At 36.4% G+C, this 72,089-nt stretch overlaps 1 long non-coding RNA gene across 1 annotated transcript; it reads left to right on the forward strand.

Moving 5' to 3' along the window:
• Nucleotides 18,924–33,314, forward strand: LOC110261442. Its single transcript, XR_002345522.1, has 3 exons — nucleotides 18,924–19,062; nucleotides 25,569–25,616; nucleotides 32,661–33,314. It is a non-coding gene; the product is annotated as an uncharacterized LOC110261442 (long non-coding RNA).

Genomic DNA, 72,089 nt, shown 5'->3' on the forward strand with positions numbered 1-72,089 from the left:
ACAGAACCCAGGCTCTTAGATGATATGAGAAATATATCAGACAACACACATTTATCCTTACCTTCATCAGAATAGTGTATCTCAAAAAATGTCTTTTAAAGAAAGAACTTGTCATTTATTATTGTGGCATTTCATGCTTGCTTTCAAGTTCTATTTCTCAGCATCAGATTTAGTGTGGCACTCTGGTAACTTGTGCTACTCTGGTAAGTACTAACTGCCTGTTGATGGGGCAGTTTAAATGTGTCTGAGGAATAATTGTACCTAGCCTTTCACCTTAATGCCTTTTAAATGATCTCTGCTTTGTTTTTAAAGGTGACTAAGACAGTTTGATATCATAAAGGGATGAGTAAGTATGCAAGGCAAATGTATTTCAAGTCAGAGATGGGCTGGCCCCCTACTGTTCACATTATAAATTCATCTTGTGGGTCTCTGGAATAGAAAAACAATTGTTTCTTGGTACAGTTTTATTCCCCCTCCTCAGGCTATTTACTTCATTACTACTCAGTAATGTAAATAAATATGTCATTATATTTCTTATTTTCAGAATAACAACAGTAAGGTAAGAATTGCCGCAAACAAAAGGATTGTGGTGGGTTTTTGATACCTGGAAAGGCAGAAAATCCCTCTTTTACTGTGATCTATCAGAGCTTGGCTGAGCAATCAAAGTTACAGACTTGATGCATTAGTTAAAATTCTCAGAAAGAGAAACAACAGGATATATATACAGAAAGAGATTTATTATAAAGAATTGGCTTATGCAATTAGGAGGCAGAAAAGTCCCAAGATCTGTAGTCAGCAAGCTGAAGACCCAGGAGAGCCCACAGTGTATTTGCATTTGGAAAGCCAACAAGCTTGAAACCCAAGAAGAGTTCAAGTCTGAGGGCAGAAAACAACTTATGTCTCAGCTTAGGTAGTCATGAAAGAAGAGTTGCCTATATTTCATCCTTTTTGTTCTATTTAGTTCTTCAACTTATTGGATGAGGCCCACCCACATTAGAGAGGGTAAAGCAATCTGCTTTACTCAGTCTGTTGATTCAAATGTCAACCTCATTGAGAAATACCCTCACGGACACACCCAGGATAATGTTTGACCCTGTGACTCAGCCTAGTTGACACATGAAATTAACCAAGACACTTGATATTGCTTGAATTGGCTCTTGAACATATGTATATATATTCATATATTCATATGTGTGTATATTCATATACAGTCATATATATGTATAAATATGTGTGAATATATGTGTGTTGCTATATATGATTTATCTCACTGCATTTACTTGTAATAATACATTTATTTAGTGTTTAGCAAGTACTTGGCTCTCTACTAGGTGTTTTACATATGTGACCTCCTTTATTTCTCAAAAAAATCTATAAGACAGGTATTAAGATGACTCCAATTTTATAGATGTATAAATCAAGTTTGAGACCAGCAAAAAGATTTCTCCCAGCCACAAAACTTATAATTCACATGTCAATATTAGAATCCAGATCTATTTAACACCAAAGCTCTGCACTCTTTATTTTGTACAATATACTTGAAAACCATGACATGCTCAAAATTTGCATTATTTGCCAAATCCAAGATTTGCCTAAAATAGTCTTATTTTGACTATTTTAAGACAGCTTGGAGCTGTTGTCGTAGCAGCTAATTTGCAAGAAAATATCATTAGAAATAACATTGCTTAACCCTTTGTACATGTAGAGGAATAACAGTGAGAAGGGGATATTTCTGAGGCATAAAGCTTAGAAGGAGCATGCTGAGTTAAACACATGGATACTGAACCATTGATTTTCTGTAGAAGAAATAAATTTTCCTAATACCAAAGTGTTCAACTTTCATTTCTCTAAATGACATCTGAGTCAGGTATAATGCTGGTTTTCTTATGGAAAACAAAATTAAACAGACATGCTATGGTAAAGTTATCATGACGCTAATTTTTTTGGCCATGCCCACAGCATGCAGAAGTTCCTAGACCTGTGACTGAACCTGAGCCACAGCAATGACAACGCCAAATCTTTAACTGACAGGTCACCAGGGAACTCCCGATGTTAATTTTTTTTTTTTTTTTGTCTTTTTGCCATTTCTTGGGCCGCTCCCCGCGGCATATGGAGGTTCCCAGGCTAGGGGTTGAATCGGAGCTGTAGCTGCCGGCCTACGCCAGAGCCACAGCAACTCAGAATCCGAGCCGCGTCTGCAACTTACACCACAGCTCACGGCAACACCGGATTGTTAACCCACTGAGCAAGGGCAGGGACCGAACCAGCAACCTCATGGTTCGTAGTCGGATTCGTTAACCACTGCGCCACGACGGGAACTCCCTGATGTTAAATTTTGATATGACTAACTCTACTATAGATTAAGCTGCTTTCAAATTTTAGAGGGAAGAGCCATCAAAAAGCACACACATGAGACACATGAGTATTTGTTTTCTTCCAGACCTTCCTATGGTTTTTCCGTGGTAGAATTAAAAAAGAAAATCCAATAGCACATGGTCCTCATAATCCCTATGTGTTAATGATTCCAGTGATCATATTTACCATCAAACTAACCTTTACAAATTCATTTTTGTCTGTTTGATTTATTTTGTTTTTGTATTTTTAGGTATGCACCCACGGCATATGGAAGTTCCTAGGTTAGGGGTATATCTGAGCTGTAGCTGCCAGCCTACCCCACAGCCACAGCAATGTGGGATCCAAGCAGCATCAGCGACCTACACAACCCACTGAATTAGGCCAGGGATGGAACCCATGTCGTCATGGATTCTAGTGGGGCTTGTTACTGCTGAGCCACAATGGGAACTCCCTACAAGTTTACTTTTGAGCCTACCAGGTTATATATGTTTGTTACTTTATTTACCATAGTTCTCTAACCCTAGACCACATCACCAGTCTTCACAAGGCATTTTATAAAATACAATGGAGATTTTTTTTCCTATGTCTATAATGGAATAATTGGTACCAGACTAGCCTTCTCAATAATAAAATGGGAGAAAACATATGAAACTTACTGTTTCCAGAAAAAAAAAAGAAGTAGTTTGTGATTATAATTATAAGAGAAGATAAACTACAACAACAACAAAAAATCCAGAATTACCCAGTATTTCTGCATGGACCACTTTCCAGGCCACAGCATGAGAGAAGCTCAAATAGAGCATAATGATCTTAAATCATGAGATGAGACAAAGACCAAAATTTGGGGCTGTAAAGGTAGCTGACTGAAACTTGCAGGGCATGTTTTCAGAGAGAGCACCAGAAACCTATATAAAGCCCTTTTGAGTCTTTAAATAAATGCTAATCAAAGCAGGTGCAGGATGAAATTCTAAAAAGTACTACCACTTAAAGAGTAATTATGGGGGCTCTGTGACCAAAAACAGTTCATGGTTCTAAACAGGTTTGGGAGTTTCAGCTCTGAGAGACAAAGTGAAGAGAAATCGTTGACAAGCTAAAGAATTCAATAGAGAGACCAGAAAGAACAATGCTTTGGAACAGATCTTATCTGATCCTAGAGTAAAGGCTAATCTAAACTCAAACTATTCTAATTGAAAACCAGCCTGTAAATTACACATATAAGTGGTATCTTTGAGGATTTGTATTTCTCTATTGGACTTATTTCACAAAAATAATATTCTCAGACTCACAGATATAGAAAACACACTTGTGGCTATCAAAGAGGAGAAGGAAGAGAGGAGGGGCAAATTAGACTTGGGGTTAGCAGATACGAACTACTATATGTAAAATAGAAAGCAACAAGAATATACCACATAGCACAGGGAATTATACCTATTATCTTGTAATAACATAGAATATAATATGCAAAAATAGTGAATCACTCTGCTACATATCTGAAATGAACACAATATTGTAAATCAACTAGACTTCAATTAAAAATAATAAATCTTTAAAGAAGACGACATAAATATACATAAACTAAATTCCTAGTCTGAATAAAAATTGATACTGTTCAAAGAAAAATGACAAAATTCAGATACTCAACAACAGAGGAATCACAATACCTGACACAAAATTAAAACTTACTAAGTATGTGAAGAAGTAAGAGAATATGGTCTATAACCAGACAAAGAAGAAAAAAAGTGAAATCTGGGAGAACTAGACCATGGACCATGGACCATGGAATAATAGAACTGGTAAGCTAATGCCTTAAAAAGGGTTATTATAATTTTATTTAAGAATGTGAAGGGAAAAATGAGTATGATGAAGGAAAATGGAATGTCTCAATAGAAAAATAGAAATCACATATAAAAATCCAGATGGAAATTCTAGAGTTGAAAACATAACATCTCAAATTATATATATGTATACATATATACGTGTACGTATATACTTAATAGAAATATAAAAGAAAAAAGATTAGTGAATTTAAAGCCAAGGTGATAGAAATTATTCAAACTTCAGAAACTAGAGAAAAAAAGGGATGCTTCCCAAATGCATTTTATGTCATCAACAACCTTGATACCAAATCTGGACAAGATCATTACTAGAAAACAAAATTACAGACCAATATACCTCAAACCTGTATAAAAATTATCAACAATATTACCAAATTAAATCTAGCAATGTTAATAAAGAATAATATATGACAACAAAGTGAAGTTGATTCTAGAAATGCATGGCTTGGTTGGCATTCAAAAATATACCAGTGTTATACACTACATTAAGACAAATAAGGTAAAAATTATGTACTATCTTAATAGATAAAGAAAAACATTGGAAAAACTCAATACCCCTTTATTGTTAAAAAGCTAAATAAACTATCAACAAACTTATAAGGAAATTTCTTCAACTTGACAGGGGCATCATTGTAAAACCTGCAGCTAACCTCATATTTAGATCAAGAATAAAGAATTTAAGATCAGGAAGTATTTCTCACCACTTCTATTTAATATTTTACTAGAAATTTAAACATATCCAATAAAAGCAAAAATAAAAGACATAAATTTGAAGGAACATGAAAGTATTTATTCACAGAAAATTGATAATTTATGTAGAAAAGTTAAGCAATTTACAAAAAGTAGTGCCAGAATTAATACATGGATTTAGCAGAGGTGTAGGACTAAAAATTAACATACAAAATTCAATTGAAATTTTATGGATATTTCTTAAGAATATGCATGGCAACTTCAGTCATAATAGCTAAAAACTAAAGACAATATAAATGTTCATTAGTACAAAAACAGATTAAAAATATCATGTTTTATTCACATAAGGGAATAATATAGCAATAGAAAAGAAGTACTATCATATGAAGCAATGTAGATGAATTTTAAAAAAGTATATTGAGTAACAGAATAAGATACAAAAGAGTACAGCATGATTCCATTTCCAATAAATATCAGAATAGGCAAAATGAATCTATGGTAAAAGAAATCAGATGAGTAGCTATATCCGAAGAAAGATGGGAATTTACAGGGAAGGAAAACTTCCCTGGAGTGATATAATGTTCTACATTGGACAGATGCATGGGATGCACATGCATTTGTCCAAATCTATGAAAGAAAACTCTTTAAATATGTGCATTTCACTGAACATAAATCATACCTCAATCAAATATTATTGACCAAAAACATCCAATGGAGTGCATGTCTGGTATATAGTAGACACTCAATAAACATATGTTGGATCATATTATTCCTTGGAAGAACCCCAGATAGTGATTTTATTCCTGCAAAGAACTACAGCCAATGTTGAGGAAGCAATTCAAAGAGAACGTCAGTTTCATCAACATTGTTCATAATGGATATCAAAATTATTTTTGCAATATTGATTTCTGTTCAGAGTGAAAGGAAACAAACTGATTTGTCCAGTCTGCAAAGAGACTGGAGATTTAGGTCATGTTAATGTGACTCATTGGGAAAGTAGAAGCTTAAGCAAACCCAGCTCTCTCCATCTGACCTCTACCTTTATCAAGCCTTTGACAATGTGGTTGCACTCCTCAAAGTCCTTCTGACAGACAGGAACTGTCAGTAATAGTCATACTTAGCAGAAATTCATTAACCTGCAGACCTTTTCCATTTGAGGAAATATTTTCTCAGTCTATTGAAAGCATACTCATTTCTCTAAGAACAACTTTCCATGCACTTCCTCCTTGAAATCTTTTCCAAAGCTTTGCAGCTGAAAATGATTTCTATATCTTCTAGATCTTATGGCAATTTCCTAGCACCTCTGTTATAAAATCTATCACCTTCCTCTTTATATTACAGCAATTTGGGTTCCTGCTTTATCCTCCTTGGATTGCAAACTGCTTTAGAGGAGAGAGATTGCTATTCATTTTATATTTTCACAGAACATATCACATATTTGCTAAATAAGTGCATGGATAAATGTTTGGATTGATTATGAATGAGAAAAAAAATTACAAATAGCAGAATGTGGTTTTTTAATACTTTCAGTAATTTTGCTTGTTATTTTTTTAAATGTATTTATTGAGCACTGTTATTTAATGGACATTGTTCTAGATGGGCATTCTGGGTAAAAATGAAATAGACATGGACCTTGCCCATCAGGAATATCACAAATGGGAAAGAAAGATGGATACATAAATAAATGTAATTGTAAAGCAATGTATTAAGATGTCTAATGGAGGAGAGAGTTCAGGAAAAAATGGCAGCCTGCCCAAAAAAGAAATTATATCAAATGGCGAATTTATAGGATAAATTCCAAATGACTTTACAGGTTCTAAATAATAATTGACTCTGTAATGAGCAAACTATGTACAAATCTTTCCACCCTCTCAATGACCTTCGTAGATATTACTATTATTCCTATTTTACAGATGAAAAAACCGAGGTGCTGAAATTACATATTTTGTGCAATGCCATAAATGTAGATGGTTGGAGAGGGATCTATAGGAAGTTTGCACCCCGAGCCTACATCCTCAATCACAGTGAGCTAAATCTTGAAAAGTGTATAGGAATTTTGTCTGTTCTACATGTCTGGTTTGTGTGAGGACTTTATGTGAGGTCAGAATGATTTTATCAATCAAGGCTCTGCTGTTTTATTCAAGTAGAGGAAAGTTGAATCTTGCTATCTCATGAAGCAACAGGGAAACTACTAGAAAAATATTGGAATTTATCAGAGTATCCAAGCAGGTATTGAATATCCAAATCTTAGGAAGGGAAGAACTGAGTCAGATTATTGGGTTTGAGTAGTTGGGGATAATGGGCCTTTTCTTTTGGTATCTTAATTTTTGAATCATGTGTAAATTCCTGGATCAACCAATTGTGGTCAAAGTAGGCTCATATCATACCAGGGCCACTGCTTGCATGATTATGTGGAGTACCGTGTACATTATAAACTGTATTCAGGCAAAGTGGCAGATGTCATCTGGAGTTGTACAATATTTACACTCATGTGACAGTTCCAATATTGGTCATGTGGTTGAGGGAGTGAGGTCACAAAGGGAAGATTTGAAAAGGAACAAAGCAAAACAACCTATACTATAGGGTTTGAGGGGGGAGACAAAACTCAGAGTTCTCGTATTTAAATAGGTCTCAGGTACTTGATAGCAACTAAAATCAGGACATCTTTTTCATTTCAGTCCCTGATTAAAACCTACTTTTGCGGTTCCAACAAACAAGGCCCCATTTTTTTGTAATTTTTGTGTTTTTAAAAATAAAAATTATTTTAGACTGATTTCACTTGGAAAATACAGTACATTTTCCCCTGACTCAACACATTACTTAGGTTCATTACTTCACATTCTCAACTATTTTTTATCATGGGGCAATGGGGTGCATAATCAATAAACTGAGTGGCTCATGATTTGAGTCAATTGGTGGAAGATTCACAATCAAGGTGTGTATCCAAAGGCAAGTCTAGAAAAAGCCTATTCACTCATGATAATGGTGTCAATATTTCTTATCTGTGCCACCTTCTTTGTCTTAGTGGAAAAGGGGAGAATGCACAGAGAACATAAAACAGTACTATAACACTATCAAGTGCTTCGTTTTGTTTTGTTTTTAGGCCCTTTTGCAGGTGGGAGGGGAGGGATAGCTTTTTTCTTTTTTTTTTTTTTTTTCTTTTTATGACTCCACCTGTGGCTTATGGAAGTTCCCAGGCTAGGAGCTGCAGCTGCAGGTCTATGCCACAGCCATAGCAACACTAGATCCTAGCCCCATCTGTGACCTATGCCACAGCTTACATCAATGATGGATCCTTAACCCACTTAGTGAGGCCAGGGATTGAACAGGCATCCTCACAGACACTGTATCAGGTTCTTAACCTATTGAGCCACAGTGGAAACTCCTCAATAATTTATTACACAATGATTCCAGTATGTAAATTATTTTACCTAATTCTTCTACTACATACATATTTTCATTTCCTTATTTTACAAGTGTGAAAAAAGCTGACGGTGATTAAATAATATGATTACAGTAACACTGTTACTAAACTACACAACTGTGCTTGTACCTACCATGTCAGGTCTACCTGAAAAGCCATAAGGTCACTGACTAGACTCTGTGGCTACAGTCAAAGGCAGTATGGCACTCCAGATTTATTCATATATGTAGCACATTTGCCAAAACCCAAATCAACAGACATGATCATCTTTTAAACCTAATATGTTCTTCCATTCAAGGACATATTGTAATGTCAATTCCAAATTTGTACGGAAATTGAAGTTATTTGGTAATATCAGTTATTAAATCCTGCATTATTTTTTAAGTGGTAGAATTATTATTTACTAAATTACAAAACGTCTGCCACTGGCAGCTTTTGTGGAACACACCTGTTGTAAACTTCTTGAATTCCTTTCTCCTTCAGTGGGGCCCATATTCCTCATCTTAGTGTTGAGTATAACTAGAGTTAATAACAGCTTACTTGAAGAGTGACTTCTCCAATCAATCATACTTAACAGACTTGGAAATAGAGAGGCATCATCAACACATTGTAGAATAAATCCCACCCAAGGAGTTAGGAAGCTTTACCCACATTGTTGGTTTATCAGTGACTTATAGGGTGAAGCTATATAAATAATGTGACCCACTCAGCACTTCTTAAAAAAAAAGAATTATATATCAATTATTACATGTGTTCTTTAATAGAGCAGAATCTTGAATGAGTTAATGTGTGGGAAATTTCAAAACACATATTAATTACTGTGCTTTACCTTAGACATTTAAAAAGAATCCACTAATTCTTCATATTTTTAAAGTGGAAAGATCCAGAAACAGGAGAGTAAAAATAGAAACTATATCTTTCAAGAGGCTGATAGAGGAGAGTCTAGAGAGGGTGCTAGGGGGCTAAATAGCCAAGTGGGATTTGTGCTGAGGCAGGCTGGCTGGCAGAGGACGTTTCAAGACAACAAAAATAAAACTTCAAGAACCCACTAACTTCCACTAATAATGTCTAGGATTATATACCCAAAAATGAGAAGATCTACATTCACCTGTCTATTGGCCTTTGTCAGGTTTTTTAACACTACATGGTATTTGATAAAATCCTCCCTGACTTATTCCTTCAGTGTGCCTCTTGAGAATGTGAAGCTATATTGGAAAATGTACAGTTTAAAGAATCTGAGGTCAGAGGCAAGAATCTCTTCTGGGTTGCTAATAGAGCTCAGAATTGAAGGACTCACTAGTCTTTTTGAGATTTTGTTTTATGTAAATGTTCGCACCTACTGGAGAGTCTTCCCTCCTGACTTTGGTTGAAAGGCCACATATTTCCAGATTTCATTTAGGGAAAGCATTTGTTCATTCAGGGAAAAAGAAAAACTAATTCCCTGGGGCGCGCTGACATTGATGAGAAATAAAGCCGGAGACCAACAATGGTGCGAGACCAGGAAAGCTCCAGCAAAGTAGAATGAAAGTCACAAGATGTTTCAACTGCTCACAAAGGGAAGGGCGGGACCTTGTGAGGAAGTAAAACCACCCACTGGAAAGTTCTCTTTAAGGGTATATTTTGGGGACAGAGAAAGTAAGTGCAGGTTGTCTCTGGAAAGGTAGCCCTTAAGGTCTTCAGAGCCAAACTTTTGGTCCAGTCATTTTGTTGATGAGGGTTAAGTCGGTCTGAAACAGCATCAGCTGTCTGGAAAGCTATTTGACCTTCACTGGATCGTCAGTCATTCTTTTGCTTGAGTGACTGAATGAAGAGTATGTCATTCTGTCATAGCAAAAATCTGGAGAAAGTGAAAAAAATTAAATCGATCCTCTCCTTCTCGGAAAGGCTTAATTTCATTGGCATCTAACTGACACAAATACTCTTCACTAGGTTTCTGTTTGCTGATAGTAATTAAATATTCCTCTCTTCAGCTTCACAGCCAAATGCCCTGCTGATGAGGAGGACAATACTCTCCTCTCTTAAAGGATGGGACCGGAATTATGCCCATTTTAAATGCCTCTGATCACAGACATGTGTCTGCCTGGGTTTTCTTTCTTTCCCTTTATAAAATCTGTTCCATTCACCAGATGCAAGAGGCCATTAAAATAAGAAATAGTAAAATCCATAATGTGCAATAAACTGATATTTTTAGTCCTGTTGTAGTTGTTAATTAGGGCCTATTCACATAAATATCTGGATTGTGGATGAAAAAGTAAAGCAATTGATGAATTTTAGGTATTTAGTTGTTTATTAAAACATTGAAAAAGTGAATAAAATAGGGGAAAAGCTGAAGTGACAGTAAAGAAAGCAAGATATCTGGGTGACATGACCGATCATCATTTTGCCAGTAGGTGTTCCAATTGTGAGACTTTGATTGTCTTACATTTTTTTTGTTTGTTTGCCAGCTTGCTTTTCTTTGTACCACACTGCCTCCCTGAAGTTTGGTAGAAGTGAAATTGAAGTGAGTGACCACAGTTTTTTTCCCAAGATGATGGTAAGCTTTGGAGTCCTTTCTCTCTTAAGAAAAGAGTGAATAGCCATTGTCCTGGGTAGCTTTCAATAACTAGTAAGATTAACCTCAGAAGAACCTCTTGTAGTGGGGACATTGATTGTTCTTTCTCATCTGGGCCAGAGTCTATTTGAGGAGCCTCAGTCCCATCTTTAAAATGGAAGAGGATGAGGTGGAGGTCAGGAGTTATGCACTCTCATTTTCTTCTTTAGAATTCCTGTGCTCACGACAGGTCTCTATACACAATCTGGTTGGGAATTGGGGGCATCACCTAGAGAAGTCAGATCCTAAAAATGCTTTATTTAGAGAGTTATATACTTTGGAGAGTTTTGCTTTTTATTTCTTGCTTTAACTTACCTGAAAGTTACCTTAGAATTCTTCTCTGCTCTGCTACAATTGATCAGACCACAATCTTCCTACTTTATTCAAGAAATTGAAGGTCTGAAACTAAGCAACAGGAAATAAAGGCCAATGTGACAAATACTAGGTGCTAGATACATGGAATTAAAATTATCAAGGTCTCAAAATAAGATTTTTCTTTTCACCTTTTTCCTTTTGTTTTCCAGATTTATACAGTTTGATTAACTCCAATTTTTTATAGAAAGCATGTGAATTAGGTTCATGGAATACCCAAGTGTTTCTTTTGGATTGTCTTTCTTGTCAACACTTTAAAAAGAAGTTTAAGCTGAGCCTTCCAGCATTTTTGAGCTTTTGTTTGACTTTGATAGTTAGGGCAATGCAAATCAATATAAGAATGCATGATTCAAACCATTGGGTTTAGAAGATTTGAGATTTGAGTTGAGTTGGAAAGAAATGTGTATGAGAAAAAAGGAAGGAGAAGATGTGTATCTGTGGTTCTTTCCTTTAGCTTAGGTAGCCACTTACCTAAATTATCTGGATATGACTTTATTTCCTACCTTATTTCCTACCTTATTGTCCTCATACATAGATGTGCATTTATCAGGTTAAGTTTTGTTCATACCCTATGGCAGACATATTTTATCTTATCTCTGATCTTCACCACAACCTGAAAGTCAATATTCATCAACCTTGTTTATAAAACATGTGACACACCTTGAAACTGATCCATGTTGCTTTAAAGTCAGTACTATTCCAGTGCACCATATTTCTATGTGATTGATGATATGACAATGGAAGTAAACATGCCTGTTTAAAGAATGCTAAGCATTCCATGATGACTAGATTGAGCATATAGATTAGGGAGTAGGCGAGTTAAGTTTGCATAGATTGTAAGGGTGGTCCTCAAATACCAGAGGTGAAGACCAAACTGTATTCTGGAGGCTGAAGAGAGCCATTCACAAAGGGGCAGAGTATGAATGCTACTGGCCGAAAATGTGTATTTTCATTATAAGTTTCATTTTTGCTATGTAGATATTGCTCACCATTTTTTTTAATGAAAGAACAAATGGAATTCAGTTAAAAATCTATTTATTGAACTAATTAAAAGTACATTAATTACATGAGGGGCCATATTATTTTTATAAATGGACAAGAGTTCATCGATTAATATTAATGCCAGAGGCAGGTTTTGAACCCAAGTTCCTGCCATTTCTGGGCATTCACTCAGTAGTCATAAGTTAAGTACTGGCTCTTTGCGACAAATATCAAATGAGCACATGGCATTGAAAGCAAATGCATATTGAATACATGTTATAAAAAGAACTAATTTTGGTGCTTTGTGGATATTAAGATTATAAACAATGCATCCCTTTCAAAATACTGAACATCTTGCTGCAGAATTCAACTTAATCATTTGGCAGGTCTATTAATAAAAAAGTGCAATAGCATACATGAGTATATAGAGTATATATACTATATATAGTACACATGAATATATAGCAAGTCATGGCTCAGATAATATTAAGTAATTCAATCCTTATAAAAAATTATCTCCCAAGTTTAAAGGCAAGTTTCTATACACGTGTTAGGAATGTAAGAATGTTAAAATAAGCTATGCAAATTTATTTATGAATTTAGTGTTTAGAGTGTTTCTCACCAACATAGCACAATTTCAGAAAACTGAATGTGAAAAATTATATATCTGCTTGGTGAGCTTCAAGAGCATGTTAATTTTCTTTTAGGCACTGGCTATAACCTTTAGATCACCAATAAAATGATTCATGGAACTGAAAGAGATAACTCATGTGATGCCCTACCCTGTGACTTGGTAATCACACCCTAAATCAAGAACAGACATACTCAGTGAAGCCAATCCCATGGACTCTTCTAAGAAGGTTCTTACTGTTCTTACCTCCTATATCCACATTTCTTCAGGCCTATATGTTTTCTTTTGTTGAGAGACGCTTCTACTGATATTTGGACCTATTAGATAGGTCAGTCATAAATGAACTTTGAGTATCGCTAATTCTGGTTTTCCTTTCAGGTTCCTTGAAATCATTTGACTGATACTACTCCTTTCTCAATCTGAGGTGCAACCATTTCATGTGTCTATGTAAGCCAACTTATCCTCCATCCAGGCAAAGTAATCCCTGTTCTCATGGTAGAGGAACCACTTTACCAAAGAAAGCACATAACCAGCGAAGAGACCACTCCTGGCCACCTACTCCATAAACAACAACAACAGCAAACAGGTTATTTGACTCATGTCCTATCTCAAGTCTAGGTATAGCTCTACATATTATGAGAAGGTGGTTGTGCATTATAAGGGGCATTAGAAACATTGATCTGCAGAAATGTAGGTCCCCATGGTCAGAAGTTCCTGCACTGGTTAGCCCTGCATAAGATGGTCAAATGCACACCCTATAGGATGATATCAGCAACTTCAATTTTTGGTTGACATAAAACCTATGGTTAAATTTAGCTTATAAGTTAGATAAATTTTGACAGGTCTGGAGGATTAGAAAAGATGTAGCTGGGATGGAAAGAGCTTATTTCGGAGATCTACAATGGGAATTGAGAGAGTTTCATATGGCCACTCCTTGGGTATTTTGGAAGAGAGGCAATTTTAAAAGAAAGTATTTAGTGATGTGATGACCCAATTTAGTTTTTCCACAATCTGACCAAATGACCTACCTACACAGTCTACCTAAAAGTCTGAGATCTTAGACCATTTAGAGATATTTGAATAAATGTACTCCTTCTATTTATCTTCCCTTCAAGGTTGAGAACATTCTGTTATTTCTCAATTTTTAGATATTTTTCCATGGATAATGCCATTAACAAGACAGATCAGATCCCTTCAATGCAGATGGAGCTCACTGAAGACCATTGACTTTGCTATGGATGAATGTTGGTTAAAGTATTCAGACCAAAGTCTGCCTTTTTATTTTAATTCATTATGTAAATCCTGAAACACTTCCTCAGATATATTCAAACTTTTCTTTATGTTGTAATCTATATGATAATGTCAGGAAAATCTCATTGAACATTTTATCCTGATCTGTTCTTTGATGATTTACAAACTGATGTTACCTACTCTGCCAAAGGACACTTTTCAGCTATAGTCAAATACAGCCACTTTCAAGGTACTTGAATTATATGTCTCTATTACCTGTTAGCCAACAAGGAGTGTGTCTATATTTGTATACACTAGTCAGTAAAGCATGTAAACACAAAGAGTGTAATCATTCATCAATAATTTATTTGGCTAACTTTTGCATAACAGTAACATAAGAATACACTTTATTGTTAATGGAAAAGAGAGAAGCCTAAAGAGAATTACCATTTACTTCGTTCCAAGTGCTTTAGAAAAATTAGTTTATTTTTCCAGATCCTAGTTCTTTTTTTCTTTTCTTTTTGATGAGGAGACTGGGACTTAGTGACATTAAGTAACTTTCACCAAAGTCACATAGTTACATAATGTTAGAACTGAAATTCAAACCAGATCTGTGACCCTAGCACATGGCACTGGCTATAGTCCCCAACTAAAGGGCCCTCTTACCACTGCCATAGTTCAAACTCCCTAAACACACTTGAGAGCTATCACTGACATGGTAAAGATGCTGTAGTGATGAGTGATCTGCCGAAACCTCACCCTTCCAATTTTTTTTTTTCACATGAATTACACCCATCAGGAACACCTCATTTTAGGTAGACCCAAACCACCTCAGCTTCCAAGCAATTGTCAGGAGAGAAGAACCAGTCACAGGATGAGGTTTAATAACTTCTTCTTATCTATAGGCATAGCTTCTTAGGAGGAATTTATAGCTGTATTATTTTCTCCTCTGTTCCCTGGTTAAACAAGCACCCATTGTATATTTGCCTTTAATCCCATTTTATCACTCTCCCAATTTACTCCCTTTCCTCTCCTATTGCGGCCACACCAGGAAATTTAGCCTTTATAGCTGGAAAAAATATATCTCCCCAGCTCTTACTATTGCCCCCAAATAGAGCAGTGCTTAACACACAGTACATCAGAATCTTCAGGTAAAATCACCTCTTCCATCTGTACTGCCCGTCCCTAACCCTTCCCATTCTGATTGGTAGACCTGGGTTAGGTTACAGTTTTCTTCCAACATACCAAAAATTTGACAACCAAAATCCTAAGAGATTCTAGTTCTCACACCTCTAGACATAGATTGTGATCATGTTGTGATTGGAACAACTCTTGTAACCTTGACATGTTTATGCCTAATTATATTACTCAGTAAATGAAAAAAAAAATTCCTCCTGCACTGTTGGTGGGGATGTAAACTGGTACAGCCACTATGGAGAACAGTTTGGAGATACCTTAGAAATCAATACATAGAACTTCCATAGGACCCCACAATCCCACTCTTGGGCATCTATCCGGACAAAACTCTACTTAAAAGAGACACATGCACCCGCATGTTCATTGCAGCATTATTCACAATAGCCAGGACATGGAAACAACCCAAATGTCCATCAACAGATGATTGGATTCGGAAGATGTGGTGTATATACACAATGGAATACTACTCAGCCATAAAAAAGAATGACATAATGCCATTTGCAGCAACATGGATGGAACTAGAGAATCTCATCCTGAGTGAAATGAGCCAGAAAGACAAAGACAAATACCATATGGTATCACTTATAACTGGAATCTAATATCCAGCACAAATGAACATCTCCTCAGAAAAGAAAATCATGGACTTGGAGAAGAGACTTGTGGCTGCCTGATGGGAAGGGGGAGGGAGTGGGAGGGATCGGGAGCTTGGGCTTATCAGACACAACTTAGAATAGATTTACAAGGAGATCCTGCTGAATAGCATTGAGAACTTTGTCTGGATACTCATGTTGCAACAGAAGAAAGGGTGGGGGAAAAAATGTAATTGTAATGTATACATGTAAGGATAACCTGACCCCCTTGCTGTACAGTGGGAAAATAAAAAAAATTATAAAAAAAAAAATTCACTTCACCAAACTACCTCTCTTGTGGTTAGAGTCCATTTGTCTGGTTTACTGGTATAATTTGAAAGCTACTTATGTAGCACAGCACATAGTAAGTGCTCAATAAATATTTGATTAATTTGAATCAATGTTAGGAAGTGAAAGGATGAAGGGATAGATAGGTGACATGACTGTTGACTGAACTACCCTGTTCTTTCCTCCTGCCTGTGCAACACCTCCTCATTATTTTCCTCAAGATAATAATAACAATTCTAAATGACTCCTTAGAAGCAGGTCCTAGTTGTATCACATCAAACCAGTCTATTTCCCAGGACCTGATACAAAATATTTATAAATTATTTTGTTCAACCACGGTGAAGTATCAACGCTTTCTACAATTAATCTTTATCTTCAGGGAAATTGAATTCATGTGTAACACGACATATGTACTTAGGTAACAAACCTTCAACCACACACGTTCCTATCCTGGGTCTAATTGTTTTGTTTTGTTTTGTTTTCATTAGAATATCTCATCCATATTTACCTGGTTCAATTTTGTTAACTTTACAAAATGTGATGAGATTTTTAGCTTGAAGCAGTATGGTCACAGGCCAGAGTATATATTCATAGAAAATAACATTAGTAAAAATACAACTGATCTGGAGTTCCCTTCACAGCTCAGCGATTAACAAATCTTACTAGGATCCATGAGAATGCGGGTTCAATCCCTGGCCTCACTCAGTGGGTTAAGGATCTGGTGTTGCCATGAGCTGTGGTATAGATCACAGATGGGGCTTGGATCCTAAGTTGCTGTGGCTGTGATGTAGCCCAGCGGCTATGGTTACGATTGGACCCCTAGCTCAGGAACTTCCATATGCTGTGAGTGTGGCCCTAAAAAGCAAAAAAAAAAAAAAAAAAAAAAAAAGACTGATCTTTAAGATAAGTTGCAAATTAGATTTTCAATGACTTAAAAGTTTTCTTAAGATATGTGCCATGTGCCCTAAATTTTTTTGACACTTATAAAGGAGTTTATTCTATGCCTGAGCTCTTTTGTTATCTGACAACTAGAGAATATGAGGCAGAGAACACTTACTGCAAGGAAAATGTTCTTTTATAGCATCCTTTAGTATGCATTATAGCTCTAAAAGAAATGGAAGCCAAGATATCCAAATATATTAGGTTCCCAAAGTTATCACTCAACAGTATTTGACACAAGAAGAGACGATAGGTGAAGTTTGCACAGTCCTTGTTAAACCCTGGGTTTAATGATTTTTTTTTTTTTTTCAGGATGGTAGTATTAAAATGGGCTCGTTAAAAATATACTGCCATTCCAGCGGCATAAAAAATGCATACAATAAGTTCACACAATGCATAACGATAATGACTCAACAAAATAAATGGTGAAATGAAACCAGCACTGCTCATACTGGGTTTAAAATAACCTTTAGGCATTTGGGGATTTTTATTGGCAACAATTTGGTGGCAGTGTAAAAGAACAGTTTAAAAGCTAATAGGAAAAATCTGGCATTAATAATGTGGTAGATTACAGGGAGAACAATAGTGAGGTTACTGCAGAGAGCAATGTATCTAGATAATTAAACTTAAACCGTTTTGGTCCGACAGCAGTGTAAGATATGCCTGCTGGGAACATGAGAGGCCCCATATGCAAAGCTGACTCTGAAAATAAGAAGTTAGCTTCTCAGTTACACAAATAGGTTGAAATGGAGAGTTGAGCAATACAGAGAAGGAAGACAAATCAATGGGATTCACTAATTGGCCTCGCCCAGCTTTATTTTTCTTTAATTCTAAAGGCTATTATTATTATCATTTCAATCATTTGTGATGGCAGACACTATACCTCCCTCTTAATGTGTTTTGAGATTATGAACAAACAGTTTAAAGGTGTAAAAGACCTTGAAGATTCATACCAAAATGATATGTAGATAGAATTATCCATAGTTTAAAGTTTAAATCCTGGGCAGTTACTTCTTCAGATATCCATGAAGAGTCCTGTTGTACCTTTGTGTCTCAGTGTTTCAGTCTGCATGATAGTTAATCACCATGCAAATGTTAATCATGATCTTGTGATGCAGAGTGGTTAATTAATGAGTGATTAGGTCTTATAGTGAAATGATTTTGTTGGCAGTCTTGGATATGTGTTGCTTTGAAGTCCTCTGCTGTCTGAGATTGGTTCTAAGTAGTACAGATTTTAAAAATGAATTATAGTGTTTTATTAATGTCCACACCATAGCAGGAATGAACCTACATGATTGCATAAACATCAGCTCACATGATATCAGGGACATTTGGAGTTTGAGTACAGTTATAGTTTTGCAAAATGGCTACTAAAATTTCAAATAGAGAAATTTGAAAATAGGAATAAAAAATCTAGACCCCAGGGTTACTACACCTCCACTCAAGCACACATATCAGCAAACCTGGAACATTCCACACAGGAAGCAGAAAGAAGCTTTGACTCTGCTTCATTTTGACAAAAGATTCTAAATTCAAATCTGTGATGTTAACTTTCAATAACCTTATATATAAAGTTACCAGCAACAGAAAAGTGGTTTTTTTTTTTTTGTTTGTTTTGTTTTTTGTTTGTTTTTTTTTTTAATGTCCTGGGTGCTATTATCAAATAAACTAAGTTTAATTTGTATCCTGGAATTCACCCAAGGACCAAGAAATGTCAAAACAAAGGAGAAGGAGAAGAAAACAGGAGGAGGGAGAGGAAAAAAAGGGAGAAAAAAGAACTCGTCCCAGTTTCATCTGTGCTCCTGCCCTTTACAATCACAGACTGGGCACTGTGATGCCCTTTAAATTCAATTCAATGAGCTTAGGTGCTCAACACAAAGGACCCAAGACAGCAACCGAATGTAAGTATCACTTCTTGATACCCTCTTCCCTCTTTTATGAGTGTCTTCTGCCTTTGCTTCCTTAAAGCAAGAGATTATCTGAAGGAGTTGGGGTGGGGTCAACTGCTAGATGGGAAAGAAGAAAAAAACTAGCCTGACTGCAGCTTAGCTTTGTGAATTCAAGAAGTGTGTGTTTGAAAAATGAAGGTGCATAAGTTAGCGTAGCTCCAGGGCACCGACTCCCCTAGTGTTAGCATAGCTGACACACTGACAGTTTATATGGAATTTATGTGCCTATTTCCTCTGCTTTTTATGGGAAAACATGTTGTTACCTTACAGCTGCCCACATCACATGCTGCCAATCCGCCTCTGAGCCATAGAGCACCTTTCTCAAGGAAACACACATTCATCAAGGGCTTATGTATTTTTTATAATGTTGTAAAGGGAAAATAATAAAATATGGGTTATTGTGTACACCATTCTATGGTTTAATTTTTTTTATTTTGCTGGTTTAATTGACTCTGACCATTTTTATTGCCCTTTTCCCCACCTCATCTTGCCATTTTAATTGTTTATGTTTGTGTACAATTGGATCACATCTGGAAAAGGACAGGAGCTATAACCACAACTTAAAAGCCAATTCTAGAGCTTTAAAAAGTAAATAAAGCATTTAAGCTGCCACATCAGTGGGAAGATATATGCAGATGTAAACAGAGGGAAATATATGTTTTTAAGTAAAATGCTTAAAAATAATTTCTTCTTTTCAATCACCTACGGGAGTCCTGGATCCTGTGTGCTCTCTGACTAGGGGAAGGGAAGTATGGCAGGGACCCATACTGCCTCTTTTCTTGGACTCTGAGGGGCTCTGCATGGACCAGAGCACACACCTTCATCTGAGCCCACCTCAGATGCCCTCTTGCCACATTCCTGAGGCCTGCTATCTCTACCCTGATACCCTCACTGTGGCATTGTAGCATTTCTTCCAGGAAACATTACATTTTCTCTTTTACCAACTATTTCTATTCTTTTGATGAGATGCTGGAAGGAAAAAAAAAAAACAATTTATACCAATTTACATTTCCTAGAGTTACATACCCTTCTAAATATGAGCTTATTATTATGACTCAGTCTTCAATTGGGAAGTGAAGAATGTAATACAATGAGAGAGAAAATGAGACAGATTTGTTTTGTGTTTTCTTTTTGGCTGCCCTGCAAGCATATGGCCAGGGATAAGATTTGAGCCTCAGTTGTGACCTGAGCCACAGTTTTGATCTGTGTCAGCACTGGACCCTTAAACCACTGTGCCAGCTGGGGATCGAACCTGCATCCCAGAGATGCAGAGACACTGCCAATCCCATTGTGCCACAGCAGAAACCCCAGCTTACAGATTTGTTAACACAAAACATTGGAAGTGACTTCTTTGCAATATACAATATGGGTTCTTCACCTTTCCAAATAAGTATAAATGTGATTCAGCATTCACCTTATCGAGTTTCCTCAAGCTTGTCTTTACAAGCTTCTTGGGCCACCTCTGTTTATGGCATAGTACTAGGCAAGAAAATGTAAGGGGGATTTTTCACTTAAAGGAAAAAATAAGGCACGCAAATTTAATCATCTAATAGATTTGTTGGACCATGAATGATGTAAAAAATTCTCTCATTTCTCCATTCTGTGTGTGTGTGTGTATGTGTGTGTGTGTGTATGTGGTGTGTGTGTGTGTGTGTGTGTGTGTGTGTGTGTGTGTGTGTAGGTAGGTTTTGGACACCTCTGCTTGATAATATTGCCTAAGTGAGGGTCCACAGATTTTAAAATTGGCTAATTTGTCGGTTTCATGGAGACTTCAGCTCTAAAAATGTGTACTTCTCCACCAGGCTATCTTTTGAAAAAAATATTGTATAAGTGTATACAAAAAGTTATAATCTAAGATACTGGCACAGGGTACTCACCAGGATACTCAGAGATACTCACCTTGCAGGGGTGAGAGGCACATGATCAGCGCTTCCTGCAATCTACAAGTGATATTCCCTTTTTTCGAAGGGTGTCAGTGAATTATGAAAAAATCAATGATGTTTTCTAGTGTTTGGTTTTTTTTTTTTTTGTAACACTCTATCCCTTGTAATGACACATTAGCTTCCTTTAGTGCTCTATATCAAAACCAAGACAAAGCTAAACTATTTAACATGTACAAAAGATATATAACAGCAAATGGTAAGTAAACACAGATATTTTCATGAATTAAGTTGTTCCTTTTACAAGATATGGTTTATTCACCTTTGTGTCCATCCCTTTTTGGGGTTGGCGCCCTTTCTAAATCCTAATGTGTCTCCACATGGGAGAGGCTCTCATTATTCCTGTCTATGAGGACTCCTCAAAGTTAAGGTCAAGAAAACTCAAGAACTCCAGGTCACTTTGTGTCAAATGTGTGAGATCCCATCATTTGGAAGAGAAATTCAACTTGTTCTATGGAGCTCTGGTGTGTGAAATTATGACCAGTGAAAGTGACATGGTGATATAGGTCAGCCAAGGATGAAGAAGAGCTCTCTAAATAGCAGCTGTGGGTTACATGGAATGAAATGCTTTAGGATACTGGGAGTAAGAAGTAGAGCTTGAAAGACTGACCAGCAAGGACATAGCATGCTCACATGTAAAGGCCGAAGTAGTTCAAAAGTTGCATGGGTCAACCACTCCCTCTTTATCTAAAGGTCAATGAATCTTCCATCATTTCAGTTTAATGTCAAGATTCTCTCTCTCTTTTTCCCTCTCCTTCTCTCTCTTTTTTCACCACACTCATGGCACCCTGAGCCAGAGATCAAAACTGGGCCACAGCAGCAACCCAAGGCACTGCAGTGACAATGCTGGATCCTTAATCCTTTGGGCCACAAGGAAACTCCAATGTCAAGATTCTTAAAGACATTAGTTCCAAAGGAAGGATCTTCACATTAATGTAATTCTTCCTGTTGTTAGGTATCCAGTAAAGACAGCATTTGCCAAACTCTAGGTCTGAATGAATGTGGAATGTGGAAATGAATGTCAAATGTAGGATGATATTCTAGGAGGACTCAACTGTCTTTCCTGCAGCACATGTATCTCTGTGATATCAGAGACAGAAGAGGTATTTTTTCCCCTTCTGAAATTATTTAGATAAGATTTGGGATACATTCTCAGTTTGCTTGTGTATAGTATTGGTTTGAGGTTTCATGTATGCTTATACCATTTATAAAAAAGGTTTGTATGTCCCATCTCATGGCATTATTTCTGAGGGATAAAAATGTATTCTGCATTTTTCTTGCCCTACAGTTGTTCCTCCAGACTAGGAATCTATATAAGAAGAAATATGACAAATGTAATCTTCTCTCATGTCAACATGCATTTATTTAAAGTGAAAAGCCAAAGAAATCATAAAGTCTATGTACCAAAAGTTGTATAATCAGTGCCACCTGACACTGACAACAGACAGAATAGGAAACAACTTCAACTTCCTATATCAAGGAGTGTTATAAACAAAGAGAAAACAGTCTATGCTGTGTGTGTGTACTTTCAGTGAAGTAAGGCATTTGATAAACAACTCATTTTGCTACAATTTTTCTATATTTCCTAAATGTAGTCTAAAGATAAAGACAATAAAAATGTATAAAGGCTGATCTGAAATGAATCTAGGAAGTCTTCCATCTAATGTCCTCATTTTACTAATACAAGCTTGAAGCCCAGGGAAGGTGAAACAGCTGGTGTGGCGAGACATGTTTTTCCAATCTTCTTGCTTGATTATCCACCCATAGCCCCTCCTCATGTGATCTCCTCAAAAGAGTAAAATAAAAGTAGTGTGGTTTCTTGAGGTGGGGCTCTTGGTCCTAGAGACCTTGAGTCCCCCGGGTTCCCACCTTTACTATCTCTGTGTTTTGTTTTGTGTTGGTATTTTGTTTTGTGTTGGCTCTTTCCTTAAGTTCCACAGCACCCACTCTTCAGCCCCATCCTGCTGAGCTGGTCTCGGCAAGCTGGTCCACAATTGCACAGTTTGTTGATGGTGGAACCAGAGCTTGGCAGTGATCCACTGATCTTTCTCCCATAACAGCCCTTAGGCAAAACACTAATGGGTTTCCCAGTGGCTGAAGTAGATTGGTGGTTTAATCAAAGATCACTATTGAAGTTAATTTTGTACATTTACTATAGTGAATTTTGAGTTTTACGACACTGAGGGTCACACCTAGAACGATCCTATTCACAGGTATCCTAGTAATCCACTGCTATGAATCTTTCATAAAAAGATTACTTGTAGAACAAAAACTGCTAATAGTTACTGAGCACTTGCTCTGCCAGTTTCTAAGTGCTTTCAGATATTAACCTTATGTGATCCTTCATATGAAAAAAGATATTATTAACATAATGATTTCAGTTTACCAAATGAGAAAACTGAGGCTCAAGTTACCTTTCCTGTTAGTAAGGACAGAAGTAGAATTACAGTCTGAGCAATATGGTTCCAGGTATGCTTTCTTAACCATTTGGATGCAGAATTGGTGTACCAGAGACACTTCACATATGTAAAGTACAAATGTGTTAACATAAGAAAACTTTTATATAGGAGTTTCCATTGTGGCTCAGTGGAAATGAATCTGACTAGTATCCATGAGGACGCAGGATCAATCCTTGGCCTCGGTCAGTCGGTTAAGGATTCGGTGTTGCCATTGCCACGTGGTGTAGGTTGCAATTGTGGCTTGGATCTGGCGTTGCTGTAGCTATGGTGTAGGCCAGCAGCTACAGCTCCAATTCAGTCCCTAGACTCAGAAACTCTATATTCTACACATGCAGCCCTAAAAAGACACAAAGTATTATTTCAACTTATTACCTGTACATAATTCATTTTTATAATTGATCCTTTAGAAAATATACCTCTAAAAGAAAGGCACTAAAGACAGGTAAGTTTTTAAATGTGCTTAGTAGTAGCACCAGAAAAATTTACACCCTATTTAGGTATAGTCATCCCTCACTAGTGCGTGAGATTGGTTCTAGGCCCCTTTGCAGATTCCAAAATCCAAGGATACTCAAGCCCCTTATATAAAATGACTTAGTATTTGCTTCTAACCTACAAACACACACACACACACATTTCTCCTATAAATTTTAAGTTATCTCTAGATTCATATGATATTTTAAATAATGTAAATGTTATATAAGTAGTTATAAATGCAATGTAAAGGCTACCTAAATATTTGCTGGTGTAAAGTAAATCCAAGTTTCACTTTTTAGAGGTTTCTAGAATGGTTTTAATATTTTCAATTCATGATTAGTTGAATCCATGGATGCAGAACTTACAGATATGGAGGCCAACTGTGTATTGAATATGTAAAATAATATACCTCACAATATATATGCATTCATTTTCTACATTACGATTTATACTCCCATATGCAGGTGTTTAGCTCTTAGAACTGAAGTTATAGCACGTGTTCACACTTTATTCTTAATTAACTGAAATTGAAACTTCCTGTCTCTTCAGCCTATTCTTTAAATTAAATTTCCTCTGCCTTCACTGAGGTCCTTAGTCTCTCACAGCTCTGGATTAGTTCATTATATTGTATATTGTTCGATTAATTCCTCTTGCAAATACTACCTCTTTTTTTTGGCCAATCCCTCTTATTCCATTTTAATCAAGCTAGCTCAAATGTTTTCCTTAAGTTTCCCCTTTCTAAAGCATAATTTTTTTATCACAGCATTCAAACTCATCCATAGTCTAATCTCTACCTTCCTTTTCAGTCCACAACTCCTTTGGCAAATCTTGTCAAATGGATCCACTAGCCATTCTCAAAATACGTTCAGGATATTATTTGAATCTCTGCCCATAGCACTTTCTCTACTTAGGGTCCCTCAACTTCAAAAGCCCACCTCTTCTCAATGCTTCACTCAACTGCTATTTCCTTCTGGAAGGTTTTCTATTGTCACAATCAGAAAAATGCTTTCTGGTGAATTCTGAAGGTCCTTTAATGATGTAACATTGATTGCATTCTGCCTTGAATCATGGTTATTTGTACGTAAGATAGGAAGATGCAATTGTGACTCAGTGCCTGTCTTTAAATTCCCTTGATTGCTGAACATGCACTTCTTAGCTTCAAACACATTTTTTTTTTATTCCAACCCTTTCTCTTTAACTGTGCATGGAATTAGTAGACTCTAGACACAGATGCTCTAAATGAAATTTTGTTAAATGAAGAGAAAATTGGTTCATGATCTGTCCACTTGCTAGCTTCCTGACCTCATCTACTTCTAGTCACTCACATACTCACCATGGCCCTCTTCGTTCCTCATCAATCTTTCAAGAATCTCCCTGATCCTGCCCTTTTTAAAATCCATTTATCTGATATTTTACTCATGTATTTATGGTATGTCTCTCCAACTGAAAATAAAACCCATGGGAACATGGAGTTTGTGTTACTTTGGGGTGTATAGATAGCATCTAATAAGAGATTAATAAATATCTATTGAGTTAATACAGGAGTGGGTTGTTTAGTCATTAAATTTGTATTTTTTTTACATAGGATATGAATTGCAGAGAGCACAGAAAACATTACCATCTCCAAATCAAGGTAATTTTAAATAAAAACTGTAGAACAAAGCCATGCACTTTAGATGTGTTCACTTTAATTGTTAGTACATGCAGATAAAGGAGTTTGGTTCAAGGGGCTTAAATTCAAGTTTGAGCCATTCTCTGGATCCCAACTGCCAATTTGGAGGGAATTCTAAGGACAGAAGAACATGTTGAATTGCACCATGAGTGTGCATTCAGCTGCACAAAAACTGTGGGAAACTCTACAGGTCAAGTGAGCCAGATTTTCAACAGATAAATTATAAAGACAAGAAAGGGATGGAGGGAGAACTTGTAGCCCAAGCAAGACTAAACTAGACTAATCTGGAGATGCACATACCTACATGACTTTATGGTTTTATTAAAGTAATTACTCAGAAAATCATGAAAGATGTCACTTTTGGAGATGGGGAGAGAGGGGCTGAATTGAGATTCAGCCCATAGAGAAGCTTCTGGGCTAAATGGCAAAATATCATTTCTTAACCATGTGGTGGGTAAGGAGTATTGCCGTATAGTAAGTCAGTCATGTATTTTGTTTGTATGTAAGTTGCTGAATCTGTTTTATTTTACAATAAATTCAGGAATCCAAAGACTTGGCTCCAAAATAGAGGGTTTATTCTTTACAAATTTCAATGCACATGGCTGCATCATCTACTCAGAGTGGTCTGCCTGGTGCCTTTGTCTTGAATCCACACCCTCCTCACTCTTGAATGTCCTGAATGATAGATTTGGTGAATGCTGGAACTTACTCCAACTGCCTCATCACTACCACCATCTTCCTTTCCCTTTCACGTTGTCTCATCCATTGAAATTAAGAATTAGTCTGTGTGCTCAGTGCCTGTTATTTGCTTCACTTGCTGGTCAGGAAGTCTTAAGAAAACCACTTTCTAATTTCCTCCTTAGAAAAGGAGAAAGAGAGAGACAGAGAGAAAATGAATGGAAAGAAGGAAAGAAGTAAGGAATGGAGAGAATAAAGAAGAAAAGGAGAAAAAAAAAAAGGAGAGAGGGTGAGGAGGGAGATGGATAAGAGGAAAAATAATTCCATATCTATGTATTGTGTCTTTGTCCAGAGCCCTATCTTGAGTGAAAGGGAGAGTGAGTGGGGTCTTAATGAAATCTTTGTTTATTCATTTATTTTCCCAAAGCAGGAAACTTTGGTCTTCAAACAGCGTCAAGGATAATTAAAGCAATGATGAAATGTATTGATTTATTCCAAATTTTCTCACAGGAGTGATTAATTGCATTTTGGACTTTGAGAAATTCCAAAGGAGATTGCAGGAGAAGAGAATCTTGATTTGGGGCTGTGCTTAGCTTTTTTTCTACATTCTTACTGTTATTAAAATTAAAGCTCTGTATGCACAAAGACAGGAATGTGTGCAGTGCTGAATAAGGTTTAAAGAATTACCCTACCATGTCACTGCACATCAGCAGACGTTTTACAATGTGTTGGAGACACTCAGTCAATAATTTAGAAGAAAACTATCAATATGTGGACACTACATAAGCCCACAGCCAGAGTATTTTATAAATGTGATGTGATTGAAGGGATTTCTTTTTCTTCTTCTCTTTCTCAATTCTGCAATGATGTAATTTACTTTAACATGACCAAAATCTCAACTTTCTGCTAGTACCCTACCAGCTGGGACATGGAGTAGTTATTCCAAAGCAAGAGTATTCAGTGAAGGGAACAAACCAAATAGAGGGAAATAATGGGCTTTTCTGTCCATGGAAATGTGGCCCTTGTCATTCCTGTAGCTCTTTTCTCTGACCTAAAGTGAGTTTTAGGTCATACTACCCTAACAGGCAGACTTTATGTGGCTAAGCTAAAATCCTTCTCTATATCGTAATAATAGTAACTAATATTGATCAACTACTCTAATAATGTTAGACACTGAGCTGAGGCCTCAGATTTAATGGTCTCAACAATCCTATACAGGAGACCCTGCTACAACTACCACATGCAGATGAAGGCACATAGGCTTAGAGGGCCCAGGAGGTTGGCCACAGCCAACAGAGGAGCTGGAGTTCTCAACCCAGCAGAGCTCTCCAAAGCTCCTGCTCTCAAAGCAAAGTGGCTTGCTATCTGTGGTCCTGCCAAAATTGCAAAGTATTCTTCAAGTCACCAGATATCATATAGGGGGAATCCTAACATGTTAGCCATTGAGATGATAATGAAGGGGAAATTCCACAGTATCCAGAATCAGAAACGTGGAGCCAAGTTCAGGCATACAGGTTTCCTGACTCTGATCTTGAACAAGTTTCTTATGATGTCTGGGTCTCAGTTTCCTCATCTATAAAATGGACACTTACCTCATATAGTTGGGGTGAGAAAGTGAAATAGTATATGTGAAAGTTTATCATTCACTCTGGTGGGTCATTGGAATACGCATTGCCTATGAGGAGGACACAGGCTGAGTAATATTAAGTGGCTAGCCCAGAATCAGAGATGATTAAGTTAATGAAGGCTTGAACAAAGAATACAAGTTTATTCACACACATTTGTAAACTTCCATTCAAAAGGAATGCAAAAATTAAGTTGAATTAATACCTCTTAGTCTGAAGACTTTTACAGGTAATTTGTTAGTATTGTGCTCAGAAACTTGTGATTACTTAATAAACGTTAGATTATAGTTAGTAATATTACTTTCAGTTTTCTTGGGGAGAAAACATTAGATGAGAAATAAGAAAATATTATTTAAAATAATATATAATAGTAATAACTTCAGGCAAAGTTAAGGGATTATATTCAGTATTATGTTCAAATGTAATAGGTCTTAACTCATCATCAACTCTGCATCCAGGCTTGTTGGACCATAATGCTATCAGGAAAGAAAATAATTGATCCTTTCTCTAAAAGGGTTTTCTGGGCCAGCCCAATTTTTAATCTGTGTATGTCTCATAACCACAATCTATTGATAATATAGATATACAATACCTTTTCTTATCTCCACCAGCCAATGCTGGCTTAAAAGTCTTTGAAGGAAATTCAAGTATTTTCGTCTGTTGACATAATCATGATTGTGTTTCCCTTTATACTCTGTTTCAAACTCTGGGAGAGGGGTTAGTCCAATAAGTCTTCAGTTTATACCAAAACTAACCACTCTTTCAACTGATATTTAAGCCAAAGGCCATTTCTAGGAATAAGCAACATGAATCCTTTCACAGACACACTCACACTACACCAGCCCCAGTTAGCATCATTTTTGTGCTGGTGAAACCAGGTCAAATAAACAACAAAAGTGGATGCTGGTGAAACCTGGTCAAATAAATGACAAAAGTAGAAGATGGGCAAGACATCAGCAACTAGTGTAGCAACTGGGATAAAGGCTCTTCACATTATTTTACTCCAAGATGCTGGCATGGGCAAGGTGTAGAACAATGATGTGTCATTAGTCCTCTTTCAGTTTTTGCCACCTCCTCGTGAAGTTCCCTATAGTGCCTTGAGCATCCTCATCTCCGGATCCTCATGTGGATTCCTAACCACATGAGTTGAGTTGAGCCACAGAGTTGAGTTGTGCCCTGGCAACTCCCCTCTCTGGGCTGCCAGAGTTGCACCTGAGCTCCAAACAGCTGTTGAACTTGTGAATCAGGTACACTTGAGTCTCAATCGATTGGCCTGAGGGGCAAGAAACCTGTTCCCTTTCCGCTGGCAAGGAACAAAAGCCTCTATCAGGTTCAGGGTTCCTCTGGAGTCTGGAGATGGCCACACAGCTGGGGGAAGCCAGTGATAGCCCCTCCTTGGAGCTAGGTGCTTTTCCCACTTGTTTTCTTTTTTAATTTGTCGACCTAAGCTGTCTGACTTTTGAAAAGGACATAAGAAGTCTGAGCCCAGGGAGCTTCTCTCCAGTAGTGCCTGCCAGGAACTGAAAGGGCCAATTAGCAGGGTCCCCTATGTAGGCTCTCTCTTCCTCTAGCTGACTTGCTGGGACTCATAAATTAGCCATGCTGAGGCAGACGCGAGACCCTGGCACCTGCTCACAGCTCTTCAGACACCACAAACCCAACACGAGCTTGCTTCTGAGATGGCTTGCGGGACTTGAGCTAAACTAGCCTCAGTTGGAAATCAGTGGTTAACTAGGTCATAGGCGGCTGATGAAAACTCTGAAGGGAGTGAGCCTGCTAGGGACTGGCTTTCTTTGGAGAAAAAAGTTTGTTCTTTAAGACAAGGAAGAGGGTTTGGAAGAAGCTAGAAAAATTTGACAATCTAGCCCAAATTTTCCTCCCTGTCTATATTTCTCTCTTGACCCCATGAACTGCCTACTTCAGCCACAGGGGACAGACTGTATTTCTGTCTTTTCTATCTCTTTCATGCTCTGCCCATTCCCTCATTGCCTTTCTTACTCTCTGCCTCATCTTTGCAGACATGGCTGAAACACCATGTCCTCCAAGAAAATTTTCTGGGTCTCCAACTTCAAAATAACCCCTTCTACCTCCTTTAGTTTGTTATGTTACCCTGCTACAGACCTGTTCTGTCTAGAACGGTTGCCACTATCACATGTGGCTATCGAGCACTTGTGTCATGGCTTGTTCAAATCAAGATGTTCCACAAGTGCAGAATTCATACTTAAGACTTAATGCTAAAAAATGTAAACTATCCTGGAGTTCCTATTGTGGCTCAGTGGGTTAAGAACCTGATGTAGTCTCTGTGAGGATGAAGGTTAGATCCTTTGCCTCGCTCAGTGGATTAAGGATCTGGTGTTGCCGCAATCTGCGGCATGGTTCACAGATGTGGCTCCAATCTTGTGTTGCTGTGGTTGTGGTGTGAGCCTGCACTTCTGATTCAAACCTTAGCCCAGGAAATTCCATATGCCATAGGTGTGGCTATAAAAATTTTAAAAAAAGTAAAATATCCCATTAATCAGTGTGTGTGTGTGTATACATATATATATATCATAATAAAATGAAATTTTTGATGAGTTTTGAAAAATTGGGTTAATTGAAATGTTAGGATTAACTTCACTTGTTTCTTTTTACGTTTTTGATGTGACTACTAGAAAATTATACATGTGGTTTAAATTATGCTTCTATTGGACAGCACTTCCATAGATTATCTGACATTTCATATTGAATTATCTTGTCTTTCTATTAAGGTGTCAGCCTCTTTGTAGGTTGCAAACTTCAGTAGAGAAGAAAGCAGGCCTTCGTATTCTTTTCATTTGTTTGTTTTGTTTTGCTTGGTTTGATTTATTTTTATTTACTACTGAAGTATCATTTTTATAACATATCAAATTTTGTGTTATATTTCTAATAGATAAGAAAGGATTTTACCTGTTCTAGAACTACTATAAAGACAAGGTAGAGCTCTTTAGTTCTTTCCGAAAAATACAGGCTCATTCTGGACTGTGGAAAAGAGGATTTAAGAACTCTAGACTCAACCAGGTGGATTTAAATTTGTAAAAAGCCAAATGTGACAACTAAGGCCCTCTGTGCCCCTACCTCTTTCACCCTTGTGCTAAGCAAACTAAAACCTTGCTCATATAATTTCAAGGATCTGTGATGGCTCCTTATTGACTATTACCATTGTTTCTCAACTGTGCTTTCAATGATATTAGATGCTCCTTGTAGATAACAGGGTGGAAGCAAGGAGAGAGAAATGACTTTTCCTATATGAGAGACAAGGCAAAAATCTGTCTGCGGATAACAGATGGATACGTTTTGTGGGAGAATGACACAAGGACAATTCCTGTATGTTTACCAGAAGTTTAGCAAAACAAAGAAACAAATGTTTTTAAATGTAGAAAAGAGCATGTACACTTTTTAAAATGTAAAAAACATGCGTAAATACTAAATATAAAAAACATAAATGATACATACATGCAATGATTTTTTAAAGAAAGACTTTACTTTTTAAAATTCTAATGTATTGTGTGTTATTGGTATATTACAAACATTTTTCCATGTCGTATAATATTCTTTGCAAATAAATTATTAAAGATTGTTCATTCTTGGAATGCACCACATTTTTGTTGTCAAATTTTAGTTTTGTTTGCTTCTTTTCTCAGTTTTGCTCTTGTTATAAATAATATCACAGGCATGTGCATATTTTAAACAAATTTTGGTTATATCATAGTATTTTCCTAGAACAAGTTCTATAACCAGAATTATTAGAATAAAGGGAATGTATATTTTGAAAGCTTTTGATACATGTAAGCTATGGGTAAATATACAGACTTGTATTTTAGTTAAAAGCAAAAACCTACCTTTTTCTTCTCTTTTACGGCTAGTCCAGAAGTTGGATGCCACATAGTTCCTTTCACATTTCAGGGATAGGTCATGAAACCATCTTCCTCTGCTATAAATTGATAATGACTTTGGATCTGGGTTCTAAGAAACAGTGAAAAATATGGTGAAAGAATAAGAAGAGAAAGGGTTTAAGGATAAGGCCTAAAGATGCAACTGCTGTTGAGAGAAGAGAGAACTATCAAATAGAAACCAAATCTAGACTTGGTAGAGAGACCTTCTTTGAAAGGATTATCACAAAGTGGGGAAAGGGTCTATCAAATAAAGAAAAGGGGATCATTGCCATATGGAAAATTGTCTGACCATAAGATCTGCAAATATCTATATGGTGAGGCCAAAAGAATGTTTCATTTATAGGGAAGAGTAAACAGGGCTAAAAAGAACAGAGTATTGAGAGTGGGATAATGGTTTAGTGTGATGAGACAGCAGATCAGAGGATGTTTTGCCTGGAAGCTGGTCTATTCTCAGGAGGAGAAGATAAGTTTGGTATGTATTCTGGCTCTGATTGAGGGTGGGCTGAAGTTCAGGTATCGGAGGAAGGGAGTCTCCTAACAGAAGTTTGCTTGACAAATGCTTTATTCCAATTGAGTGGTGTGGACAAAACAGTTCAGCTAATCATTTATGGAGTAAAGAATGGGAATTTGGCGGTGTGTATCTGTTCTTATCATATATGAACAAAGGGGGCAGGCAGGCTGGCATCCCAGAGTTATACTGTGTGTGTCATAAGAGGAAGAGTGGTTTTGTGCGGTAAACTATTTCTAGAATAAAAAGAACAGGGGAATTTTTAACCTTTGTTGTTTTTCAGGAGCATTGACCCAAATAAAATTCAACTTTGTCAGAAGAAAGGATTTTCCTAATCAAAATGGTCAGAGAAGTGTGGAAGAAGGAAGTTGGGGAAGAGTTTCCAAGGGAAAACGGATGCTGAACACCATCAGCCCTAATATGAGTGAGGGCCCACAGGATCCATAGTGTGAGATTTGAAAAATAAATATGTGCGTTTCTCTATTACCAATTTGTCTTATTGATAATGGTTATTAAAACTTATTTAAAAATTGGCCAAACCTATTTTGTAAAAGAAATATTATGAAGAAAGGCCTTCCTCCTCAGATATCAAAAGATATTAAAAATGCAATATCTTGAAAAATGTGGTTCTGTGACGGAATGTATATCTTAACAGCAGAAAGAGGAGTGAATTAAGAAACTGCCTCAGGAATTCAAGAAAATTCAGTTGATGAAAAAGTTAGCATTTCAAATAGAAGAAGAAATGATGGATTATTCAATAAATGATATTGAAGGAGATAATTATACATTTGGAAAGAAAAAATTAAGTCTAGGCTCTGTTGCAGGAACATATATTCTAATGGGAAAAGATAAACTGATAAATTAGATAGTTTCAGGCATTTCAAAGAAAATAAAGAAAAAAAATTTTTAAAAACTTTAGGATCTCTGTTGCTTTATTGGTTTTCTCTCTAGAGGATCTGTCCATTGATGTGAGGGGGGTATTAAAGTCTCCTACTATGATTGTATTCTCATCAATATTTCCCTTTATGTCTGTTAATAATTGTATGTATCTGGGTGCTCCTAAAAACTTTTTAAAGAGAAATATCTAGGATTGGTCTTGTAAAATTTTGGGAAGCTCATTTAGGCAAGGGGCTTAGCAAGTGTAAAGGCCCTGGGGTGTAAATGGGTACAGCAGGCTAGACTACTGAGTGAACATCAGTATCACTGAAGCTTAGGAGAAAAATAAAGAGAAAGATAGTTCAAATCAAATTAAAACAAGAGGAGTCTTTTTTAAGCCAGCTTGGCAAACTTTATTTAATAGCTACCTGGTGTGATGAACATGTGAGCAAACAATCTCTGTTAGACATTCTTAGCTAGAGTGTAGATGGATAAAATCTCTTTGGAGAGCAATGGTGTCCATCAAAATATGGAAATACAATTCTTTACCCAGTTGTATGTCTTCCTAACATTTATCTGATAAAAAAAATCACACAAATAAGCAAATGAATATCTGTTGCAGCACCTGTCAAAGTATAAAAAAGAAATATACATGTCATGGGATAAACTATACAACAAAAATAAGGCAATTCTACAAATAATCAGAAAGATCTACCAGTGTCTGGCTAAAAATCTTCCCATAATCCATGTATTATTATTGTTGTCATTTGCCATTATTCAAATTTGTTTTTCACAATGTATTTTTAAGTGAGAAAATGGCAATCACTGCATAGTATTATCAATTGTTAATCAAAATGTAATTTATTTTCATGTTATGTATAAATATATATGCAATGCTGTGTATTTGGACATGAATTTAAAGGCAGGGGAGCTTGGGAATCTAACATCAACATGTGCTATAATAAATATATTTTCTTTTCCATTTCTCAAACATTATTCCTAAGACTTTTATGTTGTACAGATTCTTCATGATCCCCAAGTCCTTAAATGAGTCCCTGGTGTTTGCCCATATTTGCAAAGAGCAGTGGTTTCTTAATTCCATGGCTGGACACTCATGGCTATCAGAATCCATGTCTCAGGTTCAAGGTGAAGTGTTTGCAGATATTCATTCTGTTTGTCAGTTCATCTTCCACCACCTAGAGGTATGTGAGAAAAGGGTAAAGCCATGGGTAAGAAAGCTCCACTGTGTTCCTTCTTCTCCCAAGAATCAGTTTTCCACACAATGGAATACTACTCAGCCATAAAAAAGAATGACATAATGCCATTTACAGTAACATGGATGGAACTAGAGAATCTCATACTGAGTGAAATGAGCCAGAAAGACAAAGACAAATACCATATGATATCACTTATAACTGGAATTTAATATCCAGTACAAATGAACATCTACACAGAAAAGAAAATCATGGACTTGTAAAATAGACTTGTGGCTGCCTGATGGGAGAGGGAGGGAGTGGGACGGATTGGGAGCTTGGAGTTATCAGATACAACTTAGTATGGATTTACAAGGAGATCCTGCTGAGTAGCATTGAGAACTATGTCTAGATACTCATGTTGCAACAGAACAAAGGGTGGGGAAAAAAAATGTGTACATGTAAGGATAACTTGATCCCCTTGCTGTACAGTGGGAAAAAAATAAAAAATAAAAAAAGAATCAGTTTTCCCTTAACTGGGTTTCATTATAGCAGTTCTCAGATTGTATTATTATTATAAAAAAATGACTTTAGGGAAAAATCAAAGCATCCTATATTTTATAGTTTCATGATTAGTACATTTTCCCTCTTGCACTGGATTTCTCTATCCCCCTCTTTAGTGAATAAAATATATTTCTGAAATTCTAGAAAAGAGAATTTTCTCTAAATCTGTATCTAAAGTAGTTGTTCTTTCATGAAGAGTAAAAGCAGAACATTATCACATACATTTTAGATTAGCTTTTGGATAATGGAATAAAATTTCATTTACTGCTTAGAGGCAGTATAGATTCAAAACATTCTTAAAGGACTGGATGAGAAAGGAGCAGAGCTTTATGTTCATAACTTCAACTGAAATCTCCCATCTATACTCTTAAGCCAGTTCCCTCTATCCAAAAGGAAAAAAAAATAGTGTTATAAATACCACATCTATTATTCTCATCAGATAATCTTCACTTCCAGGTAAATGGCAATTGGTTTTATTGACCCAACCTACAAGAAACAAAGAGGACAAGTGTGTGCTCTTCTTTCCAGCATTATTCTAGGCAAACTGGAGATGTATTGTGCCTCAATGCCCACCAGCTGAAATGTGCTATTGGTTCCCATATGATTTTAAATAATCAAGGACCTTCACAAACTGACTCCCAGTTACATATTTCCCACAGCATCCTAGTATATCTATTTCAATTCTGTTAAATTTGTTGTCTACATTCTGCAAGCATCCCCTTCAAATATCAACATCTCTATGCCTTTGTTCATGGTTTTCATCACTAACAGAATGTTCACCTTTTCATCCTCCACTTAAATAAATCCCTCCTATCTTTCAAAGTCCTACTCAATTTTTGTCTCTATTCTGAAGTACTCCTCACATCTTTATTTGTCTTCCTTCATCATAATTACTATAGCAGTTATAGTTAGCACCATGTTATTCCAACATCTAATTATATGTTGTCATATTACGCTGTTCAACTTTGCTTTCACAGACTGTGAGTTCTATCAATGCAAAAATAATTCACTTCCTCTGAATGATCTACCAAAAAGAGAGGCATGGTAAGCATTTATCAATAAATAGCAAGAAAATTAACTGATCACTTATTTATTACAGGAAATGGTGACTCCTTATCTATGGGTCCCTAATGAGATTTGCTTTAGCAATGGCTAATTTGAGGATGGAGATAGGTCAAACTATGGAAGGTCTTGGAGATGCTATGAGGATTCTGGCTACATTTTTACAAATATGTCATGCTTTGGAACTTAGCATTTCCTCTGAAGATTATGTTTGTGCTTCTTTCCATATTAATGTTTAAGAATCATGTAATTTACTCCTTCATACTTACTAGGTGTCATTAATCAAAAAAAGTGGAAAGTAAGAAGTACTGGCCAGGATATGAGAAATTGGAACTCCTGTGCACTGTTGGTGAGAATGTTGGTGCCACTGTGGAAAACAGTCCAGCGATTCCTCTAAAAGCTAAATATGGAATTAACCATATCATCCAGTAAGTCCACTTTTGAGAATATAGCCAAAAGAATTTCATAGCAGCATTATTCATAATAGCAAAAAGGTGGAAGCAACCTTAGTATCCATCAATAAATGAATGGATAAACGAAAGTGTAGAATATTATTCACTAAAACTGAAGGAAATTATGATACATGCTACAGTATGATTGAATTTTGAAGATATAAAAAGTAAAATAAAGCCAAGCACAACAAGACAGATATTTTTGTGTTTCCACTTCTATGAAGTAACTAGAATAGGCAAACTTATACAGGCAGAAAGTGTAATGAAGGTTATTAGGGGTAGGGAGAATGAGGAAACAGGGCTTCAGTGATTCTGTTTGGAATGATGAAAATTTTCTGGAAATGGAGAGTGTTGATTATTCCACCATGTCTTCAAAATATTAAATGCTGGTTAAGTGTGCACTTAAAATGATTAAGACAGTTGATTTTATTCTATGCATATTTTACCACAATAAAAAAGAAATTTTTTATTTTTTAAGAAGCACTTGTTTTATATCTACTTTTCATATAGCTATTTATTCATTTTTTGTTTTTTTTATGTCCAGAATTACTTTATAGGAAACCCTCAACTATTTTTGTGTCTTTTAGGTTCCTATGCATGAAAAACTTTATCCTTCAAACTGTCTATCTCCCAGAATTAAACGTGCTCACTTTGCAATTTTCAGCATACCATGCCTCTCCCCTATACATTGCTTAAAAATCTACTCCCTCACTCCTGACTACACATTCCAGATGCACAGTTTTAACAAGTGGCTACTTCATGCACATGTAAGCCAAACAAAATTTAATCATAATTAGGAATCTGTGTATGCTGCAAAAAAATTTGGACTCTGTATTGTTGCTACTTCATAAAATATATGTTTCTACTTAATTTGGTCAAGCTTTCATAGGTTTTACTATATCTCCTCATGGTAAACTTATCTCACTCTTTATAGCCAGCTGTGACGTTATATTTTCAACTGATTATTTTATTCCAAAATTCTTCTTTTTCCATAATTGTCTAATTAATCCACAGTTGTCTTGTCTGTGACTCAATTCTAAGAAATCTACCCAGGCAAGATAACATTGCCTGACAATCTGAACAACCACTTTTGGTTACCCATTTTGTTTCTCAGGTAAGCCACCATAATTCATTCTCAAACAACATTCATAAATCTAGGCAGCTCCAGTTATTTTCTCCTTATGACTAAAGTAATTATTTTGGGTTTTGTTACTTCAGAGATATCTCTTCAATGACTGACTCATAGTTCTTTATCCTTTATCAAATATTCTAGACTTCTATTCATTTTCTGGAAGATAAAATGGAGTCAGTGCTTTCTTATAATCAATGTACTTATTTTATTCTCCACTCTTAAATACTATTCTAAATACCATAGCAGAAGCAAAACTGATTATAAAACCAAACTTGTTATATAAATAAATTTGACTTTAGCTATACTGCTATTTATTTTAGTGTTAATTTTGAAATTCCATTAACCAAGGAGTAACAATTAAGAAACTATATGTTGATAGTAAAAACATGTAAGAGCTCATTTCAATAAATAAAAAGTTTTGTGGTGATAAGAGACTTCATTATCAGTCACAGATACATAACATGAGAGGGGCCATAGAGACTGAGGAAAGGGGAAGGATTCAGTGGGGAAAAAAAAAAAAAGCCCTTACAAATTAAGCAACTATACAGTAAAAAAATTAGTTGGTAATTTGTGTTATTAGATATATGATTCACAGATTATACCCAGTGTTTTAAAACATAGTGTGTGTGGCGTTAAAATCATATGAACCAGAAGTTTTCCCATTATAATTGCTATGAGGTTCACAAAAGAAACCTCTGAGGGAGTCAAGGCACAGAGGAGGCTTTGCTAAGGTGTTAGGAACACAGACACCATCTTGAAAGGTGAATAGGATTGGATCAGTGCAGAGAAGGGAATCCAAGGAAAGGGGAAGATACAAAGTTCAGGCCACCTGCAGCTGGCTGGTTTTGAAGACTGCTGATAACATGTAAATATTCTGGAGAGAGAGAGACTAGAAAACAAGAGAGAAGAAATAACAACAAATAGATGTTGTGTCCTAATTAAGCATGCTTTTCCTATGAGGTAAAGTAAATAGAAGAGAACGTATCGGGTTCCCATTATGTGGATGGGAGGAGAATTTCACTCGGTCTCACTGTTGATTTGTTTTAAATCACATTGTTAATGTGAGATTTCATAAACATTAGGGTTTACCATATTTTATAATGGACTTTTTTCCTTTTCTCCCAAGCTGCACTGCGGCATATAGAGTTCTGGGCCAGGCATCAGAGATGAGCTGTTTCTATGACCTACACACTGAAGATGCATTAGTGCCAGATCTACTGTGCCTGCCCAGGGATCAAACCTGTGTCCCAGGGCTGGAGACTCTGCAGATCTTGTTTCACCTCAGTGGGAACTCCATGATGGATTTTTTTTTTAAGGTTAAGATCTTCTAAGATAATGCTTAGAGTTTTTCTTTTTATTAGTCTGCTTTTAAATTTATAAGCATGAGCAAAATTACAAAAGTTACAAATAATTATTTGAATTATAACACATGTATTTAGGGTAAAATCAAATAAAATTATATAAAACAATAATAATAAAATAGCTAATCTTGATTGAATATTTACTATGTACCAACAAATATTCTAAGCTCTTTCCCTGTGAAATATTTTTAAGCAGCACAGAAATTTCTTTAAGGCAAGTACTGTTAATGCCCCCACTATAGAGAGAGAAAACAAGTCACAGAGGGAACACATTTGTTCCAGATCTCAGAGCTAGGAAGTAATGGAGTTAGGATGAGAACCTGGGTGATCTGCCTCCAAGCCCACTAGAGAACATGGCCAATAAAACAGTACTACAGTACTAAAGAAAATCTAACAACAAACATCAAAATATAGTCATTTGTTGTACATTAAATCTCCACATACTTGAAATTCGCAGAGTTGATTTTGTGTTCTCATTATGAAAAAAGTAACAATGTTAATGTGATAGATGTTAATTAGTTAATTAGTTTGAATATGGTGATCATTTCACAATATATACATAAATCAAAACATCAAGTTATACATCTTAATTATAAAAACTCTTATAAAAAGAAGATAATAAAACTGTCACTCTATTAACAAAATAGTAGCAGTGATAGTTAGGATGACATAGAGTTTTTAAAGATTGTTTTCACCACTATATTATTATATGAGGTTCTTATCACTTGATGGGAAAAACTAAGGCATGGAAAGATTATTTGATAGAATATTCTAGAAGCACTGTGTTTAAGCTTGAACTTTTTTGAGGGCTTCAATATTTTCTCACTTTACATTGCACTCTATTACCACTAAAATTTAGCAAGTAGCATTAAAAAAAAAAAAAGTAAAATATCCCCAAAGAGAAGAAAGTCACTGGCAATCAAAATTGAGAGGGGAATGTCAAAATTAACAAATGGTACCTGAAGAAAATGAATAAATTGGGTACTAATGATGCTTTATTATTTTAAATTATGGTACCACTAGCTGAGCTGGGAAGGCTTTATTTTTTTTTCCTGGTTATTGTATCTTTAAAAATATGAATTCCATCTAAACTGCCTCTTTAAATAAGATTAATTCATAGCATTTCCCATTTAATTGCTTTATCTGTTTTGGTCCATTAGATTCTATTCGTGAATATGGCTTTTATGATAAATTAAATTCTAGGGTTTTATTTTGACATCTAAGTTAATTTTTAATTCTGGAAAAAGTTCTGCCCTATGCAATTTTGTTCTTTTGAAAATGCTGGGGAAAAATGCTATTTGGAGCATTATATTCATGAAGCAGGTATTTTGCTGAGCTTTCTTTGGGTTTTCTTAGGGCTGAGCCTCTTTACTGAAAGACCTCTTTGAGGGATGTATGTGTGTTAGCTCTTCCTATGATTTCCAAGGGAGATTCATCAGAAGAAAGTACTTAGTTTAAGCTTCCCTGGCTGTCAGGGTAGAATTGAACCCCCATGCTGTCTTCACTTGAGTAACTGAAAAGTCATTTGTGTCTTTCTTTTGTGTAACTCCTTCTCCTTGTAAATTAGTCTAGCTTTGGCCATGGAGTCAAAGCCTCTCTCTAAGAATTACAGGAATAAAAATATAATGTAGTCTTATTCACATAAAAGAAGAGCAATGATAGTGAAGGTCAGAATGGCTGCAGTCCCAAGGTTGGCATAAGTCATTAATGACTTTGGCATGAAACACTGAAGTGAATGGTTTGCTGAGAAATTCATTTACTTCGCAAGTTTACAGAAATATGCAACCATTATCCCAGTATTGCATCAGAGTGGGAGCTCATAGATGAGTCTGAAAAGCTGCTCCTCTTGGCTTCTATAATTTCCCAAGAATAATGACCTCTGTTTCCTTCTACCTTCTGAATCTGGAACTATAACAGAAAAGGGGATTCTGGGAAATGTAGTTCCTGGCTTTTCCTTGATGATGCAGTTAAGACTTTCCACAGAGGAGGTGTTGATGGCCAATGATGGTGATGCAGCTTCTCTTATGAGACATAGCATGAAATAGGTCATCATATGACAAGACAATGAAAGTCCAATACTTTCCCATGTCTATAATGAGTCTTTATCTTAAATTACTATTATATACTGAAAATCAACCCATGCACTGTCATTTACTGTTTGGACATCTATTTTGTAGCTGCCATTTTGGTAGGCACTATGAATAAGGTATGCTATTTTTTTTTTAAGGCACACAATTAAATTTTCTCTGAATTAAAAAAAGATACTTAGGAGTTGAACACAATTTTATTATTAAACTGTGGCAATAATTTCTAGGGAATGTTGATCGTTTGCTGAAATAAGGAAACATTATTTGAAATTAAGATCTAACCAGAAAATCTAAGACATTTGAAATCTAATTGTTCCACACATTTAAGACAAAGAGTATGTAAAAACCTGAGAGAATCAAGAGAAGGAAAAAACACACTAATTACATTTCGACTATTTGAGCTCAAAAAGAGCATAGGAAATTGAGCTTTCCCGAGAATATGCCATACTATTTTATGCCTCAAAACTGTTTTTTAAAGTTTTGAATATACGTGTACGTCTCCACAACAGCCATCTGTCTCCAGAATGTCTTTGCTTACAAGGAGTTTAGCAGACTTTGAAGTCTTTGGAGGCAGACACCATATCTAAAATGTTTTCTATAGTTCCCGTCATGGTGCAGAGGAAATGAATCGGACTAGGAACCATGAGGTTACCAGTTCGTTCCCTGGCCTTGCTCAGTGGGTTAAGGATCTTGCGTTGCTGTGACCTGTGGTGTAGGTCGCAGATGCAGCTCAGATCTGACGTTGCTGTGGCTCTGGAAAAGGCTGATTATACCTCCATATGCCATGTGTGTGGCCCTCAAAAAGACAAAAGACAAATAAATAAATAAATAAAATAAAATGTTTTCTGTCCCCAATGATTAATAGAATGCTAGCTACATGGTAGAGATGCAAAACAAGTATATGAAATTCATATTTACAGTAATTCAAACAAGATCATCCTAGACTGTATAGAGGAAGTATCATATCTATCTAGGAAAGATATGACAGTGTCCCTTCCAAGATATCTCACAGAGTGGTATCGATTTTCTTGGTAAATTTCCTCACAATGATTCAGGTTCTGGCCCTTATCCTTTTGGCTCAGAAATATGCCTTTGTCAGAACACTTTGCCTGCATCCATTTTTCTCAAACATGTTCATTTTAACCGAATTTATAAGACTGAGTAATAAACTCAGGATATCAGTTTATTCATTCATAGGAAACAATATATTTTACTGGGAGAATAAATTCCATTCATAAGAAATGAAATATACAAAGCCTATGTGACTAACTCTTTGCTTCCTAGGGGACAGGTATTTGTGGAAAATGAAATAATAATCAAAATGTGTGACTATTAAATTCAGATAGAATCAGTTAATGGAATTAATATTCATCTGTGATTGGAATGATCTTGTCAATAGGACCAGGGCACATGAAATCTATTAAATATCTTCTGTGGCATTCATTTAATGGAATGATTTTGCCAAAGGGACCAGAACACCCAAAACCCTAAAGTGCTCTCCCTTTGGAGCAGTATTGGAAAGGCACTGCCAATGTATACCCAAATAGTTCTTAATTTTCAAACTTACGCCCCCATGGCTGACTCAGTTCCTTGCAATTTCTGTATTCTTTCAGGTCACAGGAAACTGTTGTAAGCTTAAGAAAGAATCTGTCCCTTTCAAGAAGACTTGAGCTCTCTAATGTCTGATCTAGTCCACAATGTATAGATTTTGCCTTTTAACTTCAGTGGGAATATTTTTTCCTCATAGTCAAATTCTCTATCTAAATATTTGCTACAACATTAATAGCCGCCACTCATCAAGAGGTATATTTTATACTGGGTGTCATTTTTTTCCTCCCAGCAGCCTTATAACATGGGCACCATCAACTCCATTTGCTGATTAGGATCTTGATGTTCAAAGTGGTTTACTCTGAACCAAAGTTATAACATATTATGAGTAAGTAGATTGAGTTTTGGTCTGTTGACTGTGAAGCCTGTGCTCTGTAAACCTCAACAAGCTTCACATCAAGTGATGCCTCAAAAAAAAAAAAAAATCATTAGGTTTTTTCACTCTTTTCTTTTCTGGAGTCAAATTTTATTGAATCCAAATAAATTAGATACTACCTTACCTAATTCAAATCCTAATACTTTCCATTCACATCTACAACAAAAACTGCTAACAAATTTTAATTTTCTAAATAGGGCATACTTTCAGAAGAAAATTCTAAGTAGAGTTATCCTGGATTATGTAATTGAAAATTGACTCCAAGCTCTCCAAAAGTGCTTTGCTGTGTCCAGTCTTCAAAGGTCAAATAGTACCTTGAGTATTTTCATAGGCAACAGGGATGATCCAGAATGTCTATTAAAAAAGAAAACTGGGGTATCTATATGTGGTGCAGGAGACATGAAAAACTCTCCAATGTCTACTCATCTCACTCAGAGTGAAGCTTTACTATGACTCACATTTTGTACTGTGACTTACAGGTTCCTATATGAACTAGATTCCTGTTACTCTCTTCCTTCATCTCCCCTGCTCTTCCCTTTCCTCCATCACTCTAACCACATTGACCGCTTCCCTCTTCCTGGATTTGCTAAACACTCCTCCACATGAAGGCATCTGAAATCCCTCTTCCAGGAAAGTTCACCTCTATATAATATCTACATGGTATTCCCCCTACCCCTACCATCCACCTTCTACTAGCTAATCTAGTATTTTGCTTTTTTATTTTTTAGGGCTGCACCCATGGCACATGGAGGTTCCCAGGCTAGAGGTCCAATTGGAGCTATGGCTGCTGACCTATGCCACAGCCACAGCAACACAGGATCCAAGCTGCATCTGTGACCTACACCACAGCTCAGAGCAACACCAGATCCTTAACCCACTGAACAAAGCCAGCGATCGAACCTGCAACCTCATGGTTCCTAGTCAATCCATTTCCACTGTGCCATCACAGGAACTCCTAATCTAGTATTTTGAATCTCTCCCTCCAACATATTTTATTCCTGAAAAACTTCTTGATGTAGAATAGAAAATAAATATTTCTGAGTGAATGAACACATAAACATTGGATTTCAATTGACTTCAGTTCTTTTGACTCACAGTGAGTAGTTAAGTGACAGTATGGCCTTTGCACCTGATTAGGAGTCCCGTATGTCAGCTGCAGACTGTCAACAAGGAAAATGCTTCCTTCCTGTGTTTTCAATATTGATGGAACTGGTATATTATGGAAAAGCATGCATGATAAAATGTCATGTATAGACATTACTAAGAAGTGTATACCTAGTTTCAAAGCTTTGGAAGACTGAGTCACATTCTTATTTGCTGAAAATACATCTGAGGACACTAAAATATTTTATAGTCACCTTCATCTACAAAGAGCATTTTAGAAACTCATCATTTAACTCATTAGACATCTAATCCTATACGAATTTTTTTTTCATTTTTGTCTAGGGTTACTATTCCTTGCACAACTAATTCACAGCATATTTCACATACAGCCAATCATTTATTTAACATCCAATAAAAAAAAACTCAACTGTATTGTGATAATTATAATACATTTTAATTTTAACTGTTTCAAAGAAAGATCTAAAATTTCCTAATCAATAATTTAAAACATATTGAAAACAAATCCCAAAATTTATATGCTACCAAAGCAATCCCAAGGAACAAAAACCAAGCAGAAGGCATAACTCTCCCAGACTTCAGGCAATATTACAAAGCCACAGGAATCAAGATGATGTGGTACTGGTACCAAAACAGACATACAGACCAATGTAAAAGAATAGAGAACCCAGAAATAAACACAGACACCTACGGTCAATTAATCTTTGACAAAGAAGGCAAGGATATAAAATGGGAAAAAGTCTTTTCAGCAATGGTGATGCAAAAACTGGACAGCTGCATGTAAATCAATGAAACTAGAACACACCCTCACACCATGCACAAAAATAAACTCCAAATGGCTCAAATAAACTCAAAATGGCTTAAAGACCTAAACATAAGACATCATCAAACTCCTAGAAGAGAACATAGGCAAAATATTCTCTGACATCAACTGTGCAAATGTTTTCTAAGGTCAGTCTTCCAAGGCAACAGAAATAAAAGCAAAAATGAACCAATGGGACCTAATCAAACTGACAAGCTTTTGCACAGCAAAAGAAACCATTAAAAAAAAAAAAAAAGACAGCTTACAGAATGGGAGAAAATAGTTTCAAACCATGCAGCTGACAAAGGCCTAATCTCTAAAATATGAAAACAACTTATACAACCTAACAGGAAAAAAAGCCAACAACCAAATGCAAAAATGAGCAAAAATCATTTCTCCAAAGAAGATACACTGATGGCCAAAAAGCACATGAAAATAATGCTGAACATCACTGATTATTAGAGAAATGAAAACCAAAACTATTATGAGGTACCACCACATACCAATTAGAATGGCCATCATTAACAAGTCCACAAATAACAAATGCTGGAGTGGGTGTGGACAAAAGCAAACCCTTCTACGCTGTTGGTGGGAATGTAAATTGGTACAGCCACTACGGAAAACAGTATGGAGGAACCTCAGAAAACTAAATATAGAACTACCATATGACTCAGCAATCCCACTCTTAGGTACATATTTGGACAAAACTTTCCTTGAAAAAGACACATGCACCCGCATGTTCATTGCAGCACTATTTGCAATAGCCAAGGCATGGAAACAACCAAAATGCCATTAACAGATGAATGGATTAAGCAGAAGTGGTATATATACACAATGGAATACTACTCAGAACAAAATAAGAACGAAATAATGCCATTTGCAATAACATGGATGGAATTAGAGACTCTCCTACTAAGTGAAGTAAGTCAGAATGAGAAAGACAAATTCCATATGATATCACTTTTATCTGGAATCTAACATAGAGCACAAATAAGTCTTTCCACAGAAAAGAAGCTCATGGATTTGGAGAACAGACTTGTGGTTGCTGAGGGGGATGGAGAGGGAGTGGGTTGGACTAAGAATCTGGGGTTAATCAATGCAAATGATTGCTTTTGGCATGGATAAGCAAAGAGATCCTGCTGTATAGCTCTGGAAACTGTATCTAGTCACTTATGATGGAGAATGATGGAGGACAATGTGAAAAAATATATATATATACACATAACACAACTGGGTCACTTAGTTGTATAGTAGAAAATTGACAGAACACTGTAAACCAACTATAATGGAAAAATAAAAATCATTTAAAAAATAATAAAATAAAATATATTGAGACATCTATGTAACCAACAATGTACCAAGATTCCCTGTACCAACCATTCCCTGCAGAGAATTTATAAGTATCCTAAATGAAACACATGAAAAGGGTAGAAAACTAGTACCTAACTGAAGGAATCTGATTACAAAGGCAAAAACAATTCAAAGAGAAGAGATTGATATAAACTGATGCCATCAAGTAAGGCTTCATGGATGAGAGGGGCCTAAAATAACAGAGAGAACTTGGGTAAAGGATTTAAGAATTGGTTCAAACCAAACTGAGTATAATAAATAACACAGTAAAAAAAAAATGCCCCTCAGGAAGTGCCAATTTTGGTTTTTACTCCTTTGCCACTGATCCCTTTTGGTCTCAGATATCTGATCTGTAAAGAATGACTCCTCATGTTTATTTTCCAGGACTGCTATAGAGATTTACTAAGGTGGCATGTTACACTCCTGGAACTGCGATCAGCATGTTTATTCAAGTATTCTCAATCACTTTTTTGTTCATTCGTGGAAGATGTGTGTCTCTCCTGTGTATGAGCCATTATGGTTAGTTGATTAAAATGGGAAATTCAAGTTAAACTTGTAGCTTTCTCTGTGACAAAAGTCAAGATTGTGAAATGTGTGTTTCAAGTCCTCTTAGGATCAGTTCCAATTGTTTCAGCCTCCTCCAGCCAGTTAGCTGAGCTGCCCATATTATGAAATTGAGTTTTGCCTTATAGTGAATTATGTTTCATTTTGTGATGTCTACTTTTTCATGAAAATTTGAGGGAAAGAATCCTGTTCTTATTTCCCCACAGACATTGTCATTACCCAGAGTCCTTCACAGAAACCCTTGGTCAGAAATGTGCTTCCATATACAAAATCCAACTTACTTTTACCAACAAGTGTCCTTAACTAAGTTCATTATGGAAAGAATGTTTGCATCTCCCCCAAAATTCAAATGTCAAAGCATTAACTCCCCAGGGTGATGGTAGCAGGAAGTAGGGTGTTTGAGATGTGACTATGTTTAAATGACATCATGAGGTCCTCATGAAGGGATTAATGTCCTAAGAAGAAGCCAAAGAGCTTGCCCTCTCTTTGCTTTCCCCACTCACTACTCTTCTCCCTGTTGCCATATGAAGCTACAGCAAAAGGGCAGCCATCTGCAAATTAAAACAAGGTCCTTCCACCTTGCATAGATGAGCACCTTGATTGCATAGGTGAGCACCTTGATCTTGAACTTTGCAGTCTCCAGAACTGTAAAAAAATAAATGCCTGCTCTTTAAGCCACTCAGTCTGTAGCATTTTGTGATAGAAGCCCAAGGTTATTAAAACAAAGTTCTTGGGAAAACCTCAGGGATCAATGCCATGGAACTACAGATAAATGAAATAAAATCCAGCACTAAAGCTTCTATTATGTACCCCAGATACTTAACTCGATAAAATCATTGAAATGTCTGCTAGTAAGACTTGCTTTCTTCTTCCAATTGTATAATTTATCTTCGATATTTTTTATACTTTTATAACATTTTCTAAGAATGATTATATTATTTTTCTCGCTGCAAATTGTATATGGGTTCCAGAATTAAGAGAAATGACCTTAATCTCTTCCCTCTGCCATGTACTACTTCACATTCACTTAGTTAACTCACAGTTTTATTTTTCTCAATCTCTACCCTCCAACCCTTGCCCTACATGACCTGTTTCTTTCCACTTAGAAATTTAATTTTCTGTGGTGATTCAATCCTTCCTGATCAACCCCAGTCATCACAGGAAGGATGGCAGCAGACTTGGTATTGGACCAAATTCTAGCGAGAGGCACTGTTCTTCAGTCAGAGCAGGTGCACAGAAAACCAGAGGGATGCTTTGCACAGGCAAAGCCATCAGCTCACTCAGCATAGAGGTGGCTGCCACTGCCTTGCTCAGAGCTCATTGCTTTAAATGAAAGTCTGCTGTAAACATTCATTCAGATAGATTTATTCAAAAGTGTTTAAGGTTGAGCTGAGTTTATTACTACAGATGTGGCTGGGGCCCTTACCATGTAGCATAATGTTTCATCAGCTGCCACACTAAACATACCCAGGTGACATATGGTGTCTATTGACAGGAGTCTGGGGGTCTTTTATGGCAAATAATAGTTCAAGGGAGGTTTGCTGGAGATTTTGTTTTTGTAATACTCTGAGTGGGTTAAAGTTTATGAAAATTTTAAATCTTTCCTTTTAGTTTAAATTATCTTTTTTTTTTTTGTCATTTTGACCATCCCTGACTCCAAAGAAAGCAATAAGCCTGTCAAAGGAGGAATTAATTAAGCAAATCAATCAGTCAGTTTTATTAAGGAATTACAAAGCCCAAGTGAAACATTAATTATTCAGATAATGGGACATCTCAGAGCCTTTCTTTTCAATTATTGATAAGCTGCTATCTATCATCCAGACTGCTTTAGTACTGATTTAGTTGTGAATGAAGCCAGGTCATTCAGCCAGAGCATATGTTAGTTATGAGAGCTGTTTGGAAGCTGGAAGTAAAAGAAGGGGCTGGAGCTCTCTGTTCCCCCAGCATGAGTAAAAACAATGAACAGGAGTTGCCATCATGGCTCAGTGGTTAACGAATATGACTAGGAACCATGAGGTTGCAGGTTCGATCCCTGGCCTTGCTCATTGGTTTAAGGATCCGGTGTTGCCGTGAGCTGTGGTGTAGGTTGCAGATGCATCTCGGATCCCACGTTGCTGTGGCTGTGGCATAGGCCAGCGGCTACAGCTCCGATTAGACCCCTAGCCTGGGAACCTCCATATGCCACAGGAGCAGCCCAAGAAATGACAAAAAGACAAAACAAAAACAAAAACAAAAACAAAAAAAACAGTGAACACTGAAAGACAAGGGCTATACTGTAGAGATCTCAGCAAAAGTCTTGTCGGGGTGGTGTCATCAAAGATGTGTTATCACTGATGGGCACTGAGGCAATGATGCTGGGCCTTCTTTCCCTTACCAGACCTGGATTTTTTCTTTGCCCTAGAAGAACAGCTAAACAAAGTAGCATTTATAATAAAGCCAACATCATTTTTTAACAGCTAAAATAAAAAATATTACCCTTTCTTTTACATCTGGATAAACTAGATTTTTTTTTCTCTATAGAATTGGGGAAAAAGAGATTTTTTTTTCCAACATCAGAATTATCTGTAACGCTCTTGGTTTTAGTGCTCATGTGTATATTGATATGAACAGATACACAGAAGCGTGGAGCTAAAAGTTTAACTCTTCTGAGTTGTGTCAGGAGTTCAATCACTTACTCTTACATCAAAGATTTATTGAGTACCTGCTGTGTGCTGAATTCTGACAATACAAACACTGAGACTTAAGGTACTCATGGTACTATAATAGGGTATTTACTAATAAATTTTTTTTTAATCAGACAAGCCATCAGACCCTCAAAAATAAGCTCAAACTGAAAACTGAATAAAACCTAAGACTTTAGCATAGCAGAGATCATAGCAAAAAGTAAAATAAACAATTTATTCCTCATACATCACAGAATGTATAAAATCCAAAGGGTCCATTTAAAGAAACTCCTATGGAATACAAGGACACATGGCTGAAAAAGAGGGTGAGTGCTGGGCAGAATTTGAGAGCTTAAGAACATTCCTAGTTCTTTTTATCACTAAATGGCTCTGCTTAGAGCTCACTGGCCTCAGACAGATACATTTCTTAAACTTCATGTGCTTAAGCCAAATCTTAAAGCATAAACAATATATCTCAATACTTAGAAAATTCAGGAGTCAGCAGGACTTCTTGGAAAACTGTTAAGCAACATAGCAAAACTACCTACTTCTAAGTGCTCTTTCCTTCCCCTGAACTCTTATAGAACTTTATGTTACTCATATACCACTTAGAATATATTATGGATATTCGGGCAATGGCTTTAAGCGTGATATCACACTAAAAGCTCTCTAAAGGAACACTAAAAGTGTGAGCCCATAAGATAAAACATTGATAAATTGAACTTCATTAAAATTAAAAATGTTAGCTTTTGTAAGCAAGGTCTTCTAGTTGAAGGTAGTGGATCAATACTCATGCTCATCTTTCACTCATCTCCTCTTCCACACCCTGCAAAAATTAGAAAAAAAAATGCTTTTTAAAAGGCACTAAAAAAACACAAAATGTAAAAAATGCAAATATAATGTGAGTAGAATCATCCATTTAAAAGAAATATCTGTAAATTTCCAGAAGCTGGAAAGCAATCAGACATCTTCTCTAGATGTCGCTGATACCAAAGAAGAGGGAACACCACTCATTTGAAAGCACATAAGGTGTTTAAAGGCAAAAAGAGGACTCTTCATTTTGTTTCTGTAGAATCTAAAGACGTTCCAGACTCAGAGAAAGTATGAGCAGCCTGCTTCCTACTCCCTTGCCTGTTTCCCTGTGTGAAGTATGCTTGCCTACATGTTCTTCCCTCTTTCTGACCTCTCATGCTAACATTGTGTCATCCCTTGTAGTGACTGTGGTTGTTCTTTGCCTTCTGTGTCTCCTTTTAAATATCCGTTCAATGGCACAGGCCCATGGACCATTCATCTCACATTATACTGTAATTTTTGTTCTTACTCCTTTGGGTTTTGTCCAAGTCCCCATTTCTAGACACTCATTTCCCTGAAAGTCTGGCTAAATTCTCACTTTGCCCATCCAAATTTTGCCGCATTTCTAAGGCACTAACAATTTCTTATGAACATCTAATGTATTTTTGGCTCATTTTACTGGTATTTATGCAACCTCAAGTCTGGAAAAGAAGCTCTTTTCTTCTGGAAAGAGCATTGGAGCTTAAATCAGAAGTTCTTGATTTAATCCTTTACTCAGCTACCAGCTCTTCCTATGACCTTGGGCTCTGATGGCCATGCTGAAGTTTGGCTCATTTAAACATTAGTCCTAAATCAAAATCTATTGAGTGCCTGGTCTTTGAAGCACTTCTCTAAAGAGTACTCACTCATCCAAGCAATTTGGCCGAATATTTCATGGAAATCCTGACATATTTCCATGGAGCATTTCAGAGAACAGTTTGAAAACCACTGCAATGAAATCATGTCATTCCCTTAAAAAAACCCATTTAATTTTCAAGTCATTCATTTATTCCACAAATATTTACTTTCAGTGACTAAGTACCAAACTTGAGAGAATATTGATAAAAATAATCCTGTAAATAAAAGATCCCTGTTTCTTTGTCTTAGAAGTCTTATGATTCTCAAGTCCTCAAAATGAAAGCAAAGCTATCTATCCCCCTTTCCATACGACCCTCTGCACACATACTCTTGCATCACCATCCAGAGCTGCACAGGTTCACAAATTCCTCCATCTAAGTGCTGCTTGTTTATTAATGGGGTACCCCTCCAGTGGCACCAGGACCAGGCCTCAGCTGCACAGTCATTCTCAATTTGTCTCAGCCACATTATTTTTCTCACCAGCCATTTCAGAACACATCACAGCCCTCTGCCTTCTCTTCATTGTTCCTCCATCTCATTTATTTTTTAGTATTTTCTCAACAGTTCCTCCAGACGCTCTCATTAAGCACTAGGCTAATTAACCTCCTGTTTCTGAGTAGCGGAGCTGTGGTGAGTTGCATGGCCCCACAGGAGGGCTCCCCAACCCCAGGAGGAAACCAGCCCAGCTCCAGTCAGTTTGCACACCTGCAAGCAGCTCACAACTGGACCTGGCACCTACTGAGGTTGTGGTTTTTTTTTTTTATTTTTAATTTTTTTAAGTTTCTTTTTTTTCAGACAATGATACACCATGACCCCAATCATCCCCACTCACTGACAATAACAGTGATTGAAATCTCTCAGCCCCCAGGAGCAGAAGCTCTCTATTAACTTTGCAGACAAGTTTTCCACGCTACAGACCCAGTAGGCACTTAGCAGATTTTCTCCAAGATGCTCTGGTTCATGGCTAAGAGCAGCTGATGCAGCCAATACCACAGAGAGCCATGAACTGAATCCAGAAAAAGGGATCACTGGGTTGTCTTGGAAATCTGAAGTATCTGAAATGACACCTTATTATAACACAGCTTTCCTCCCCATGTTCATGCCCGAACCAAAGAACATTTGAATCTCTTCTCCTAGTTCTTAACAGAGGAAATTTGTGGTGGGTCACAAGTTGTTAGAACGAGTATTTGGGTAGGCTGGATCCCCACATTTATGGGAAGGAAAACACCGATGTAAAACTCTTTCCCTGACCCATTATGTCTCAGTATCATGAGACATGAATCTAATATTTTATGTGTACAGACTCAGTATGTCTAGACTGAGGTAACTGATGAGCTACTTTCTACTCATCTATCTTTGGACACCCTGTGGATAAACTTTTTACAATAATAACATTGTAAGTTATTAGATGCTTCCTAAGTTTCCCCCCTTTTTCTAAATGACAGTAGTGTGTCACTTTATAGTCATCAAAACAGTTTCAAGCCCACCAGCTTATTTATTCCTCAACTGGTGAAAGAGTTACCATCATCTGAGATTTAGGAAGACTTGTCCAAAATTACCCAAATTACAATGAAAAAACAGAAATTGAATGACAGGCCCTCAGATTATAAATGCTGTTTTTGTCCTTGTAGCAAGCCGCCTTTCTCCTTCTCCTTTCTTAAAAAAAAAAAAAAAAAAAAAAAAAAGTTGTTTTCAAATGTGTGGTATGTTTTTGTTTTTGGAGCATCATATGTCCCATCCAATCTAAGAACTACATGCCCAAAAGACAGTTAGCCATCTTTTGAGTATATCTGATATGGGCAGTGCCACTAGATGGTCCTAACTTATCATCACAGCTCTGCACATCATCTCATGTGAGCCAAAATAACAACTGAAAAGGATCTGTGGCCATGGCCCTAATTTCGCAAATAGGAAAATTAGGTTCCTAAGTTTAACAACTTTCTCAACTGCTACTTCTGAGATGGCCACTTTTGCCCCTCATGGTCACTCTCAGTCAACCCTGTGGAGTGGAAGTAGTAGTAGTAGTATCAGAGGGTACAGAAGTAAAACATCTTGACTTTACCAGGTCTCTGGCTACTGCCTCTGGCACATGAGTAAATAGCGCCCACACAGAATCTAAAGCCAGAGTTAAACAAGCAGAGAGGATTGTCCCCATTTCTCTCATAGAAACTAGGTAAGCTTGCTCCAAGGAAGATTTCAGAACTTTTATGTCCAAATATTAAAGTGTCAGGTTCAAAGCCACACAAGCTAGAGTGAGAGATAGAAGGATATTCCTGCTCTAGTGACTTAATTTGTCTGTAACCTTAAGAAAGAGAGTGACTTTTTTGCTTAAGTCTCTGGCGGGCCCGAGATCCCCACGCCTCTGGATTTAACCTTGATGTTCACACCTTCCATGACCAATCCTCACCTTTTTGTCTCCACACTCTGAAACCTTCTCCATTCTATCACCACTTTCTCCTTGAGTCCCCTCTCCCCTGCCTAGAGCATGGCAGGATTATTTTTAAGGCCTAAAACTATTTACACATTCTAATAATTTTCTAGTTCTTCTTTCTGATAAATATCAAAGTTATTCCTCACCTGGTTTTTGACAGAAGAGGACAAAACTTTATTCTCACGATTCTTGAGGAGTTACTGGAGAAGTGATAATGAATGAGATATTGGTATTATTCGTACTTACATATTTCTTTTCTTTAATTACAGATAAGCCAGTAAGGCTAATATGATTATGATGTAAAAGCATCACCCTACTCTGGTTGGATCTCCAAGCTTTCTGAGCTGCACTTTTGACAAGGGAAATAGGCCTCATCTTCTCTCAGGACTACTGAAATCAGAACAGGGGAAATAAGATTTCATAGCTAGAGAGACAGTGACGTACGTACTCAAGCCAGGTTTTCGGATTCTATATCCTTCCTGTGTGATTCTGAGTGTCACTAAACCTCAGCTGACCTCTGTCATTTCAGAAGTCAGTTGAGAAGAGGAGCTAACATGTTTTCAGAATAGGCTTCTGGCAATACAATTCCACAATTTTACTTCAATAAGGTGGAATCTTCCATTGCTGAATGGCGCATAGCATATGAGAAAGTTATTTTTTTTCCCATTGAACCATAGCAATTGATGCTGCTTCTCCACTCTCCCTCTCCTCAGCACAAGAGTGCTTAAGTACTTGGGGTAACTTCCACTTTCCCAGAAGTTACCGCTCCCCAGGCTAATTAATTTCCTCAGCACTATATATGGTTTGGCTTTGATGTTTTGTTAACATCTTGAGCAGCTTTGATATATCAATTAAAAACATACTGTGGCTTTTGGCCTATACCTTCTTTACAGAAAGCACAACTATAATCTATGGACTGCATTTCTTCTCTTGTTAATATTCCTCCTTTAAGAGGATTCAGTTTTTTTGTTTTTTTTTTTGTTTTTTTTTTTTTGTTTTTCCTGATGATAGCAGAAGCACAGAAAAAAAAAAAAAAAAAAAAAGGTACAGTCAATCTATTCTATTGGAATTTCTGGCCTCATGGGACTCTAGGTTTTCTATACACTTAATAACTTGCCCCAGGCCATTCAAGCAGGACTTATATGAGAGACCAACTTCTGGGCAATACGGTTGAGATCTTGGAGAAGAGAGATGGATAAGGATGCATTACTGGGAATTTGGAGAGTTGGTAATCTCCTCCTTGGGTGAAATAATAAATAGCTAGTCAGTAGTGAAGATGAAATTAGGCTTCATACCTGCCGGACTGCAAACTCCAAGCCTTAACAGTTAGATTGTAAAGTGGGGGGTGATGAGGTAATAATGGACCACAAAAATAAATTAAGAGGTGGAATCACAATATTTCTAAGTCCAGCTTAATGTACATAAATAAAAACATTTCAAATCCTAGCTGGAAGACTGTTAAGGATGGGAATGAACAGGTGACTCAGTAAAAAGATGAACCAGACGTATCTTTGATTGTGATGAGGTTGGAAAAATAAACATACCAAAATTTTTCAGCTTACCTTCCTTCTGTCTACAAGCCTTAGGGCTATTTCTAGCTGAGCAGGTAGAAACACAGATATAGAATGACCCTGCCATCAACACCTGGTTTTCCTCCAGTATCGCTGGCCGCTCCCCTCCAGGCCCACTCCCCTTATCTTTTGTATGGTCAGACCACCCAAGAGGGCTGTTCTCTTGCTCTCCATACCTGCTTTACCAGTACCTGCTTCACCTGCACTTATGCACGTGACTGACCTTCTTACACACTTGCTCCTGCCCCAGCTGTTGGTTATTCTAACCTTTAGATCGGAGCATTTCTAATATGACAGTTGTCAAAGGGGTGGTGAGGGCCATGTCTCTCTGTTAGATTCCCTGCCAAGTGAGGGACCAACCTGTTGTCAATTCCGCCATTACTGGAATCCCCTCCACCAAGCAAATACTGCCATGCCCTGCCCACAATATACCACACACGGTAGGGTGTCTCTCCAGGACCCTTTCCCTCACATTTGTAAGCTCCCCTATTCATTAAACCATTGATGTCTCTGTTGTTGATTCCAGATTTTTTATTCAATCTTGAAGCTGGGCAAGTACAGGCCTTACAGGCCTACAACACTTGACTTCTAAGTGTCTGAGAGTCTAGCATTCTAAACTCAAACTTCAGATCCCTTGTTTCTCAAATCTCTCCCTAAGCCCAACCTGAAATCAGTCTTCCAGTCTAAAATCATGAAGAACAAAATTTATGAGTTATATAGCTTATACTCACCTTCAAAAAACCAGTCACTGATGGCTTTTTTTTTCTCTTGTTATGAAAACTCCAACTCTTAATTTGCTATCTTTGTATTTATTTATTTGTTTGTTTGTTTGTTTGTTTATTTTTGTCTTTTTGCCTTTCCTAGGGCTGCTTCCTGTGGCATATGGAGGTTTCCAGGCTAGGGCTCAAATCAGAACTGTAGCTGCTAGCCTATGCCAGAGCGAGATGTGGGATCCAAGCCGCATCTGTGACCTACACCACAGTTCATGGCAACACCGGATCCTTAACCCACTGAGCAAGGCCAGGGATCAAACCCACAACCTCATTGTTCCTAGTCAGGTTCGTTAACCACTGCGCCACAACGGGAACTCCTTAATTTGCTATCTTTTTATTAAATGCAGTTATGTTTCAGAGAGTAACATTGACTTGGTTTTTAGTTATCAAAACGTTAATGTGAGTATGGTGATAGAAATCTCAACCAGTGTGGAAAGCATGGTCACAAGTGTGCAGGTCTGTATAGGATGCCCTCAGAAAAGCAGGAGGCAGCACTGGGGGATATGAGGAGAGGACCCAGGATATGGCCCAGGAAGGGAACTGGGGGATGTAAGCTCTAGTAAGTACCTCTGAACAAGTACTCTGCTGGGCAACTTTCAGAGTCTACCTCACTTAATCTTCACAAAAGCCTTACCACATAAATATTGTTACCCATATGTACCATATTATAGTAGAAACCTTCTCAGAGAATGTAATTAATATACTCAGTACTACTGAGCCAATCCATGATGATGCAGGGATTGGAATCTAAGTTTTCTTCCAAAGTCCATAGTTTTTCTGACCTATCGGCCTGCTTCCATAATAAGGGAAATGCTGAGCACCTTGGTGTCATAGGTCAAGTGGCTTTGAGGTCTATTAGATGACATCAGAGGCTGCTAAGTAAATCTATAAGCCACTGGCCCATCACTGTATTTACCAGACTCATCTTTGGTAAATTGAATGGTTTCCACCCTCTTCCTTTCCCTTCTACTCCAGGCATGCACTACTGTCTTCTTTCCATAATTAAAATCTATATTAACTCCCTTTCTAACAGTGTGGTTTCCTACTTTCTCCCCACCAACTCCCCACCCTAAAATTTGACATCATCTGTACTTGGGAGTTGTAGGAATATCTGACAACCACTACCGTAATGAACTGCAGTTGCTGATGGCAGTGTGGAATATTTTTCAGATGTGGTGGGTTAGAATCATTGTTTTAAACGAAGAAGAATTTGCACAGTAACAGGAGTTAGAGTGTAAAACTGAAGGAATAAAACATGAAAAGCAAGTTTTCAGACACACAACATTGGGAAGGCATTTCAGGATCCCTGAGATTATGCCACAGAAGCAAGAGGTTAGTCCTTGGGTTAAATTCTGAATGTTAAATATGTTTCCTTGCCTTATAAAAAACTAAACTTATGGCTCATTACGCATCATTTACTGAAAAGCAAAAGATAGATTTTCATTCCCCCCACATTGACCCCAACCCCAGAACCCTGGCCACCTCACCCATGTTTGCTCTGGAGCAAGTGGCTGTATTTGGAAGAACTGTAGCAAATGTTTAACCCCAAGTTTTTGTGCCACTTTAATTCTTTTTTCTCAGTTCATGCACATGACTCGTATCTGTAGCAGTGTTGACTATATTTTTCTTCAATAATTTCTTTCACAGCAAGCATGATTCTGGAAGTCAGCCACATTAGAATCATCTGAGACTGGCTGCATGCCAAGCATCTTGGAACTTTGGTTGGCATCTAGAGAGATTGCTCTGGGGGGTTTCAATCCTGACTTGACAAGTTGACTTTGGACAAGTTATTTAACCTTTCTGGGATAAATTTCTTCAACTATAAAATAGAGATAAAAGTGTCTTGGGAATGCCCCTATATACTATATCTGTTCCTATTTACAGCATTTTATAACTTTCCAGAGGTGGCTCAATGAATCAAAGCTTTTTTTTTTTTTTTTTTGCATTGGCTCCAACCTTCTGCTTTGGACACATACAAGGTCTTAAAAAACTATGCCTACATCTTCCCATGATATTATATAAGAACTTATTTCCAGACCAAAAAATCTTCCCACAGATGATTTAAAATCAGGGTACAAGTACAAAATGTGCAATCTTTAGGTGATGGATATTATTTGTGACAAAACCAGCTTTTCTCTATTTGGATTTGACCCAAAAAATTCTAAACATGAGTCATAGCAATGTGCATCACTATATAATCCATCAGGAATATATCTTCACAAATTTTTTGCTTTAAATACAAGCATGTCAAGAAGCTAACACAGTTCATGGAGCTTGTGACTTTAAAAGTCTTGCTAAGAACATGAAATACTATAAGCATCCCATTCCTCCCCAGTATAATGTGAAGAATATGGAGCAAGAGCTGCAGGGGCCATGACCACATGGCTGACCTCAAGGATGTTAACATCCTACTTTACTAATTGCATAATCTTATCCACCTTGAGACATAGCTTTTGTACAATCACTTAAATTGTGTATTGAGATATAGAGTAACTTAGGATATTTATCATGAAATCCTTGATATAACAAAAAATACTCTTTAAAGTACAAATAATTCTGGATTTTCTTCTTGATAAAATGTAATTTTATGAGAGTAATTATAATAATTCCTTATCTTTTACAGATAAAGATTTACTATAATTTGTTTTTCCATTCTTTGAAATAGATCCAGTGAGACACATCATTATTTTCAAAAAACAAAAACAAAAACCAGAGGCAATAATAGTAATTGTTCATAGAGTTGATGATTAAATAAAATAATAACATATAAAGAGCTATTTATAGCACCTAGCACATATTCCATACTCAATTAATGTTAGCTGTTAAAATCCACATTTCTTAACCCACTATTCTCTCTTGTAACAAGATTCTATTGCTCCAAGAAAAAAAAAAAAAAAAGACAACTTTTTTCTTTAGAGGCATTAGGAACACTTTCAGAAGTCCTTTGCCCAATATCTGTTTATTATAAAAATAAATAACAATGAAAATTTTATTTTAAGCAGACCATTTGGTTTTTGTCCTGAAATTTGCATGCCATAAAATCACCTCACTGGTCATTGAGAAGGACTTGCAGGATGGAATTCTCTTTCAAGTTATCAGTCAAGTTTTGGGAGTTGTACATGCAAAATCTCTGACCCAACTCCAAGAATAAGTCAAAGGAAATAATTCTGGGCTCACTAAGGGCATTTGCCCAAAGGGGATTAACTCACTCTGACCTAGCAGCCTCTTTGTTTAAACCTAAAGAAACACCTGAATGTCGATCGGGAGAAGAGTGGATAAAAAAGATGTAGTACCTATACACAATGGAATATTACTTAGCTATTAAAAGGAAAGAAATAACGGCATTTGCAGCAACATGGATGGACCTAGATATTATCATGCTAAGTGAAACCAGTCGGAAAATAAGACACCAATATCAAATGCTATCACTTACATGTGGAATCTAAAAAAAGGACACAATGAACTTCTTTGTATAATGGATACTGACTCATAGACTTTGAAAACTTATGATTTCCAAATGGACAGGTTGCAGGGTAGGGGGCTGCACTGAGAGTTTGTGATGGAAATGCTATAAAATTTGGTTGTGATGATTGTTGTACCCCTATAAATGTAATAAAATTCATTAAGTAATTAAAAAATAAATAAAATTTAAAAAATAAAAATTAAAAAATTAAAAAAGATAGAGATTGGCATAATGGGTTTTAAAAAGAAAAAAACAATTGTTAAACTATGTATGGGGATGGATGTTGACTATACTTACTGTGGTGATCATTTTGCAATATATACAAATATTGAATCATTATGCCATATACCTGAAACTAGTATAATGTATATCAATTATACTTCAACTTTTATAAAAGAATAGAACTAATAAGGATACAGCATGGAATGATGGAAAGAATGTCAAGCCAGTCATCAGGAGACTGGGGGCTTATTGAACTTTACCAAGTGTTTACATTTGGTCAAATCTCAACTTTTTAGTGTCATTGTTACCCTGGTAAAAGGCCACTGTTCCATCTCCTGTTTAAATTTGAGTGTAAGTTTTAAGGATTAAATGCAATCACATCTATAAAAGGGATAAAAAATGGTATTTTTAAAAAAATTAATATTGTTCTAGCATTTTATATTCAAATAAATTGTAATAAAAGGAACAAAAAACACACCATGGTCAGCCAATTGAACCAAATTGTGCTGATTATTCCACAATGTGAATGAAGCCATCACAATAAAAACTAACTCGTGCACTTACTAAATACATACTCTGGAAAAGAACAAAGCTGTATAGTTCCACTTTTACCTTACCACCCCAGTTTTGTAAGAGCTTAACCTGGAAAATTCCCTGTAATGTTATCTGTGTCAGATGGCAGTCTGTTCGTTAGGAATGAAAGCAATGTGATAATCTTATTACACTCAGGTGTTAAGGACATCATGCATTCATTAGTTTTACTAGAAGGAATGGCCTCTAAAGGCATCTAGATAGGGCAATGGTTAATCAAAAGCAGTGAAGATTGATAAACTTTCAGGAAAGAGTAGGTGATACATTTGAAGATAGGGCATCCATCAAATTGTATCACTTAAACAAATCCTCTGATACAAAAGTATTTCTGTAGCTATGTATTAATTTACACCAAAGCATTTAGTTTATAACTTAGTATTGTCAGCTTAAGGTGCTACAGTTAAGGAAAGCAAGACAGACATTCAATGATAGATTAAAGAATTGCTGTAAATACAAAATGTCATGAGAGTATGTACCAAGGCCTGAAGAAGTTTGGGGAGTCAGGGAGTACTTCCTTGAAGGTTTCTTACTAAGTTCTAGTAGAAATAATATATGAAAGGGAGTTTGACAAGATAGAGGGAAAAAAGCACCTCAAGAGAAAAGACTAATACCTATGAAGGCCCTAAGGTGAGACAAGCGACATTGACAAAGCACTGACTGAGAGGAGATTGGAATGAATAGAACGCACAGCACAAAAGAAGAGGCTCAGCAACAGAAAGGTTCTCCCACCCCAGGCTCTATTCCTTTATAAACTAAGGTCAATAGAAACCACATAATATTTAAAGCAAGAGATAAAGGAGAAGAGTAAGTGGGGTGGACTGCTTGGGAACTTATAGCAGAGGCCTGGCGAGAAATGGCAAGAGCCTGAATCAGAGTGGATGCAGAACATGGAAGGGACTGGAAGAATTTAAGAGGTAATTACAAGGTAAAAACCAATAAAAATTTGTGTTTGATTGTATATGGAAACTGAGGACAAAGACATAGCAACAGAAATTCTTAGTTCCCTGATTTGCTCAGCTAGATGGTGATGGTGCCATTCTCATAGGTAGGGCTATTAGGGAATTCCTGAGACTTTCATTCCAGTGGCCCATGGACTGGCACTCTGTTTACTCCCTATGCTTTGCCACATAGTAATTATGGATAAAACATATCTTAAGGAAACCAAAACAATATATAACTTAGGAAAAATAAAATAAATATTTCCAAGGACCAGAAATAGAACAGAAACATAAGATTAAGAAAGAAGTTAAAGCTGAAGGTCTTCTCAGTCCAGATTTAAAAACAGAGAGTGGTGGCTAGGAATTCTGCTTCTCTGGGGCAAAGGACACTAAATGCCCTGGATTTTAAAAAGGTGACTGGGGAGTTCCCGTCGTGGCGCAGTGGTTAACGAATCCGACTAGGAACCATGAGGTTGCGGGTTCGGTCCCTGCCCTTGCTCAGTGGGTTAACGATCTGGCGTTGCCGTGAGCTGTGGTGTAGGTTGCAGACGCGGCTCGGATACAGCGTTGCTGTGGCTCTGGCGTAGGCCGGTGGCTACAGCTCCGATTCAACCCCTAGCCTGGGAACCTCCATATGCCGCGGGAGCGGCCCAAGAAATAGCAACAACAACAACAAAAAAAAAATAAAAAAAAAATAAAAAAATAAAAAATAAAAAGGTGACTGGAATCAGGCTCTTTGCTTGAAAAGGTAGGAAGGGACCGCCTCCCTCATTGGTACAAATAAGCTAACAAAAAAAAGGTGACTATTTACATGTGTTTTCTAACAAATGAAACGAGTATGATCTAGAGACTTCTGGGACAACATTAAACACACCAACATTCACATTACAGAGTTTTCAGGAGAAGGGAGAAAGGACCAGAGAAAATATTTGAAAATATAATCAAAAAATTTCCTAACATTGGGAAGGAAATGCTCACTCAAGTCCAGAAAGCTCAGAGTCCCATACATGATAAACCAAGGAGGAACATGTCGAGACACATATTAATCAAACTGATCAAACTTAAAGACAAAGGGGAAATATTAAAAGCAACAAGGGAAAAGCAATAAAACTACTGTGGATAACAGCATGGAGTTTCCTTAAAAACCTCAAAATAGAACTAAAATATGATCAAGCAATCATATTCCCAGGCATACTTCTGGAGAATACCATAGTTTGAAAAGATACATGCACTCCAATCTTCATTGGAGCATTATCAACAATTTCCAAGACATGGAAGCAACTTAAGTGTCCCTCCATATAGGGATGGATAAAGAAAATGAAGTACATATATACAATGGAATATTACTGAACCATAAAAAGAATGAAATAATGCCATTTGAAGAAACATGGGTAGACCTAGAGATTATCATATTAGGTGAAGTAAGTTGGACACAGAAAGACAAATACCAAATGATATCACTTATATGTGGAAACTAAAAATGATACAAATGAATGTATTTGCAAAACAGAAGCCAGCTTCAATTGTGGACTTATGGTTAAAAAAGGGGATGGGTCAGTAAAGGATGGATTGGCAGTTTGGTATTGGCATATGCACACTATTGTATATGGAATGGATTTTCAACATAGACCTGCTATATAGCACATGGAACTGTACTTAATATTCTGTGATAACCTAAATGGGAAAAGAATCTGAAAAAGAATGGATATGTGAATATGTATAACTGAATTACTTTGCTGTACAGCAGAAATTATCATAACATTGTAAATCAACTACATTTTAATAACTTTTTTTTAAATAAAAAAGAATGATGTGCAGAAAGGCACAGATTTAGGCTCTATATCAGGAACTGGCTATATGGCTGGATCTGTAAGTTGTTTAATGCCACCACCAGACAGGAAACCATACCAGCACTCATGGAGGTAGAGAAAGGAGTAGAGGAAAAAGAAAAGACTGTACAGCAGTATATGTCTATACATCACAAATTTCAACACATGAAAAAAAATAATATCAAGTGAATCGAAAAATGAAAAACAACCAAAAAAAAAAAAAACCTAGCAGAAGAATCATTTCTCCATAAAAAATTAAAGTTATGAGGAATTCCTGCTGTAGCCCAGCAGGTTAAGAATCCAACTAGTATCCATGAGGATGCAGGTCTGATCCCTGGTCTCCCCCAGCGGGTTAAGGATCCAGTGTTGCCATAAGCTGCATAAAATTAAACAAACGCATTTGGATATAATGTGTAACCTGTATATAAAAAGGAAATAACAAGAAAATCTTGTTTGATTAACCATTTCCATTAATATAAAAAGTTGTATTAGTAATGCAAACTCAAAAATAATAATCACAAAAATATTTAGAGAGTGGAAAAATAATTGAAAAACTTATCCCCAAAATGGTGCACAGAGAAACAAAGAGATAAAACTACACTAAGACACTAAAACAAGAAAAGTAACAGGCTCCACAAATGTTAAAATATAACAACCAAAAAATTCCCTAACATGGGAAAGGAAACACTCACTCAAGTCCAGAAAGCTCAGAGAGTCCTATACATACTAAACCAAGGAGGAACATGTTGAGACACATATTAATCAAACTGATCAAACTTAAAGATAAAGGGAAAATCTTAAAAAAATGTTAACCATTTAAAACCAGTATCTTAAAGTCTTAAACAAATGTTAACCATTTAAAAACACTATCATACATAGAACATAATATGTCACAACAAATTTGGGTTTATCACAGAAATAAACATTAATAACTGAAAAATAATATCCAATCCAATTTTTTCAATAGATTCCATAAAACACTAAATAAAATTAAATGTACATTCATGTTAAAAGTTTCCAGCAAACTAGAAAGAAAAGGGAATGACTTGACATTAAAAAAAATGTGTGTGTGTGTGTGTGTGTATGCACACAACTATGTGTCTTGGTGTATAAAGCCTCACTATAATCAGGAAATTTTAGAAGAATGCAGAATGAGATGATACACCCACTTTCATCACTACAGCTCCTTGATTTTGTACTGGTGATCCTTCTGCTAGTGCAACTGAAACAGAGTTAAAGTTTTAAAAAGAATAATCAAAATCTCATTACTATAAATGATACGTGATTTTATACAAAAAATTAAAGAAACTAAGAATGCATTTTAGAATCATGGCGAAGTTTAGCAAGATGAGTTATAATAAGATGATCAGTTACATTTCCATATAACAGAAAATGTAACTAAAAAGAAGATAATATAAAAGAATACCAAATAACTAATAATCTAACAAATATGAGAAAAAATTGTAGTAAAAAATTATAACATTTTATTTAGAGTTATTAAAGAAGTAGAAACATACTGTGTTCAAAGAGGGAAAGGATCAAGTATAAAAGTGTCAATTATTTCTCTAATTTTTAAACCAAAGTTTAAAAAGAAGGGTGAGATTAGGGGACTGGGTCTCCTCAACATTGACTGATTATAAATCTAAAAGAATTAAATACATAAAGGCCTGACTTAGCCAGAAAAAAAAAATTGACAAAAAGAATAATAATTAAAAAAAAAAAAACCAGCTTCAAAATCAACTCATGTATATATGTCAAAGGTAGCCTGGTATACCAGTGTACATATTTATTAAAATAACCTTTTAAAAAATGACTCTACTTGTGTGAAAAAAAGCCTTTGAATTCCCCATCTTATACCATATACGATAAATCAACTCCATGTGCATTTGTCTCTGTGTGTGTTTACAAGTGTACTTTGAAATATCTTATGTCAAAGAGGAAATTATTGCAATGAAAATTGTAAAAAAAAATAGGACTCAATGATAATTAAAGCTGATATAAATAAATTTGTAAGTTACAACTAACACAGGACTAGTGTTATGTTTAACACTAGAGGCAATAACTTAGGGAAAAAAACAGAAAAGAAGGAAATAATAAAAATAAGAACAGAAAATTTAAGAAAAAAAGAGAAAAAAAATCAATGAAGTTAGGAATTTCCACAGTAGTGCAGTGGGTTAAGAATCCCAAGTTGTTGCACCTGTGGTGGAGGTTTTAGTTGTGGGTCAGATTTGATCCCTGGCCTAGGAACTTCCATACACCATATGTGAAGCCATAATTATAATAAAATCAAAAAGTAATTTCTACCCAAATCTCCATCAAGGCTGATGAGAAATTAAAGGACATAAACAGAGAGGAGAAAGGGACCAGAGAGACAGAAAAGGAGACAGGTACAGAGAGAGAAGTCATATGTTTATAATGTTAGAATTTAAAAAGGTAATAAAATAGGTATAGAATAAGGATTTTAAAAATCAATAGAGTAGTATTAAAAAAAAAACTTTTAAGCCACAATTTAAAGAAAATAGTTTTCCAAAATAATATATAAATAGCTGGAGTTCCCGTCGTGGCGCAGGGGTTAACAAATCCGACTAGGAACCATGAGGTTGCAGGTTCCATCTCTGCCGTTGCTCAGTGGGTTAAGGATCCGGTGTTGCCCTGAGCTGTGGTGTAGGTTGCCCACGCGGCTCAGATCCCGCGTTGCTGTAGCTCCGGCATAGGCCAGCAGCTACAGCTCCGATTAGACCCCTAGCCTGAGAACCTCCATATGCCACGGGAGCAGCCCAAGAAATGGCAAAAAAATAAAATAAAATAAATAATAATAATAACACATAAATAGCTCAGTCATTTAAGATCCAGCTTTGCCACAAGCTTTGGCATAGGTTTCAGATTCAGCTTGGATCCAGTGTTGCTGTGGCTGTGGTGCAGGCTGCAGCTGCAGCTTTGATTAGACTCCTGACTTGGGGTTTTCCATATGCTGCATGTATGGCTCTAAAAAAAAAAAACAAATAAAATAATGTATAAATTACTAAAGTATCTCTCAATAAATTCTCAATAAAAATTTTAAAATGTAAATTATAATAAAACTCTTTCAAAAAAAAAAAAAACAGCCCCTGAAGAATACACTACCAAGTTTTGTCAAACTCTTAAAAATTATATCTGAGCTTCAGAATTTCTCAAACACTAGGAAATGTGATGAAGTTTAAATGTGACTATGTCATTTCTCAAGGCTAATTTAACCTTAATCCTAAAATTAGGCAAGGGTAAATATATTTAAGAAAAGATAATTACAGGCCAATCATACTGATGAGCATATTGATAAATTCCTAAATAAAATGTTACAAAACCAGTTTTAGCATCACATCATGTATTGCTTGCCTTAGGAATTCAGGGAGCATTAAAACAGAACATTTTAAAAGTAATTTCAATGGAATTCAGCATATTGATAATTAAATTAAGAAAAGAAAAATAATAATCTTCTCATCATACTTTTTCTTTGCAGAGCCAGAAAAGTAGGTGGTTAGATTTAAATATGTTCATGATCAAATATTTAGCTAACAATAAGATCAGGAAATTTCTGAAACTTCATATTAGTTTTCTATGGATGTTATAACAAATTATGGCATATTTAATGGTTTAAAAATATATGTACTTATTATCTTACAGTTGTGTAGGTTAGAAACTTGACAAAGTTGTCATTGTGCTAAAATCAATATGTCAGGAAGGCAGTTTTCCTTCTAGAGGCTCTAGGGGGGAATCTAATTCCTTGCTTTTCAAGTTCTAGACCCTGCCCTCATTCCTTGGTTTGTGGCCCCTTCCCCCATCTTTAAAGTCAGTAAGTGCTAGTCAAGTCTTTCTCATACTCCATCACTCCGAGTATCTCTTCTACCTTCCTCTTCAACTTTTAAAGACATTTTTAATTACATTAGGTCCATTGGAGTAATCTAGGATAACTTCTCTATTTTAAAGTCAGTTAAAGTTAGCAATCTTAATTCTATTTGCAATTCTCCTTTGCCAGCATTGTAATATACTCAGACTCTGGGGAGTAGGATAAGAAAGGCCCATTATTCTATCTACTATAAGTACATATATACTAGTTTCCTTTTTAGCTGAGAATAGCAAAAACCCTATCAGAAAGGTAAAATTTTCAGTTGCTCATGCTATAAGAAGTCAAGAAGTAGCAGTTCAGTACAGTATAGTAATACAAAAATGGCATCAGTTCTCCATATTTTTCTATTTTTTTTACACATAATCTTTAGTGGAAAAAAAATAGGCTGTTAGTATTAAGGCATCATATCTGTATCCTAGTCAGAAAGAAGGAAGTGGAAAGGGAAGAGGCGAAAACCTTCAATTTATATGTCATTATCCAGAACTGTGTTTTTAGCTGAAATGGAGTTTGAAAAAGCAAGATTTTGATTATTATCATTATTATGGACATATTACCACCCTTTTTGAAAGCTATTATCTATTAATAAGACAGAATATTGCATAGGTAACTAGCAGTGTCAACTACTGGATTATTGTCATCATATATTAATAGTGATATTTTAGAAGCATTTCAATTAAAGTCAGGGATAGTTTAGGAATGCCTACTATCATTCCTTCTACTCAAGTCTACTAGACATTCTAGTCAATGCAATTACAAGAAAAATAGTCAATATGGGGAAAGAAAGAAGGAGAAAATCATAGAGGATGAGCATATTGTCAATGGGACATCACAGATTCAGTTCTGAAAAAGATTTTGAGGTATTTATGAAATATATAATTGAAAATGTCACTTAGATACTTAAATATATAGGTATAAAAGTCAAAAAAAAAAAAAAAAAAAAACCTAGGGTAGGGATTCAAATTTGAATCACTAGTGAACAAATGAGGAAGCCTTATGATTGACTATAATTGCCCAGGAAAAGAGTAGAGAGAAATCAAGAAAAAAAAAAAGGAAACTAAAAAATATTGAATTGATTTTAGGATATGGTGGACTTTGCTGACCATGAAACAAACAAATAAAAACCTCAAGAACTCAAGGGAAACAAAGAAACTGAAACATCATTAAAATCTCTTGAAAACTTTAACTTTTAAGGTAAGAAGAGATATAGGGTAAGATTGAAGGATGAGAGTAGAGTTGAAATTTTATTTACTGAGGGACTAGAGCTGATTTAATAACTAATTGAGATGGTTCTACAAGAGGATCTTATAGAATAAAAAGGAAATTCCAACAGAAGGACTATATGACCAAGAATATGATGTTCGTAAATATATAGGAAGGAATTGAAATTTTAAGAAAATGAATATTCTTCTTTTTAAACAAGTCATAGAGATAAAAGAATGGGTATACATAGACATGGACTTGGAAAGACAAAAGAACTCCCACCAATCTTCCCTGTTAGGTGATGATTAAGATCGTCTACCAAGAATGGGCAGGGCCGATCGGGAGAGCCAGAAGATTCATAAAAATTGAATAAGGTTGAAACAACCATTGCAAACGTTGGAGAGCAAATAGACCAGATGAACATCATAAAACCATTGGGTAGTACTGTTACTGAGACTCGGCTGAGGTTGGTAATCATAAATTCACAGTGGGATTACATTTTTCTGTTATGTGACACTTTTCCAACAAAACATGATAGTTCCTGGCAATAGTTTTATTTAAGAGTTGAGTTTGTCCCATCTGAAAGCAAGAAAGAACAGAGGGGAAATGGAATTTACCATTTGTGTGTAAATGGGCTTAATTGTAATGATAGGTCAAATAAGCTAAACTAGATAAGAGGAGAGTGAAAGTAGGTTAAACCTTTAGATAGTCTCATAATAATAATAATAATAATAATGTGTCAAAGAGTAAAGGTCTGAATGTTCATGATAGAGCTACATGAATAAGCAGGCAGGAGAGGTGGAAAAATTCAGCTAGAGAGCAATAGTTTTGAACTAATGATTTTAGAGATAAAATTGTTTCATGATTAAGGTAAGGAGCTGGAAAAAATATTTAGGAAAGAATTTGAGACTATGAAGAAATATGAATCATTGGGCAGACAAGTCCAAAGAGGAAAAAATAGGTTTGGGTTAGAATCAAAGCAGGGCAGGTCAGAGTATTTGGGCAAGGTGGTCCATAGAGAGGTGAAAGCAAGATGGACTTATCCCTTGGGTATAGGACAACTGCAGGGTTGAATATTGGATGATGCCATGAAGTGAGGGCCCCTGCTGGCTATGGTTGTAAACTGCAGCATTTCATGGGCTGTCTGTGATCACAGAAATGTCCCACATATCACAATATAATGTTCCCTCTGGAATGAATCGGTCCATCTGAATTAAAAGTGGCATTTTCTATTATTCATCAATTTCCTGAGGAGCATATACATAGAAAACTGGGAGTATGGTTCTAAATCTGGCTCTGAGACAGCTTTTGAGACACCAGGGATTTGGCAGCTGACTTTCCTGGCCACCCCATCAGTGCACACACACTCAGTAAACACACACACACACACAATTTGGCCTGGCTATCCTGGCTCTAGGCTTCTCAGACCTCCTTGTTGCCTCTCAGAAGTCTGAAATAAGACCCCAGGGCTCTGGGCTCTACCCTCTCCTGTGCTTAACCCCAGCCTGTCTAGATTTTCATTCCCTTTGGTTCCTGTTGGTGACTGATAGGCTAATCAGTCAAAACAATTTATGCAGAGGCACAAATGGTTGAAGGTAGCATGGTGCATTGTAATGTCTTTGCAACCAATTCTTAACTCAGGCTATCAGAGCTTTAGTCTAAAAGAGTGATTCATGGCATGGGTTTTAAACACTGTGTGAAAGACAACTGGAGAGTCTTTTCTACGAAGGAAAGATTTTTAAATTTCCTAATTTATCACATTTATCTGAGAGCCTCTTATATCTCAGACATTACTGAAGGTTCTCTATACCTCCAGCAATTGTAGTCAGACGTGTAAACAAAATATTTAGAGTAATAGTTGCTCCAATAGAAATCTGTAAGTGCACAGAGAGACATAAAGGAGAAAGTGGCTAATCCTCCGTCTTTTATTTCCTCTGGGAAATGGTCTGTTAATGATCACTTCTCTGCTGTTTCATTTATGTTTCTTCTCTACTAGCCCTTTCTACTCATCTCACAACTCAAGTCTCTTTCACAGAAAAACAAGAGACACCACCATATTATTCATTCTGGATATTTTTCTCTTTCTCTATTCCTTTTCTAGCTTTCTTATCCAAAATGTTCTCAACTTGGTTTGCATATTAAAATCACCCAGGGAACATTAAAAAAAAATACTGATATCTGGTCCTCACCCATCACATATTCTGATTTTATTAATCTGCAAAGTGGGCATCAGGATTTTTATGTCTCCCCAGGTATATCTGAATATACAGTCAAGAATGAATGTCACTGTTTGTTCTAAAGGATGATGAAGATTGAACAATCTAATACATGGACAGTGAAGTGCATATTAAACACTCAATAAATGATAACTGTTATCACTGCACTAATTCACAAATACCACTGTGTTTTCCTGTCCATTGATGTCTGGTAGAAAGATTTGCCTGAGGTTAAAATGAATACATATTGTTCCAAATTTGTTTCATCTTCAAAGTATTGACTGCTAAAAGACAAGACTCTTGGAACTCAGTTTCTCCATCCATAAAATAGGAAAAATACTCTTAAATTATTGGATTGGTGAGAGGATTAATTAGTTGGCCTTTGTAAAATGCTTTACAGAGGAGAAAAAAAATCATCCACAAAAACTACAGATTATCATCTCCCAGAAGCACTGATAATTTGTAGAGACATTTATAGACAGTCCGATCAGTGAAGCCTGCAGTTTAGAGCCTCACACTTGCTTCTCAGCCTTAGAGCACAGATTGTAGCTGAACTTATCAGCCTCCATCAAGCCACTGGCAAAATGGCTTTGAACTGGTTGCTGTTGAAACTGTCTGTGACCCTTTGTACTCTTTATGCTGTGGGGTGGATGTTCAATCCTACTTGCTCCTCGAATGCCAGTGCTTACTCTTGGGAAAATGAGTGGTTGAGGTGAGGGAAGAGGGTATATGGGAACTCCCCCCAAAACGCATTAATTGGATAAGATTTCTTGACAATTTTACCTTTACCTTTTTTCCTGGAGGACTTCCTTGTGGCTAATTTCATATCCCATTTCAGTAATATTAAATGTCCCCTCACCTTCCTGTTGTGCTCAAAGGTCTTCATAAGGACGCTGAAATAAAAAGGACAGTTTTTGGCAACTGCACAGAGTGAATCAAGAGAATATTACAAATGGAAAAATAGAGCAGGGTCTGCTTCCTTTCTTTTGGCAAAAAACCTGCTATAGAAACTAATGTAGATGAGGGGGCACTGAGCCATATATAAGTGAGTAATTATCTACTGTTACAGGCCTTATTATCTCTCCAAATGTTTGCTAAAATTCTGTTGGGCAACCATCTGGACCCAGAGATTTTCCCGTGGATAGAGAGTGGATTGTTGTTTTAACTTGAGATGAGAAAATTTCTTTCTCTAATTCTTTTCTGTCATCTTCTGTTAAATAATTTAACTGAATGTCTCTTAGATAGTACTCTGTATGTCCTCAGAGTAAGTGGATTCTGTGTGATATACTCATATAAATTATTCTTTGAAAGTTTTTTTTTTTTTTCCCTTTCCCCCACAAGAGGATCCAAGGACAGTTTGCCATCTGTTGTAAGAATTTCATTAATGCACCTATTTTCTCTTTTTTTTTGCAAGAGTGGTCAGTACAAATAATTTGTAGCCTGCTCCTGTTCTGGGCAGGACTTGCTGCCCAGAAGCCTCACCCAATCATGGCAAAGTCCCTGCTCTCTCATTACTGCGTTCTCTCAGGTGGCTTTGTTAGTTCTGAACAACAAAGCCTGTGTCCCAAAGCCTGGCTGGGTATCAATAATTTAACAACATGTCATAGACAACAGTGAACCATGCTGCTAGGGTTGAAATATTCCTAGGGCTCACCATCTATTATGCTCTACTTCCTCAGTGCACTGTGAATGGA

This window comes from Sus scrofa, chromosome 6 (assembly GCF_000003025.6).
Source record: "Sus scrofa isolate TJ Tabasco breed Duroc chromosome 6, Sscrofa11.1, whole genome shotgun sequence".
Lineage (NCBI taxonomy): Eukaryota > Metazoa > Chordata > Mammalia > Artiodactyla > Suidae > Sus > Sus scrofa.